The sequence below is a fragment of the Cherax quadricarinatus genome, chromosome 34, assembly GCF_038502225.1.
Source record: "Cherax quadricarinatus isolate ZL_2023a chromosome 34, ASM3850222v1, whole genome shotgun sequence".
Taxonomy (NCBI): domain Eukaryota; kingdom Metazoa; phylum Arthropoda; class Malacostraca; order Decapoda; family Parastacidae; genus Cherax; species Cherax quadricarinatus.
Window position 1 is genome coordinate 1,215,429 of NC_091325.1, and position 71,567 is coordinate 1,286,995.

General features: G+C 37.5%; 3 protein-coding genes, 1 long non-coding RNA gene and 1 other non-coding gene across 7 annotated transcripts in view; 2 read left to right on the top strand and 3 right to left on the bottom strand.

The window, feature by feature from the left end:
• LOC128693707 (uncharacterized) overlaps positions 1-12,898 on the top strand; it is a 140,701-nt gene extending 127,803 nt beyond the window's left edge. The window contains exons 4-5 of the mRNA XM_070091076.1: positions 9,667-10,000; positions 10,612-12,898. Coding sequence (XP_069947177.1) covers positions 9,667-10,000; positions 10,612-11,246 — 969 coding nt within the window. The 3' untranslated portion in view covers positions 11,247-12,898. The remainder of the gene's footprint in view (positions 1-9,666; positions 10,001-10,611) is intronic.
• A 4,369-nt stretch (positions 12,899-17,267) lies between these two features.
• Positions 17,268-23,693, bottom strand: LOC138853582 (uncharacterized). Its single transcript, XR_011392752.1, has 2 exons — positions 23,541-23,693; positions 17,268-18,279 (listed from the first exon to the last, which is right to left on the bottom strand). It is a non-coding gene; the product is annotated as an uncharacterized lncRNA (long non-coding RNA).
• A 2,231-nt stretch (positions 23,694-25,924) lies between these two features.
• LOC128693706 (putative protein N-methyltransferase FAM86B2) lies at positions 25,925-37,411 on the bottom strand. Its single transcript, XM_070091080.1, has 6 exons — positions 37,127-37,411; positions 35,606-35,863; positions 34,972-35,077; positions 34,659-34,799; positions 29,961-30,062; positions 25,925-26,670 (listed from the first exon to the last, which is right to left on the bottom strand). The coding sequence occupies exons 1-5, from the start codon at positions 37,394-37,396 to the stop codon at positions 29,962-29,964; spliced, it is 876 nt and encodes a 291-aa protein (XP_069947181.1). The 5' UTR covers positions 37,397-37,411; the 3' UTR covers positions 25,925-26,670; position 29,961.
• Positions 37,412-39,985: 2,574 nt separating this feature from the next.
• Positions 39,986-52,879, top strand: Ndc1 (Nuclear division cycle 1). 3 transcript variants are annotated; one of them, XM_070091078.1, is made up of 9 exons: positions 39,986-40,107; positions 41,171-41,349; positions 44,247-44,481; positions 44,994-45,162; positions 46,222-46,463; positions 48,587-48,738; positions 49,350-49,542; positions 51,412-51,608; positions 52,742-52,879. In XM_070091078.1, the coding sequence occupies exons 1-9, from the start codon at positions 40,101-40,103 to the stop codon at positions 52,862-52,864; spliced, it is 1,497 nt and encodes a 498-aa protein (XP_069947179.1). In that variant the 5' UTR covers positions 39,986-40,100; the 3' UTR covers positions 52,865-52,879. The 3 variants fall into 3 exon arrangements, with proteins under 3 accessions (XP_069947179.1, XP_069947178.1, XP_069947180.1); XM_070091077.1 differs by having other exon boundaries at positions 39,987-40,107; positions 51,412-51,617; XM_070091079.1 differs by lacking the exon at positions 39,986-40,107 and adding an exon at positions 43,279-43,385 and having other exon boundaries at positions 41,309-41,349; positions 51,412-51,617.
• An 11,199-nt stretch (positions 52,880-64,078) lies between these two features.
• Positions 64,079-64,217, bottom strand: LOC138853606 (small nucleolar RNA SNORA26). The gene has a single exon (XR_011392777.1). It is a non-coding gene; the product is annotated as a small nucleolar RNA SNORA26 (small nucleolar RNA).
• Between the last annotated feature and the right edge of the window lie 7,350 nt (positions 64,218-71,567).

Sequence of the window (71,567 nt, forward strand, 5' to 3'; positions counted from 1 at the left end):
ACTGTCTGGCAGTATCTGGTGGTATCTGGCACTGTCTGGCAATGTCTGGCAGTATCTGGTGGTGTCTGGCATTGTCTGGCACTGTCTGGCAGTATCTGGTGGTGTCTGAGACTGTCTGGCAGTATCTGGCACTGTCTGGCAATGTCTGGCAGTATCTGGTGGTGTCTGGCACTGTCTGGCACTGTCTGGCAGTATCTGGTGGTGTCTGGCACTGTCTGGCACTGTCTGGCACTGTCTGGCAGTATCTGGTGGTGTCTGAGACTGTCTGGCAGTATCTGGTGGTATCTGGCACTGTCTGGCAATGTCTGGCAGTATCTGGTGGTGTCTGGCACTGTCTGGCACTGTCTGGCAGTATCTGGTGATGTCTGGCACTGTCTGGCAGTATCTGGTGATGTATGGCACTGTCTGGCACTGTCTGGCAGTATCTGGTGGTGCTGGCACTGTCTGGCAGTATCTGGTGGTGTCTGAGACTGTCTGGCAGTATCTGGTGATGTCTGACACTGTCTGGCAATGTCTGGCAGTATCTGGTGGTGTCTGGCACTGTCTGGCACTGTCTGGCAGTATCTGGTGGTGTCTGGCACTGTCTGGCACTGTCTGGCACTGTCTGGCACTGTCTGGCAGTATCTGGTGGTGTGTGAGACTGTCTGGCAGTATCTGGCACTGTCTGGCAGTATCTGGTGGTATCTGGCACTGTCTGGCACTGTCTGGCAGTATCTGGTGGTGTCTGAGACTGTCTGGCAGTATCTGGTGGCATCTGGCACTGTCTGGCACTGTCTGGCAGTATCTGGTGGTGTCTGGCACAGTCTGGCACTGTCTGGCAGTATCTGGTGATGTCTGACACTGTCTGGCAGTATCTGGTGATGTATGGCACTGTCTGGCAGTATCTGGTGATGTCTGACACTGTCTGGCAGTATCTGGTGATGTATGGCACTGTCTGGCACTGTCTGGCAGTATCTGGTGATGTATGGCACTGTCTGGCACTGTCTGGCACTGTCTGGCAGTATCTGGTGATGTCTGGCACTGTCTGGCAGCTCCTCAAATGGCCCACCTTCCCTTGACAATCAATACCTCGCAACTGCTTGTTAGGTGCACCTGTCTGGTTTGGTGCACCTGCGATGTTAGGTGCACTTGTCTGGTTAGGTGCACGTGTCTAGTTGGGTGTACCTGAGTGGTTAGGTGTACCTGTTTGGTTAGGTGTACCTGTTTGGTTTTGTGCACCTGGGTAGTTACCCGCACGTGAGACTTAGGTTCACCTGGTAGTTAGGTACACCTGGAAGTTAGGTGCACCTGTTAGTTAGATGCACCTGAAACTTAGGTTCACCTGGTAGTTAGGTGCACCTGGTAGTTAGGTGCACCAAAGACTTAGGGTCACCTGGCAGTTAGGTGCACCTGGTAGTTAGGTGCACCTGGTAGTTAGGTGCACCTGGTAGTTAGGTGCACCTGGTAGTTAGGTGCACCTGGTAGTTAGGTGCACCTGGTAGTTAGGTCCGGGTAATTAAAACGAACTGATACCTGTGTTTATTTTGGTATGTTCCTTATAATGGGTCGGTGCTGTTTCTTATAATGGGGTTCTTGTGATGGGAAGGGGAAGGTAATGGGGTTCTTGTGATGGGTAGGGGAGGATGATGGGGTTCTAGTGATGGGAAGGGGGAGGTAATGGGGTTCTAGTGATGGGTAAGGGAAGGTAATGGGGTTCTAGTGATGGGTAGAGGAAGGTAATGAGGTTCTAGTGATGGGTAGGGGAAGGTAATGGGGTTCTTGTGATGGGTAGGGGAAGGTAATGGGGTTCTTGTGATGGGTAGGGGAAGGTAATGGGGTTCTTGTGATGGGTAGGGGAGGATGATGGGGTTCTAGTGATGGGAAGGGGGAGGTAATGGGGTTCTAGTGATGGGTAAGGGAAGGTAATGGGGTTCTTGTGATGGGTAGAGGAAGGTAATGGGGTTCTTGTGATGGGTAGGGGAAGGTAATGGGGTTCTTGTGATGGGTAGGGGAAGGTAATGGGGTTCTTGTGATGGGTAGGGGAAGGTAATGGCGTTCTTGTGATGGGTAGGGGAAGGTAATGGGGTTCTTGTGATGGGTAGGGGAAGATAATGGGGTTCTTGTGATGGGTAGGGGAAGGTAATGGGGTTCTTGTGATGGGTAGGGGAAGGTAATGGGGTTCTTGTGATGGGTAGGGGAAGGTAATGGGGTTCTAGTGATGGGTAAGGGAAGGTAATGGGGTTCTAGTGATGGGTAAGGGAAGGTAATGGGGTTCTAGTGATGGGTAGGGGAAGGTAATGGGGTTCTAGTGATGGGTAGGGGAGGGTAATGGTGTTCTAGTGATGGGTAAGGAAAGGTAATGGGGTTATAGTAATGGGTAGGGGAAGGTAATGGGGTTCTAGTGATGGGTAGGGGAAGGTAATGGGGTTCTAGTGATGGGTAGGGGAGGGTAATGGTGTTCTAGTGATGGGTAAGGAAAGGTAATGGGGTTATAGTAATGGGTAGGGGAAGGTAATGGGGTTCTAGTGATGGGTAGGGGAAGGTAATGGGATTCTAGTGATGGGTAGGGGAGGGTAATGGTGTTCTAGTGATGGGTAAGGAAAGGTAATGGGGTTATAGTTATGGGTAGGGGAAGGTAATGGGGTTCTAGTGATGGGTAGGGGAAGGTAATGGGGTTCTAGTGATGGGTAGGGGAGGGTAATGGTGTTCTAGTGATGGGTAAGGAAAGGTAATGGGGTTATAGTAATGGGTAGGGGAAGGTAATGGGGTTCTAGTGATGGGTAGGGGAAAGTAATGGGATTCTAGTGATGGGTAGGGGAAGGTAATGGGGTTCTAGTGATGGGTAAGGGAAGGTAATGGGGTTCTAGTGATGGGTAAGGGAAGGTAATGGGGTTCTAGTGATGGGTAAGGGAAGGTAATGGGGTTCTAGTGATGAGTAGGGGGAGGTAATGGGGTCCTAGTGATAGGTAGTGGAAGGTAATGGGGTTCTAGTGATGGGTAGGGGAAGGTAATGGGGTTCTAGTGATGGGTAGGGGAAAGTAATGGGGTTCTAGTGATGAGTAAGGGAAGGTAATGGGGTTATAGTGAAGGGTAGGGGAAAGTAATGGGGTTCTAGTGATGGGTAAGAGAAGGTAATGGGGTTCTAGTGATGGGTAAGGGAAGTTAATCGGGTTCTAGTGATGGGTAGGGGAGGGTAATGGGGTTCTAGTGATTGGTAAGGAAAGGTAATGGGGTTATAGTAATGGGTAGGGGAAGGTAATGGGTACTAGTGATGGGTAGGGGAAGGTAATGGGGTTCTAGTGATGGGTAGAGGAAGGCAATGGGGTTCTAGTGATGGGTAAGGGAAGGTAATGTGGTTCTAGTGATGGGTAAGGGAAGGTAATGGGTTCTAGTGATGGGTAAGGGAAGGTAATGGGGTTCTAGTGATGGGTAGAGGAAGGTAATGGGGTTCTAGTGATGGGTAGGGGAAGGTAATGGGGTTCTAGTGATAAGTAGGGGAAGGTAATGGGGTTCTAGTGATGGTTAGGGGAAGGTAATGGGGTTCTAGTGATGGGTAGGGGAAGGTAATGGGGTTCTAGTGATGGGTAGGGAAAGGTAATGGGTTCTAGTGATGGGTAAGGGAAGGTAATGGAATTCTAGTGATGGGTAGGGGAAGGTAATGGGGTCTAGTGATGGGTAGGGGAAGGTAATTTGGTTCTAGCGATGGGTAGGGAAGGTAATGGGGTTCTAGTGATGGGTAAGGGAAGTTAATGGAGTTCTAGTGATGGGTAAGGGAAGGTAATGGGGTTCTAGTGATGGGTATGGGGGAAGTAATGGGGTTCTAGTGATAGGTAGGGGAAGGTAATGGGGTTCTAATGATGGGTAGGGGAAGGTAATGAGGTTCTAGTGATGGGTAAGGGAAGGTAATGGGGTTCTAGTGATGGGTATGGGGAGGTAATGGGGTTCTAGTGATTGGTAGGGGAAGGTAATGGGGTTCTAGTGATGGGTAAGGGAAGGTAATGGGGTTCTAGTGATGGGTAAGGGAAGTTAATGGGGTTCTAGCGATGGGTAGGGGAGGGTAATGGGGTTCTAGTGATGGATAAGGAAAGGTAATGGGGTTACACTAATGCGTAGGAGAAGGTAATGGGGTATTAATGATGGGTAGGGGAAGGTAATGGGGTTCTAGTGATGGGTAGGGGAAGGTAATGGGGTTCTAGTGATGGGTAAGGGAAGGTAATGGGGTTCTAGTGATGGGTAAGGGAAGGTAATGGGGTTCTAGTGATGAGTAAGGGAAAGTAATGGGGTTCTAGTGATGGGTAGGGGAATGTAATGGGGTTCTAGTGATGGGTAGGGGAAGGTAATGGGGTTCTAGTGATGAGTAGGGGAAGGTAATATGGTTCTAGCGATGGGTAGGGGAAGGTTATGGGGTTCTAGTGATGGGTAGGGGAAGGTAATGGGGTTCTAGTGATGGGTAAGGGAAGGTAATGGGGTTCTAGTGATGGGTAAGGGAAGGTAATGGGATTCTAGTGATGGGAAGGGGAAGGTAATGATGTTCTAGTGATGGGTAGGGGAAGGTAATGGGTTTCTAGTGATGGGTAAGGTGTAGACAGCCTGTACTGTCTGCACAGACAGCCCACGCTGTCTGCCAGCTTAGTTCATATTTCGCGCCACTCAGGTGCTGCCATCTATAGGCCTTGCCACTTCAGTATGCCCAGACTTGCCTCTCTCTCACTCACACAGCGGCCTAGCAGGAAGACACAAGTACCCCCAGCTCTCTCTCGTGGGCATGGCCCTGCCCGGGCCATGCCTCCGAAAGAAGACTTATCATTAACCACCCGCTTGCAGCACCTACCAAATAATCCCGTTATAAAGGGAAAATAATGGGGTTCTAGTGATGGGTAAGGGAAGTTAATGGGGTTCTAGTGAAGGGTAAGGGAAGGTAATGGGGTTATAGTAATGGGTAGGGGAAGGTAATGGGCTTCTAGTGATGGGTAAGGGAAGGTAATGGGGTTATAGTAATGAGTAGGGGAAGGTAATGGGGTTCTAGTGATGGGTAGGGAAAGGTAATGGGGTTCTAGTGATGTATAAGGGAAGGTAATGGGGTTCTAGTGATGGATAGGGGAAGGTAATGGGGTTCTAGTGATGGGTAAGGGAAGTTAATGGGGTTCTAGTGATGGGTAAGGGAAGTTAATGGGGTTCTAGTGATAGGTAAGGGAAGGTAATGGGGTACTAGTGATGGGTAAGGAAAGGTAATGGGGTTCTAGTGATAGGTAAGGGAAGGTAATGGGGTTCTAGTTATGGGTAAGGGATGGTAATGGGGTTGATGTGATGGGAAGGGGAAGGTAATGGGGTTCTAGTGATGGTTAGGGGAAGGTAATGGGGTTCTATTGATGGGTAGGGGAAGATAATTCGGTTCTAGTGATGGGTAGGGGAAGGTAATGGGGTTCTAGTGATGGGTAGGGGAAGGTAATGTGGTTCTAATGATGGGTAATGAAGGTAATGGGATTCTGGTGATAGGTAGGGGAAGGTAATGGGGTTCTAGTGATGGGTAGGGTAAGGTAATGGGGTTCTAGCGATGGGTAATGGAAGGTAATGGGGTTCTAGTGATGGGTAAGGGAAGTTAATGGGGTTCTAGTGATGGGTAAGGGAAGGTAATGGGATTCTAGTTATGGGTAAGGGAAGGTAATGGGGTTCTAGTGATGGGTAAGGGAAGGTAATGGAGTTCTAATGATGGGTAAGGGAAGGTAATGGGGTGCTAGTGATGGGTAAGGGAAGGTAATGGGGTTCTAGTGGTGGGTAAGGGAAGGTAATAGGGTTCTAGTGATGGGAAGGGAAAAGTAATGGGGTTCTAGTGATGGGTAGGGGAAGGTAATGGGGTTCTAGTGATGGGTAAGGGAAGGTAATGGGGTTCTAGTGATGGGTAAGGGAAGGCAATGGGTTTCTAGTAATGGGTAAGGGAAGGTAATGGGGTTCTAGTGATATACAAGGGAAGGTAATGGGGTTCTAGTGATGGGTAAGGGAAGGTAATGGGGTTCTAGTGATGGGTAAGGAAAGGTAATGGGGTTCTAGTGATGGGTAAGGGAAGGTAATGGGGTTCTAGTGATGGGTAAGGGAAGGTAATGGGGTTCTAGTGATGGGTAAGGGAAGGTAATGGGGTTCTAGGGATGGGTAAGGGAAGGTAATGGGGTTCTAGTGATGGGTAAGGGAAGGTAATGGGGTTCTAGGGATGGGTAAGGGAAGGTAATGGGGTTCTAGGGATGGGTAAGGGAAGGTAATGGAGTTCTAGTGATGGGTAAGGGAAGGTAATGGGGTTCTAGTGATGGGTAAGGGAAGGTAATGGGGTTCTAGTTATGGGTAAGGGAAGGTAATGGGGTACTAGGGATGGGTAAGGGAAGGTAATGGGGTTCTAGTGATGGGTAAGGGAAGGTAATGGGGTTCTAGGGATGGGTAAGGGAAGGTAATGGGGTTCTAGGGATGGGTAAGGGAAGGTAATGGGGTTCTAGTGATGGGTAAGGGAAGGTAATGGGGTTCTAGGGATGGGTAAGGGAAGGTAATGGGGTTCTAGGGATGGGTAAGGGAAGGTAATGGGGTTCTAGGGATGGGCAAGGGAAGGTAATGGGGTTCTAGGGATGGGTAAGGGAAGGTAATGGGGTACTAGGGATGGGTAAGGGAAGGTAATGGGATTCTAGGGATGGGTAAGGGAAGGTAATGGGGTTCTAGGGATGGGCAAGGGAAGGTAATGGGGTTCTAGGGATGGGTAAGGGAAGGTAATGGGGTTCTAGGGATGGGCAAGGGAAGGTAATGGGGTTCTAGGGATGGGTAAGGGAAGGTAATGGGGTTCTAGGGATGGGCAAGGGAAGGTAATGGGGTTCTAGTGATGGGTAAGGGAAGGTAATGGGGTTCTAGGGATGGGTAAGGGAAGGTAATGGGGTTCTAGGGATGGGTAAGGGAAGGTAATGGGGTTCTAGGGATGGGTAAGGGAAGGTAATGGGGTTCTAGGGATGGGTAAGGGAAAGTAATGGGGTTCTAGGGATGGGCAAGGGAAGGTAATGGGGTTCTAGGGAGGGGTAAGGGAAGGTAATGGGGTTCTAGGGATGGGTAAGGGAAGGTAATGGGGTTCTAGCGATGGGTAAGGGAAGGTATTGGGGTTCTAGGGATGGGTAAGGGAAGGTAATGGGGTTCTAGGATGAGTAAGGGAAGGTAATGGGGTTCTAGGGATGGGTAAGGGAAGGTAATGGGGTTCTAGGGATGAGTAAGGGAAGGTAATGGGATTCTAGGGATGGGTAAGGGAAGGTAATGGGGTTCTAGGGATGGGCAAGGGAAGGTAATGGGGTTCTAGGGATGAGTAAGGGAAGGTAATGGGATTCTAGGGATGGGTAAGGGAAGGTAATGGGGTTCTAGGGATGGGCAAGGGAAGGTAATGGGGTTCTAGGGATGAGTAAGGGAAGGTAATGGGATTCTAGGGATGGGTAAGGGAAGGTAATGGGGTTCTAGGGATGGGCAAGGGAAGGTAATGGGGTTCTAGGGATGAGTAAGGGAAGGTAATGGGATTCTAGGGATGGGTAAGAGAAGGTAATGGGGTTCTAGGGATGGGCAAGGGAAGGTAATGGGGTTCTAGGGATGAGTAAGGGAAGGTAATGGGGTTCTAGGGATGGGCAAGGGAAGGTAATGGGGTTCTAGGGATGGGCAAGGGAAGGTAATGGGGTTCTAGGGATGGGCAAGGGAAGGTAATGGGGTTCTAGGGATGGGCAAGGGAAGGTAATGGGGTTCTAGGGATTGGCAAGGGAAGGTAATGGGGTTCTAGGGATGGGCAAGGGAAGGTAATGGGGTTCTAGGGATGGGCAAGGGAAGGTAATGGGGTTCTAGGGATGGGCAAGGGAAGGTAATGGGGTTCTAGGGATGGGCAAGGGAAGGTAATGGGGTTCTAGGGATGGGCAAGGGAAGGTAATGGGGTTCTAGGGATGGGCAAGGGAAGGTAATGGGGTTCTAGGGATGGGCAAGGGAAGGTAATGGGGTTCTAGGGATGGGTAAGGGAAGGTAATGGGGTTCTAGGGATGGGTAAGGGGCGGGGTACAAGGTCGTGTAGAGCTTTACATCATTTATCACTTACTGTCGTCTACAACCAACCTCACTAATTTTCTCCCTTCTTCCCAGACTTAGATAATCTTATGTAAAAACGTGTCAAACCCGTATGGGTCACACAACACTGACATCCCCTGAGGACACTTTAGTATTGACAGCCTGATCAACGAGGCTCTTGCTGATAGCTTTACTAAACAGTTTTCATTTTTTTTTTTTTTTGAGAAGCCATAGGTCCTCAAGCCTGTTAAATCTTATTCCCCTTTATGTACACTAAATAGTCCTATTTTCTCATCATCATCATTGAGGTAATTCCTGTTTTTACATTAATATCAGACAGAATAATTGACAAAAGCTTCTTTCATGACTCAAAATGTAGTTCAGACTAATTCCGACTTCTTCGATCACCTCTAGCATTACTGTTTCAGTAGAGTCGAAGCCAATTTTCCAAGTCTCAGAATCCATGCCAATGTTTGACTTGTTATAATGGGTTTGGTGTGTGCACTATGGGCCAGGAATGTAGCTGTCACATGAAGTGAAAGGAGACCCATTCATGGGAAGCTCTAAACCCTCACACATCCCACAGTACTTACTCGGCTTTCAAGGTCTTTTAACATTACTTTCGCTTTCATCAGTCTTCTTATTAGATACATATGTTGTAAAATATGCGTAACAGCCGCTATGAAAAAATAGTAAACTTACAAGTGCTTTCATGATTTCTCACATTATCAGGAACTGTTCCTTGATAATGTTTTTTTCACAGTGGTTGATTTGCATATTGTGATAATCACCTGTTTACTGTGATCTTATTGCACTATAAAATATATTATTATTCTATTTTTGGAAAGTGCTGACATATAGCACTTTCCCAGGTCATATAGCACCTGGGAATGAATGGTAATCACAGGTGACCAAAAGCTGCAGAGGCAGGTCAGTGGAAGGCCTCAATCAGGTGGCCAAAAGCTGCAGCGGCAGATCATCATACGACTAAGACCTATGTCAACATTATTATTTCAATCACAACTAAGCGCTAAACCTACAAGGATCATACAGCCCCTACGTCAGAAAACACTTGGTCCTTTTTTTTCTGTTGAGTGTTACCTAACCTAACCCCTCAGAGGGTAGTTAGAACCATGAATATCACACAAGTCAGTACTGTCCTGTCTGGCTTCTCCTAGACTGTACACACACAGGAATATATCACATTCTTGATTAAAATTGTTAACCATGGAAAAGCACTAAACCCACATGGATCATACAGTGGAGTATATTATTATACTGCACACACAAAAGGCACTGAATGTTACATATTATACTGTAGAGTAGTTACAAAAAGCACTGAACCCCTATGGGTCATGCTGTGCTGTATATCATTATACACTACTCAAAAAAAAATACTGTACCCAAATGGATATATGGCTTAAATTATCCAAATTTTTACTGAAATCTTTCCTGTTAACATCAGAAGATTATTTACAGTTTTTCAAGATGCCTTTTGTTTTGGTTTGGTGTAAGATCCCTAAATTGAAAATCAACCATAATATTTTTGTTCATGTGGTATGTTTATTTTAGCTATTATTAGTCTTCACTTGTTTATGCACACTGCAGTGAGTGTCTTCTTCTACCCAGAACTCCATCCGCCACAACCTCTCCCTCAACAAGTGCTTCCTCAAGGTGCCTCGGAATAAAGATGAACCTGGTAAAGGCGGCTTCTGGAGACTCGATCCCGAGTATGCCGAGTCTCTCGTGGATGGAGTGTTTAAGAAGCGTCGTCCAGCTCGACCTACACTTCCTCCTCCCTCAAAATCAAAGAAGAACAGGCGATTACCCACTCAGAACCAGCAACAAGTGTTAACGCAACCACTGGGTATAAAAGTTGTAGTTCAGCCAGCACAGGCAGCGTTCATGCCGCCCCCCACCAATAAACCTCCTCCACGCCCTAACCTGCACTTTAACCCTGAAGGTCAGTTGATGCCACATTATTACTCTCATAGGGAAGTGCAAAATTCTTAAGGGTAATGCAGTATCTGGGGAATGGCGGATAATTAGATTTGATCTCAGGAAGGGTAGGGTAGCTTCAATTCTATGGATCAGGAACCCATCACCAGTATCAAAGGACTACAAGGCCACAGCTATGGAAGGTGTATAGACAATGTTAATAATGTTGGTATAGGGTATTGACAAAATAAAATGCAACTACCATATACAGAATGACATTTAATCTTCAACGCTTATAAATGCTACTTTAGGCAATTATTTATTCAGAGAAAAAATTGAGTTCAAGTTTAATTCTGTAAACCAATGTAATTCAAATACTATATATGTTGAATTATATTTTTATGAGACAAAAAATACTAAGATGTACATGTAGTCTTTTGTAAACAAATTATTATAATGCAATTATTCACAATGACATACAAGGTGAGATAATGTAGTCTGGCTCTATTAGCTATTTCTTTTTTTTTTTTACAAGTGGAGACTACTTTCTGAATGTTAATATTTTAAGCTCTTCAGCCTATATTTTCAAATGTTTAGATAAGAATTTTTTTATTCATGTTAAACTAAATTTTTCAGGTGTCGAAGTGGAAGAAGAATTGGTGTGGTCCACACTACTTGGGGAGGAAGTCCACGATGACTCCTGGCCATGTAGAGCCCAAGAATTAGTGACGGATCTTGGTCAGACTGGTGATCCATCTACCTACCCCACCACAATAACAACCAACACTTCTACGCAACATCATCACCAGCACCACCATCACCAAAATCTCCATGATCATCATCTTCACCCATGTGACCATCAAAGTCCTCATCACCATCAGATTGTCACCATCACCACCTCCACCAACACACCTCCAACATTACCATCACTGGAACTCAGTCCCGCATCACTTGGGGTAGAGGAGGACCTTTTCACCAGTCCCGAATATTCTGAGGCATCTAATGATGATGCAGAGTCTCTAACTTCTTCCCTTGACATCAACAATAGTGGAAATTGGAACAAAGGAGGGTATGGAGAGCTTCCGTCCATGAACACATTTTGCAGTAGTTTAACACAGCTTACACCCCTGGAACCATCTGCTGCACCAGTGTTAGTGCAAGATGCTCACGCATGCTGGGGTTCTGACTCAGGATGGGATGAAGCCAAGACTTTATCCTTGCTTGATGCTAATCTTGACTTAGATAACCTTATAGACTTGGATGGTTTGTAAAATAGCCAAATGTGTTTAGTTATGCTGAAAACTGGATAAAACTATGAATATAGTGTATAGAAGGTTAGAATAACTGTATTGTCAGCAAAGTGAGCACTAGTTACAGTATAACATTTTAACTGTTTATGTAAAGTGAGCACCTGAACTTATGAATTTAAAATCAGGTAACTTGGATTAAACTTATAGAATGCTTTTATAGTAAAGTTCCTGATAAGTTTTGTAAGTTAGTCCTTTTAATTTTGCAGAAAGTTTTACAAAATCAGCAATTCTTTACTCGTTCTTAACTCACCAGGACTCATCAGAACTAGTCAGAACAATCTAGTCATATCCTTATTCTTGACTGTGTTCAAAGTGGAATTATCTTGAAGATACAAAGTAAGAATCCCTCTTATACATTCATACATTACATTGTGTATACTGGTTATAATAATCTCCTTGTATTATTATAATATTCGAGGGGGGAATGCTAAGCTCTTAGCATTCATACAGCACCTAGATAATGGGAATTAATCAGGTTAGATCCAAGGATAGCTCCAATTTCTTGAGTCAAGAGCCCTTCACCAGAATGAAGGCACACCTTCTGAAGGGTCATTGTGTAAAGTGTGCCGAGTGAATGAGAGCCCAAGGTGTTACTCCACCTTGGGTGTTCTTGGGAAGTCCTGAATTCGTCGTGCCATAGCCTGAGCATTAAGGAGAATGTTCATAGTTCTCTTGAGCTTGAAATAATACTGCTAATAAAATGCACAAAGCAAATAACTTTAGCACTCACGGTACTTTTAAAATAAACTGTTTGCGTTCCACATAAGCTATAACACTTGGTCCAAATGTTGATAGGAATAATATAAAGAGAATTCTCTTGACCAAAATGTGACAATAAACAAAACAGTTCCTGTATGCATTCTTATACGGTAACATGTAAACGAAAAAGAATTCTTCTAAATTAATTTAGTTAAATACTTAAAACTAGTTTGATAAGTGTCTTTTGCGCCATGTTTGTGAATGTATATAGTCGTGTTTGCTATGGCATTTACCCTATACTTAATCTAGTCACCTATCAAATTATTTTATCTTTTGAAAATTAGAGCATACTGTACTGTACTTCATTATATACAGTACAGTACACGTACTTCTAAGGCCATAGATGTCATATAGTTTGTGTAACTTCTCGTAAAATTAACATTTTAGTGTTATTGTCCAACTTGCCGTCCCATGCTGTGAGGCGCCCAGACCCTGCACTCCGTCCAGTCTATATCCATCCAGGTCCGACAAGAGAACCCTACTCTCCGTCCCTCGGTTCCTGGAAAGTGTGCTTGTGAGTTTGTCTGTGTCTGAACTGTACTGCTTCCATGAGACTGCCCTCTGAGTGAACATCTTTGTTTGAGAGCCTTCTTAATGAAGGCAATTTGAGAGAAAGCTTTCTTTTGAATGTGACTCCTTCTAAGCATATACCTTGGGAATATCTACCAAATTATGAACACTTTCATTAGAGAAGAGTGGCAGCTCTCACACTGAAGGTATGAACTATGTGTAGTATTCCTCTACATTAATTATGTATACGGACTATGTACGTTTATATAGGAACTGGAACGTCTTGTATGGTACAATAATTTACTCTTATTTTTTACCATGAATAATAATAATAATAATAATAATAATAACATGTATAGTCCCTTTATATAAAGGGAAAGGGGACAAAAGAGACTGTAAAAATTATAGAGGAATAAGCTTATTGAGTATACCAGGAAAAGTGTATGGTAGGGTTATAATTGAAAGAATTAGAGGTAAGACAGAATGTAGGATTGTGGATGAGCAAGGAGGTTTCAGAGTGGGTAGGGGATGTGTAGATCAAGTGTTTACATTGAAGCATATATGTGAACAGTATTTAGATAAAGGTAGGGAAGTTTTTATTGCATTTATGGATTTAGAAAAGGCATATGATAGAGTGGATAGAGGAGCAATGTGGCAGATGTTGCAAGTATATGGAATAGGTGGTAAGTTATTAAATGCTGTAAAGAGTTTTTATGAGGATAGTGAGGCTCAGGTTAGGGTGTGTAGAAGAGAGGGAGACTACTTCCCGGTAAAAGTAGGTCTTAGACAGGGATGTGTAATGTCACCATGGTTGTTTAATATATTTATAGATGGGGTTGTAAAGGAAGTAAATGCTAGGGTGTTCGGGAGAGGGGTGGGATTAAATTTTGGGGAATCAAATTCAAAATGGGAATTGACACAGTTACTTTTTGCTGATGATACTGTGCTTATGGGAGATTCTAAAGAAAAATTGCAAAGGTTAGTGGATGAGTTTGGGAATGTGTGTAAAGGTAGAAAGTTGAAAGTGAACATAGAAAAGAGTAAGGTGATGAGGGTGTCAAATGATTTAGATAAAGAAAAATTGGATATCAAATTGGGGAGGAGGAGTATGGAAGAAGTGAATGTTTTCAGATACTTGGGAGTTGACGTGTCGGCGGATGGATTTATGAAGGATGAGGTTAATCATAGAATTGATGAGGGAAAAAAGGTGAGTGGTGCTTTGAGGTATATGTGGAGTCAAAAAACGTTATCTATGGAGGCAAAGAAGGGAATGTATGAAAGTATAGTAGTACCAACACTCTTATATGGGTGTGAAGCTTGGGTGGTAAATGCAGTAGCGAGGAGACGGTTGGAGGCAGTGGAGATGTCCTGTTTAAGGGCAATGTGTGGTGTAAATATTTTACAGAAAATTCGGAGTGTGGAAATTAGGAGAAGGTGTGGAGTTAATAAAAGTATTAGTCAGAGGGCAGAAGAGGGGTTGTTGAGGTGGTTTGGTCATTTAGAGAGAATGGATCAAAGTAGAATGACATGGAAAGCATATAAATCTATAGGGGAAGGAAGGCGGGGTAGGGGTCGTCCTCGAAAGGGTTGGAGAGAGGGGGTAAAGGAGGTTTTGTGGGCAAGGGGCTTGGACTTCCACCAAGCGTGCGTGAGCGTGTTAGATAGGAGTGAATGGAGACGAATGGTACTTGGGACCTGACGATCTGTTGGAGTGTGAGCAGGGTAATATTTAGTGAAGGGATTCAGGGAAACCGGTTATTTTCATATAGTCGGACTTGAGTCCTGGAAATGGGAAGTACAATGCCTGCACTTTAAAGGAGGGGTTTTGGGATATTGGCAGTTTGGAGGGATATGTTGTGTATCTTCATATGTGTATGCTTCTAGACTGTTGTATTCTGAGCACCTCTGCAAAAACAGTGATAATGTGCGAGTGTGGTGAAAGTGTTGAATGATGATGAAAGTATTTTCTTTTTTTGGATTTTCTTTCTTTTTTGGGTCACCCTGCCTCGGTGGGAGACGGCCTAATTTTTTAAAAAAAAAAAAAAAAAAAAAAATAATAATAATAATAATAATAATAATTCTCAAAGAAGAAGCAGAAAATAATTCTACCTCTGTTATCCATGAGTGTCGTAAGAAACAACTAAAATGCCGGGAGCAAGGGGATAGTGACCCCTTCCCCTGTATATATTACTAAATTTAAAAAGAAAAACTTTCATTTTTCTTTTTAAATTTACTACTATTATTACTATTACTATTATTAAAAACTTTTGTTTTTCTTTTTAGGACACCCTGCCTCGGTGGAACATGGCCAGTGTATTGAAAAATAATAATAATAATAATAATAATAATAATAATAATAATAATAATAATAATAATAAGAGGTACAGAACAAAAGTGGTACAAGGATGAATTAACATTTTATTCCCTTGATGAAAACTCCCGTAGTGATGAACAGTTGTTATGGCAGACTTTTACAAGAATACAATGAATTTATAAACCTTAAACTAGTGTAGAAATATTTTATCAACATGTTGAGTTTGACATATGTATCACAACACTGTACCTAATATGATAATGCAATTAAAAAAGGAATTGAAAACTTAGTAAAAGGCATTTGAAATAATATTACTGTATTATTATATTTGTGGGAAAGCATTCAAAAAGTCTTTTCAGAATACTAACCTGGATAATTAATAATTCAGGATAATCTAAAAAAAAAAACAAAGAAAGTGGCTTATATCCACTTGTGTCCTCAGGTCCTTCTCCAGGATATGACACACCACAGAAATTATTTATTATTATTATTATTATTATTATTATTTACTAATATTATTACTATTACTATTATTATTATTCATAGTAAGGTGCAAAATCCATAAAAATTATGCAGTGCTTTAAGCATATACCATTTCCAACATTTTCAAATTTACACTATTGTTATCCCCTTGCTACTGTTGTCACCAATTCACAATCACATTACAGAAATCAAAATCAAAAAGCAAGTAAAACTATTAAAATTCAATTTTCACATTCCGTAAGCCATATCCATAATTCATTTTGTGTCACTAGCCATGTCTGCATATTTAGATGAAACAGAAAATATCCCCACCATTTATGCCAAGAGACATGCTGGGTTCTCAGTCAGGCAAGCACCCTGTGTGGATAGTGGCACCTTTTCCAGAGAAGGGGCTCCTGCTCCTAGGAATATACTACTAACAACTCTGCCATGGCAATAAAGTATCCCAGTTTGGGAAAGATTTGCTGCTAGGTAACAGAGCTAGCAGGTATTTGCTGCTAGGTAACAGAGGCAGCAGGTATCTGCTGCTAGGTAACAGAGGTAGCAGGTATTTGCTGCTGGGTAACAGGGGGAGAAGGTATTTGCTGCTAGGTAACAGGGGCAGTAGGTACAGTGGACCCCCGGTATTCGATATTAATCCGTTCCTGAGAGCTCATCGAATACCGAAAATATTGAAAAGCGAATCAATTTTCCCCATAAGAAATAATGGAAATCAAATTAATCCATGAAAGACACCCAAAAGTATGAAAAAAAAAAATTTTACGACATGAAATATTAATTTTAATACACACAAACTGAAGAAGACATGCACAGTTACATGACACTTACCTTTATTGAAGATCTGGTGATGACTGATGGGATGGGAGGAGGGGAGAGTGTGGATGGTGTTAGTGTTTAGAAGGGGAATCCCCTTCCATTAGGACTTGAGGTAGTAAGTCCTTTTCTGGGGTTACTTCCCATCTTCTTTTAATGCCACTAGGACCAGCTTGAGAGTCACTGGACCTCTGTCGCACAACAAATCTGTCCATAGAGCTCTGTACCTCCCGTTCCTTTACGATTTGCCTAAAATGGGCCACAACATTGTCATTGTAATAGTCACCAGCATGGCTTGCAATAGCTGTGTTAGGATGATTTTCATCCATAAAGGTTTGCAGTTCAACCCACTGTGCACACATTTCCTTAATTTTTGAAGTAGGCACAATGGATTCCACAACTGGCATAGGCTTCTCAGGGTTAGCCCCAAACCCTTCAAAATCTTTCTTAATTTCCATACTAATTCTCACCCTTTTTACCACAGGGGTGGCACTAGAAGCTTTCTTGGGGCCCATGGTGATTTATTTTGCAGAAACAAGCACCAAAAACAGTGATAATATGGAATGTACCGAATGTATCCTTAGATGCGTGCACACTGGCACGCACAGGGCAGTTCAGGCCACACGTGGACACGTCTCGTACAAATCATATCGAATACCGGGTTTTCAATCGGATACCGAGGCAAAATTTTTGCGTTAAAACGCATCGAATACCGGATTTATCAAATACCAATGCCATCGAATACTGGGGGTCCACTGTATTTGCTGCTAGGTAACAGGGGCAGCAGGTATTTGCTGCTAGGTAACAGGGGCAGCAGGTGTTTGCTACTAATAGGGACAGCATGTATAATTGCAGCTAGGTAATAGGGGCACCAGATATTTGGAGACATACCCACATGCCCTGAATTCAGTTTGGGTCTTTTTAGCTGCAAGACAAATATGCTATTACCGAGCATTATATCCAAGCACCACACAGTGCCAGCAGTCAATAATGCCAAATAATAATCACCAGTACAGTAGAATCTCAGAGTATTGCATCATACAAGAAGTACTTGTTCCAGTAAAAATATGGTGGTACAGTTGGAAGGAATTAGTCAGAAATACTGAAATTTACTTTATTTATTGAGGCATTGGGTTATCATTATTTAAGATATACATTATGGTAAAGTACATCATCTGATATCAGTTGGCAGAGGACTCTTGCAAGTAGAGCAACTGCTCTCCCTCAAGTCAAGGCTGGTGAACAATATTAATACAGATGATCACCGAGTCATTTGGCAGGCATTCATTAAGCCCCATTCATTTATGATTCAGTCCCAAATAATTTTAATTTTCCTATCAAATCCCAAGCCTAAAGGATGGACATAAAGTCCCACTGCAGTGATATTATCTGTATGTTGCTCTTTGTGACAAGAATGAGAGAGGCCAACATAAATAATATTACCTCATTGAGGTATGAGTCAGAGCTATTATTGGAATGTTGCCCTCTGTTGTTCTCATCACATTATTTGATGCATTCATATGTTCTCTTAAACATTTTCTTCCACAATGAAGACTGTGTGTCATAAAAGTTATTGCAGGTGACTACCAGTATTTTAGGTCTGCAGCATTTAATCACACTCGGAAAACTTTCTCATTAACAATGCTCCAGAGATAGCTAACATATTTTGTCAAGTACTGTATAGGTTTTGGGCTCACCAAGCCATGTTAAACTATCGTTCACTAGATGTGTTTGTAAGATATTTTCCAGTGGATATTACTTTACTTATTGAATGCGTAAACAAGCTTGCCATATTCTTTAGAAAAGGTTCTTTGCAGGTAGAGATTACAGAACATGTCATTAGGCAATATAATGAAGGAAGAGTGAATGGGCAACCTTCCTTTGCATGCAAAATGAGAAAGTGTAGACAAATATAGAAGCTTTGATGACAATAACTAACAATAATTAAGTTAAATTGATAAAAATGTCTGTCCAACTATTCTTAGCCTAGTTTAAGAAACTTAGTCTGTCCATTGTTTTGTAACAAAGTTGGATTCCGTCCAATGTTGCACTGAATCAAAAGAACTGGAAACATGTCAGTGATGTAGACATAATGTGGTGACAGTCCTGCATGATCTGCAAAGAACAGAAATAGATCTGGATGAGCTGGATCAGTTAGTCAGTAGAGCTGTGACATAGATCATAACCTTCTAGTATGGATGAAGAATGATCGTTTTTGCCTGTAACCTTGAGTGAAAAGTTAATTTAAGGGATGACTGAAAATCTCACATATTAAATGATGAGTGACTATAGTCCTAGAGTAATGGTAGCATTAGAAGCACAATATTCATTAGACAATACTGAGGATCATTGTATTTTAATAAAACTGCAGTTATTAACCAATATTACAAAATTACAATGACAATAAGGCCAAATATCAAAATATGTAGATGCATATATTATGGGATGTGAGAGGAATTCATTATTTTTATTTATACATAGATGATCAAAAAAAAAAAAATAGCTAAAACTAATCTGCTATTGTAGTGTCTTGGTGGCACTGCTCTTGGTGTCATGAGATGTAGTGCCACCCATCACTAGGACATACTGTCTCCTCCCAACAAGAAATCTATACAGGACAAACTTGCATTAGTCCACACATTGTAATATTTGAATTCAGTTCATTCGCAGAAAAGCAGAAGTGACATTATATTAATGACATATTTTCTTTTCAATATTTATGAAAGTTGTAAAGCTAACAAGTCACTCTATTAATCAAACAATACTTTCTAGTCATCTGTGCAATATATTTATGCTGATATTATTTGAGAGATCATATATTAAATTTGTTTTATACAAGCCTATACCTGAAGACTTATGAGAGTAACATGTGAACACAGTTTCTATAGCATTATACAATCATAACATAACTGTAACATTGCTTAAGCTATAAACTAGATCAAAGAAATATTGCAGCACACAGTACAGTTAAATGTACAGTATATATATTTATTATCTAGCAGAGCTAGCAGCACCAATGTATCGTGCACTATTATTATATTCATGGGGAGGCACTAAACCCAGAAGTTATACAGTGAATGGGGAATGGGAGGTAATTAGATTTGAAGCAAGGAAGTGAAATGGTAGCTCCAATTTTAATTTCAATGTCAAAGGAGTGACAAAAAACAATATGTATACATGTACATATACATATATATATAAGTAAACCCTCGATATACAGGTGCTCATTGACTTACGATATTTTGACTTCACGATGGTACACAAGAATTACTTTGGAGATGAAACTTAAGATAATTGCCCAGCATAAAGGCGGCAAGTTCATAACTTCTATTCATTTACACGTACAGTGGACCCCCGGTTTACAATATTATTTCATTCCAGAAGTATGTTCAGGTGCCAGTACTGACCGAATTTGTTTCCATAAGGAATATTATGAATTAGATTAGTCCATTTCAGACCCCCAAACATACACATACAAACGCACTTACATAAATACACTTACATAATTGGTCGCATTGGGAGCTGATCGTAAAGTGGGGATCCACTGTATTTACTTTTCAATACTGGTATTTAGTCAGCTACAGTAATTATTTGTTTATTTACTTATTCAGTGACAGTAGTTATTTATTTACTTATATATTTAGCATATCATATTCATATTCAACTTACGATTTTGTTGACTTATGATGAGTTCGTCAGAATGTAACCCCATCGTAAGTCTAGGAGCACCTGTACTGAAGCAGCTAATGGGTTTGATTCTCAGTGTCCATTACATCAGTTTCTTGTATCAGAGAGATGTACTAAGCCCTTACAGGTTATAGAGCACCTGGGGAGGATCAGAGTTAACCCAGGGAAGGGGAAGATAAGCCCAGTTCCTTGATGAAGAACCCCTTGGTAAAATGTTAAACAACTGCAGAAAAAGCAGTAAAATACTCTAACACATACCTAATATATTGTAGTATCATACAAACAATTTATTGATATACTGTAATATTATTATTATTATTACAATCATAACTAAGTGCTAAACCCACTAAGGTCATACTGAAATAATACAAGTTGAAAGTACAATTTAATCAGTGGATTTTGCCTAATTATTTAAGAAGTCCATTATATCAAGGCCCATTATATCGAAGGTTTACTCTTTACGTACATATATAATTTTTTTTACTCTAAGCAAATGCTTTTCATTTATTTTGCAGGAAACCAATATTACTTTTTTGATGCTGCACTTGCTTTAATAACACAGAATTCACTGCAATAATGAAAAAAATATATATAAAATATTAAAAGCACCATATCCAAAGAAAGTCCTAAGCTTGATAAGAGCAGCACTTAACTGTTAAGAAGTAATTAGCAAGTGATAATATAGGCACTGAGACATGCAATATAGGCACTGAGGCATGCAATGTAGGCACTGAGGCATGCAATGTAGGTACTGAGTCATGCAATGTACGCACTGAGGCATGCAATGTACGCACTGAGGCATGCAATGTAGGCACTGAGGCATGCAATGTAGGCACTGAGGCATGCAATGTAGGTACTGAGACATGCAATGTACGCACTGAGGCATGCAATGTAAGCACTGAGGCATGCAATGTAAGCACTGAGACATGCAATGTAGGCACTGAGACATGCAATGTAAGCACTGAGACATACAATGTAGGCACTGAGACATGCAATATAGGCACTGAGGGAGGCATGCAATGTAGGCACTGAGGCATGCAATGTAGGCACTGAGACATGCAATGTCGGTGCTGAGGCATGCAGTGTAGGCACTGAGACATGCAATGTAGGCACTGAGACATGCAATGTCGGCACTGAGGCACGCAGTGTAGGCACTGAGACATGCAGTGTAGGCACTGAGACATGCAGTGTAGGCACTAAGGCATACAATGTAGGCCCTGAGACATGCAATGTTGGCACTGAGGCATGCAGTGTAGGCACTGAGACATGCAATATAGGCACTGAGGGAGGCATGCAATGTAGGCACTGAGACATGCAATGTAGGCACTGAGACATGCAGTGTAGGTGCTGAGGCATGCAGTGTAGGCACTGAGACATGCAATGTAGGCACTGAGACATGCAATGTCGGCACTGAGGCACGCAGTGTAGGCACTGAGACATGCAGTGTAGGCACTGAGGCATGCAGTGTAGGCACTGAGACATGCAGTGTAGGCACTGAGACATGCAGTGTAGGCACTGAGACATGCAGTGTAGGCACTAAGGCATACAATGTAGGCCCTGAGACATGCAATGTCGACACTGAGGCATGCAGTGTAGGCACTGAGACATGCAATATAGGCACTGAGGGAGGCATGCAATGTAGGCACTGAGACATGCAATGTAGGCACTGAGACATGCAGTGTAGGCACTGAGACATGCAGTGTAGGCACTGAGACATGCAGTGTAGGCACTGAGACATGCAATGTAGGCACTGAGACATGCAATATAGGCACTGACGGAGGCATGCAATGTATGCACTGAGGCATGCAATGTATGCACTGAGGCATGCAATGTAAGCACTGAGACATGCAATGTAGGCACTGAGACATGCAATGTAAGGACTGAGACATACAATGTAGGCACTGAGACATGCAATATAGGCACTGAGGGAGGCATGCAATGTAGGCACTGAGACATGCAATGTAGGCACTGAGACATGCAGTGTAGGCACTGAGACATGCAGAGTAAGCACTGAGACATGCAGTGTAGGCACTGATACATGCAATGTAGGCACTGAGACATGCAATATAGGCACTGAGGGAGGCATGCAATTTAGGCACTGAGGCATGCAGTGTAGGCACTGAGACATGCAGTGTAGGTACTGAGACATGCAGTGTAGGCACTGAGACATGCAGTGTAGGCACTGAGACATGCAATGAAGGCACTGAGACATGCAATATAGGCACTGAGGGAGGCATGCAATGTAGGCACTGAGGGAGACATGCAATGTAGGCACTGAAGTATGCAATGTAGGCACTGAAACATGCAATGTAGGCATTGAGGCATGTAAAGTTGGCATTGAGGCATGCATCATAGGCACTGAGGCATGCAATGTAGGCACTGAGGCATGCAATGTTGGCACTGAGGCATGCAATGTAGGCACTGAGGCATGCACTGAGGGGATGACAATATAGGCACTGAGGGGATGCAATATAGGCACTGAGGGGATGCAATGTAGGCACTGAGGGATGCAATATAGATACTGAGGGATGCAATATATGCACTGAGGGATTCAATATATGCATTGAGGGATGTAATATATGCATTGAGGGATGCAATATAGTCATTGAAGGCTGACTATAGCAACTGAGTGTACAATATAGACACTGGGGGATGCAATAAAGGCACTGAAGGATGCAATAAAGGCACTAGGGGATGCAATAAAACTACTGAGGGATGCAATAAAGGCACTGGGGGTGCAATAAAGGCACTGAGGGATAAAATAAAGGCACTGGAAGATGCAATAAAGGCAGTGGACATGTAATATAGCCACGAAGAGTTGTAATATAGCCACTGACAAATACAATATAGGCACTGATAAATACAATATAGGCACTGATAAATACAATATAGGCACTGAGGATACAATACAGCAACTGAGGGTACAGTGTAGACACTTGAGGTACAATAAGAGTAACAGGTTGACAAGCTCTCTGAGGATGCTAGGTTACAAAGACGCCAAGTTCTGAGGATACCAGATTCCGAGGATACTAGGTTCCGAGGATGCCAGGTTATGAGGATACCAGGTTTCAAGAATGCCAGGTTCTGAGGATACCAGGATCCAAAGACACTAGGTTCTGAGGACATTGTGCCCCAAGGTGACTAGGTTCCAAGGATGCCAGGTTCTAAAGACACCAGGTTCCGAGGACACCAGGTTCCAGGAGCTTTGTCAAACCATAAGGGCTTAACAAGGCTACCAGAGAGCGAAACATTGCCACGATAAAATGTCACATTAGTTGCATCTTTGTCCATTTACCTAACATTCTGTCGGTAATTCTACCATTATTACCTTCATAGATTTTGCTTTCTCAATTTTTCCCTTTAGAGGAAAAACTAAATTCAGTAGTACCGTCCCAGATACTACCGAATTTAGTTTTTCCTCTAAAGGGAAAAATTGAGGAAGCAAAATCTATGAAGGTAATAATGGCAGAATTATCAACAGAATGTTAGGTAAATGGACATAGTGTCCTCAGACCTGTATGTTAGAAGAGAAGTTGTGTTATATTGTATCGTTTATACATTATATTCACAACCTGGGAGTTGCTTTGTCAAGGTTGTAAAAGTAACAGCTATACCCTGAACATTTGTCTGAATTGCAAATAAAAAATCAAATCATACAAAACTAAACAGGTGTGAGTGTGTGTACTCACCTAATTGTAATTGCAGGGGTCAAGACTCAGTTCCTGGCCCCACCTCTTCACTGGTCGCTACTAGGTTCTCTCCCTGCTGTCCCTCCCTGTGTTCCTCCAGAGATGGGACACAGCAACAAGAGATCACAGTTGGAAGCTGAAAACTCAGATGAATCACAGGGATGTTAGGAAGTATTTCTTCAGCCACAGAGTTGTTAGGAAGTGGAACAGTCTGGGAAGTGATGTAGTGGTGGCAGGGTCCATACATATCTTTAAAAAGAGGTATGATAAAGCTCATGGAGCAGGAAGAGTGATCTAGTAGAGACCAGCAAAGAGGCGAGGTCAGGAGGTATAAATCGACCCCTGCAATCACAATTAGGTGAGTACACACATACACACACTGTATGTGTGTGTATGCTGTAAAATCCTTCCCAAAAAGTGCCAATAATATAGTGAAGGTCTTGAGAGAGGTACCAGTAAGACCAGGAGATGTAACACTAACTATACTGTAACTGTTACTCAGCAGAGTCATGGTGGTTTATTTTACTCAGTGCCCTTTGCTCAAGTTCAATAATTCTCCTGATAAAAAAGTATATTCATTCAATGCAAAATACTGTACTGAAAGTCAGAAATTTCCCCAACATTCTAATTAAATAATGCAGAACGTTTATGAATACAATTAATGTAGGTTATCATTCAGTCACTTAAAATGTAATTAATATGACTAATGTAAAAGTCTTATGAATGAATGTTCTCCCTTATAAGTGTGAAATATCCCTATAATGCTTTCTTCTCAACTCACAACGTGCAGTGTACCCCATTACCTGTTTATTATGCTTCACCAACATAGCTTACAGTCGCTGGGCTTTACATGTACTGACTGTAACCGTCTGCTTCAATTTTCTTTCCAATGGAAATATATTTCAAGAAATGACAGTTATTTTATCGGGTAAAAAGACGAGCAGACAGCTACAGTCTATGTCACCTTAATTAAGATCATCGCAAACACGACCATAGTTATCCTCTACGCTACACCACAACAATTTTGCTCAGCCACTTAAGGAGGTTTTTAAACACTAATTGTTACTCAATTTCTATTTGAAAAAATGAGACAAGTTGACTACAGTTCAGAAATATTTTTAGTATTTGTTAAAACTTATGGCTAGATAACCATACACATATAAAATAAGTCATTTTATTTCCTAAGAAACCATAAACAACTGCCTAGACACAAAATATTTATTATCTACTTAAATTTCATATCAAAAACTAATAACTTACTTGATATTGTACAATTTTCTATAAATTTATTTACAAAAGTTTTTAAAAGTATCACATTAATATTAAAGTTCGTACCTATAAATCACACATGAAGGCTGACCAAAATTTAATGGTTTAGTTATGCACCCAAACTGTATATAAAAATTATTTTGACACAGTTAACTTATTATCCAAATGAAATTTTCATGACCGGAGTAAGGCGCACATGTACACAATTCTGTGTACCATGTATTATTATTATTATACTTATGGAAAGCGCTAAACCCATAAGGATTATTCAGCGCTGTCTGTATATTTAGAAATGTGTAATTTGCTCGACTTTCTACAGAACACACTGTATTATCAATGTAAATATTACTAACATACAATTCATTATGTATTGTCCATATTTATACTGTACTGTATTTGTATGCATTTTCCAAAATTTGCCTTTGGGTGAGTAGTTGTGGCCTTCATGACTATCATCACTTCTAACTTTTTTGGAAAACCTCATCACCAATATGCAAATACCTCCTCATATGCACAATAATTACTACTGTTACACATAACATCATCAGTAAGTTTGACTTTTCATGTGGTCCTTAATTAAATAAACTTAGTTTCTTGTGTTTTTTTGCAATTTATGATCCTTATACCTAGTTAAGATTTTGTATGGATTTTTAATCCCGGAGGGTTAGCCACCCAGGATAACCCAAGTAAGGCAGTGCATCATCTTATTTCCACTGGGGTCCTCAATCTTGTCCCCTCAGGATGCAACCCACACCAGTCAACTAACACCCAGGTACCTACTTGCTTGCTAGGTGAATGGAAACAGCAGGTGTAAGGAAACATACCTAATGTTTCCACTCTTGCCGGGGACTGAACCACGAACACTCAGTGTGTGAGGCGAGAGCGTTGCCTACCAGGCCTACAAGAATTACATCTCTTGATTATATCAATAATTTTGAATATGGCTCTTATAACCTGGTAAGAAGTAGGGTGACCCAATAAAGAAGAAACACATTCACCATAAATCATGAAAAGTAAATTACTCAGGCTAGCAGAAAGAGCATGAGAAACTTATTGCTTCAGAAACACTAAATATAAAGTTTAAGACTGACAGCTCTGCTAGCTGATGTTTGCTCTGGTCCATAACATGACAGAAAATGATCAGTAATAACCCACATGGAGACAGAAACTTGGGTGATTAATTGATCTGTATATTTCAACCCCCCTTCTGGGATCCTGTTCAGAAAACAATCAAAATATACAGATCAATTAATCACCTGAGTTTTTCCTCCATGTGGGTTATTACTGAGCATTAACAAGTCTTCATTACATTTTACTTATCCATGATAAAAAAGAGCATTATTAGTGTTAGAAAGGCAAGCACTTCTCTTCCACTATTTAAGTCTGTTAAAAATGGAAAAAGCCAGTTTCACCAATATATAGGAAGAGGAAAGAGGAACTGGGAAAATAATAAAACTACTGAAATATTGGTAGCAGGAGAACCAGATTACTTTGAAATGTACGTATTCCTTTTTCAAAATACATGTTTAAATCCAAGTGGGAACTGATGTATTAACATTCTATAAAAATACAATTTTTTATTCAAGTCTATTTCTACATGTGTGTTCTTTACATATTATACTGTATACAGATTTTCTATGACAATCATAGACTTAAAATGGTGACCAATGATGATGACTGAAGGTGACAGCATGTGGTGATGCAGACCTGGAAGCTAGAGTGTCTCGAATCTTGAGTGTGTACCAATACCAGCAGGACCAGGACCAGGACCAGGATCAGGACCAGGACCAGGACCAGGACCAGTGCCACTGGACCAGTACCAGCAGTACTAGTACCTGCAGGACTAATAATTATACTGCACCTGTAAAACAAATTTCAATCAATAAATCAACTTTATTTCTAAGGATACATATTCCACTGAATTACAGGGGACAAAAGAAACTGTAAAAATTATAGAGGAATAAGTTTACTGACTATACCAGGAAAAGTGTACGGTAGGGTTATAACTGAAAGAATTAGAAGTAAGACAGAATGTAGGATTGCGAATGAGCAAGGAGGTTTCAGAGTGGGTAGGGGATGTGTAGATCAAGTGTTTACATTGAAGCATATATGTGAACAGTATTTAGATAAAGGTAGGGAAGTTTTTATTGCATTTATGGATTTAGAAAAGGCATATGATAGAGTGGATAGAGGAGCAATGTGGCAGATGTTGCAAGTATATGGAATAGGTGGTAAGTTATTAAATGCTGTAAAGAGTTTTTATGAGGATAGTGAGGCTCAGGTTAGGGTGTGTAGAAGAGAGGGAGAATACTTCCCAGTAAAAGTAGGTCTTAGACAGGGATGTGTAATGTCACCATGGTTGTTTAATATATTTATAGATGGGGTTGTAAAGGAAGTAAATGCTAGGGTGTTCGGGAGAGGGGTGGGATTAAATTTTGGGGAATCAAATTCAAAATGGGAATTGACACAGTTACTTTTTGCTGATGATACTGTGCTTATGGGAGATTCTAAAGAAAAATTGCAAAGGTTAGTGGGTGAGTTTGAGAATGTGTGTAAAGGTAGAAAGTTGAAAGTGAACATAGAAAAGAGTAAGGTGATGAGGGTATCAAATGATTTAGATAAAGAAAAATTGGATATCAAATTGGGGAGGAGGAGTATGGAAGAAGTGAATGTTTTCAGATACTTGGGAGTTGACGTGTCGGCGGATGGATTTATGAAGGATGAGGTTAATCATAGAATTGATGAGGGAAAAAAGTTGAGTGGTGCGTTGAGGTATATGTGGAGTCAAAAAACGTTATCTATGGAGGCAAAGAAGGGAATGTATGAAAGTATAGTAGTACCAACACTCTTATATGGGTGTGAAGCTTGGGTGGTAAATGCAGCAGCAAGGAGATGGTTGGAGGCAGTGGAGATGTCCTGTTTAAGGGCAATGTGTGGTGTAAATATTATGCAGAAAATTCGGAGTGTGGAAATTAGGAAAAGGTGTGGAGTTAATAAAAGTATTAGTCAGAGGGCAGAAGAGGGGTTGTTGAGGTGGTTTGGTCATTTAGAGAGAATGGATCAAAGTAGAATGACATGGAAAGCATATAAATCTATAGGGGAAGGAAGGCGGGGTAGGGGTCATCCTCGAAAGGGTTGGAGAGAGGGGGTAAAGGAGGTTTTGTGGGCAAGGAGCTTGGACTTCCAGCAAGCGTGCATGAGCGTGTTAGATAGGAGTGAATGGAGACGAATGGTACTTGGGACCTGACGATCTGTTGGAGTGTGAGCAGGGTAATATTTAGTGAAGGGATTCAGGGAAACCGGTTATTTTCATAGAGTCGGACTTGAGTTCTGGAAATGGGAAGTACAATGCCTGAACTTTAAAGGAGGGGTTTGGGATATTGGCAGTTTGGAGGGATATGTTGTGTATCTTTATATGTGTATGCTTCTAAACTGTTGTATTCTGAGCACCTCTGCAAAAACAGTGATAATGTGTGAGTGTGGTGAAAGTGTTGAATGATGATGAAAGTATTTTCTTTTTGGGGATTTTCTTTCTTTTTTTTTTGGGTCACCCTGCCTCGGTGGGAGACGGCCGACTTGTTGAAAAAGTAAAAAAAAAAAAATGTATGTTTAGAAAAATAATAATTATCTACATCATTGTGGCCAGACATAAATTAGACCTAAAACTCACTGATATGGTTTTACAGGGATCGAATGGTACATTAGAAGACAGCGGAACCTCGGTGTTCGAAAGTACCAGACCTCAAATGAACTGGAGTCCGAGCAATTTTGTTCATGAAAAAAATGACCCGGTCTTTGAATGTTTTTATGAAGTCCAAATGTGCCGACCTGTTTACAATTCAGTTGTAAAAAGCTTTACATAAAAGCCCTGTTCAAAAATGCTTTGAAGTGACCTCTGACACTGACCTAACTCTCAGAAACTTTTCGAAGAGCCAGGTCAACAGCCTCCAGTGTGCGAGGCTGATAATTAAAGCCTAGGAAATATTGTTTCAGACATTGAACCTTTCACAGTTCGAACACCACCTAGGAACCAATTAAATTCAATCACCAAGGTTCCACTGTATTTAAAAGAAGCTTTACACCTGTGTGAGTCATTCAGCACACCGAGTGGTGGCGGTAATAATAATAATTTGCAGTTCGGAGGGGCATCTGAACTGTAGTATTGGCACGCCTCAGGCAAGACTGATAAGAGTAAATGATGGTGAAAGTGTTTCTTCTTTTTTGGGTCACCCTACCTCAGTGGAAGACAGACGGTGTGTTAAAAAATATGACAATACTGATACATAGTTTTTACAAAACTACTTATACTGAGTATTTCAGGCAAGACAAACTTAAACCTATCATAAGACTAAAATGCCTTCAACTCTCGAGACAGAATTGTTACTCTCACGGCTAAAAGCAAAGATATTAGAAGACAATACATCGAGAGAATTTGTAAACATGGAATATCAGCAGTTATAAAAATATACAGTAGCTATATTTTTTAACACACTGGCTATCTCCTACTGAGGCAGTGACCTGAAAAAGAAGAAACAAAAGCTTTTCTTCTTTTTACATTTAGTAATTTATACAAAAGAAAGATTACCATCCCCTTGCTCCCGGCATTTTAATCGCCTCTTACGACACACGTGGCTTACAAAGGAAGAATTCTTCTTTTTTTTCAACACGTTGGCCATCTTCCACTGAGGCAGGGTGACCCAAAAAAGAAAGAAATACTCTCACCAACAGGGATTTATATTTAATGTGAGTTATGTGATGTTAATGAGCTTCTTAAAAGATAGCAATTGAATGACTGATGGTGAATGAGCTTTATCCTTTTTGAATCACCCTAACATAGTGGGAGATGGCTGGTGGATTAAAAGTAAATTACACAAGTAATCTGAGAAAAAGATTTAAGAAAAAGCTAAAACTGGAATGATAATTCAGAATAGTGTTTTACAACTGATTATGGAAGAGGTAAGGTATGGGACATAGATTAAAATTATCTATTAATAGGGCTAAGGATTATCTCAATTGGATAAAAATGCCTTCACAAGCATCCACCTTGAAGAAACTCTCAGGAAAGTATCTTTAATGCAAGATAAGATCATGGATGCTTGTTCTTTAGTTTGCTTTTAAGATACATAAGTACAAGTCTAGGTAAATGCTAACCTTACAGTGATATATGGAGGATGATGACAGACATTTTTGGTTGTGATGGAGACTTCTGATATTGGTGGTGGGTTTCTGAAGCTACAACCAGACCACTGGATGCTGAAAGAGACAAGATTAACCAAGAACTCAAAGAAATTATAACCATTATGTTGTTAAAGTAAGAAAAAATATATAGTACATGTACTTGCATATATCAAGACAAGGGTAAAACAAAATATACCCTAAATGAATACCTGGAGTTTTTACCTGGAGAGAGTTCCGGGGGTCAACGCCCCCCGCGGCCCATAAATAATGCACAAATAACCCGTACGTAGGAGAAACAAACTTAAAGACGATGTTTCGGTCCGATTTGAACCAATAACTATTCACACTGTTGGACCAAAACATCATCATAAAATTTCTTACTTCCAAGTGCAGGTTAGTTGTGTATTGTTCCAGTCACAGTATTGTGCCTGTGTGCTCTTTAAGCATGAATAAAGCATAAGTATCAGTTAATTCTCAGCCTGAGATGGGAATTACAATAATTAAAATACTATTTTACATAGTTAAAAAGTAGGAGAAACTTTTAGAGAGGGTGTGGTAGGTAAGTTTGGGGTGCCAGGTGTAAATGATAATGGGAGCCCTTTGATTGAACTTTGTATAGAAAGGGGTTTAGTTATAGGTAATACATATTTTAAGAAAAAGAGGATAAATAAGTATACACGATATGATGTAGGGCGAAATGACAGTAGTTTGTTGGATTATGTATTGGTAGATAAAAGACTGTTGAGTAGACTTCAGGATGTACATGTTTATAGAGGGGCCACAGATATATCAGATCACTTTCTAGTTGTAGCTACACTGAGAGTAAAAGGTAGATGGGATACAAGGAGAATAGAAGCATCAGGGAAGAGAGAGGTGAAGGTTTATAAACTAAAAGAGGAGGCAGTTAGGGTAAGATATAAACAGCTATTGGAGGATAGATGGGCTAATGAGAGCATAGGCAATGGGGTCGAAGAGGTATGGGGTAGGTTTAAAAATGTAGTGTTAGAGTGTTCAGCAGAAGTTTGTGGGTACAGGAAAGTGGGTGCAGGAGGGAAGAGGAGCGATTGGTGGAATGATGATGTAAAGAGAGTAGTAAGGGAGAAAAAGTTAGCATATGAGAAGTTTTTACAAAGTAGAAGTGATGCAAGGAGGGAAGAGTATATGGAGAAAAAGAGAGAGGTTAAGAGAGTGGTGAAGCAATGTAAAAAGAGAGCAAATGAGAGAGTGGGTGAGATGTTATCAACAAATTTTGTTGAAAATAAGAAAAAGTTTTGGAGTGAGATTAACAAGTTAAGAAAGCCTAGAGAACAAATTGATTTGTCAGTTAAAAATAGGAGAGGAGAGTTATTAAATGGAGAGTTAGAGGTATTGGGAAGATGGAAGGAATATTTTGAGGAATTGTTAAATGTTGATGAAGATAGGGAAGCTGTGATTTCGTGTATAGGGCAAGGAGGAATAACATCTTGTAGGAGTGAGGAAGAGCCAGTTGTGAGTGTGGGGGAAGTTCGTGAGGCAGTAGGTAAAATGAAAGGGGGTATGGCAGCCGGGATTGATGGGATAAAGATAGAAATGTTAAAAGCAGGTGGGGATATAGTTTTGGAGTGGTTGGTGCAATTATTTAATAAATGTATGGAAGAGGGTAAGGTACCTAGGGATTGGCAGAGAGCATGCATAGTTCCTTTGTATAAAGGCAAAGGGGATAAAAGAGAGTGCAAAAATTATAGGGGGATAAGTCTGTTGAGTGTACCTGGTAAAGTGTATGGTAGAGTTATAATTGAAAGAATTAAGAGTAAGACGGAGAATAGGATAGCAGATGAACAAGGAGGCTTTAGGAAAGGTAGGGGGTGTGTGGACCAGGTGTTTACAGTGAAACATATAAGTGAACAGTATTTAGATAAGGCTAAAGAGGTCTTTGTGGCATTTATGGATTTGGAAAAGGCGTATGACAGGGTGGATAGGGGGGCAATGTGGCAGATGTTGCAAGTGTATGGTGTAGGAGGTAGGTTACTGAAAGCAGTGAAGAGTTTTTACGAGGATAGTGAGGCTCAAGTTAGAGTATGTAGGAAAGAGGGAAATTTTTTCCCAGTAAAAGTAGGCCTTAGACAAGGATGTGTGATGTCACCGTGGTTGTTTAATATATTTATAGATGGGGTTGTAAGAGAAGTAAATGCGAGGGTCTTGGCAAGAGGCGTGGAGTTAAAAGATAAAGAATCACACACAAAGTGGGAGTTGTCACAGCTGCTCTTTGCTGATGACACTGTGCTCTTGGGAGATTCTGAAGAGAAGTTGCAGAGATTGGTGGATGAATTTGGTAGGGTGTGCAAAAGAAGAAAATTAAAGGTGAATACAGGAAAGAGTAAGGTTATGAGGATAACAAAAAGATTAGGTGATGAAAGATTGAATATCAGATTGGAGGGAGAGAGTATGGAGGAGGTGAACGTATTCAGATATTTGGGAGTGGACGTGTCAGCGGATGGGTCTATGAAAGATGAGGTGAATCATAGAATTGATGAGGGAAAAAGAGTGAGTGGTGCACTTAGGAGTCTGTGGAGACAAAGAACTTTGTCCTTGGAGGCAAAGAGGGGAATGTATGAGAGTATAGTTTTACCAACGCTCTTATATGGGTGTGAAGCGTGGGTGATGAATGTTGCAGCGAGGAGAAGGCTGGAGGCAGTGGAGATGTCATGTCTGAGGGCAATGTGTGGTGTGAATATAATGCAGAGAATTCGTAGTTTGGAAGTTAGGAGGAGGTGCGGGATTACCAAAACTGTTGTCCAGAGGGCTGAGGAAGGGTTGTTGAGGTGGTTCGGACATGTAGAGAGAATGGAGCGAAACAGAATGACTTCAAGAGTGTATCAGTCTGTAGTGGAAGGAAGGCGGGGTAGGGGTCGGCCTAGGAAGGGTCGGAGGGAGGGGGTAAAGGAGGTTTTGTGTGCGAGGGGCTTGGACTTCCAGCAGGCATGCGTGAGCGTGTTTGATAGGAGTGAATGGAGACAAATGGTTTTTAATACTTGACGTGCTGTTGGAGTGTGAGCAAAGTAACATTTATGAAGGGATTCAGGGAAACCGGCAGGCCGGACTTGAGTCCTGGAGATGGGAAGTACAGTGCCTGCACTCTGAAGGAGGGGTGTTAATGTTGCAGTTTAAAAACTGTAGTGTAAAGCACCCTTCTGGCAAGACAGTGATGGAGTGAATGATGGTGAAAGTTTTTCTTTTTCGGGCCACCCTGCCTTGGTGGGAATCGGCCGGTGTGATAATAAAAAAAAAAAAAAAAAAATAGTTAAAAAATAAAAAAGACTACCCTTTTATGATTGGGATCTCTCTGCACCATGATCAGGATCTCTCTGCACCATGATCAGGATCTCTCTGCACCATGATCAGGATCTCTCTGCACCATGATCAAGATCTCTCTGCACCATGATCAGGATCTCTCTGCACCATGATCAGGATCTCTCTGCACCATGATCAAGATCTCTCTGCACCATGATCAGGATCTCTCTGCACCATGATCAGGATCTCTCTGCACCATGATCAAGATCTCTCTGCACCATGATCAGGATCTCTCTGCACCATGATCAGGATCTCTCTGCACTATGATCAGGATCTCTCTGCACCATGATCAGGATCTCTCTGCATCAAGATCTCTGCACCATTATTTTCTCCCATCTTCTACATAAGAAATATTGCCAGAAGTGTAAAAGTTGCCAAGAGGAAACCGGATCCCTCTGCCAAGTGGCAGACCAACCAGGCTCTAATGAATATGTGGAATAATGGGCCATCAACAGCAATAGCCTGGATGAACAGGCAATCAACAAAAAAGCCTGGTCCCGGCCTGGCTGCAAGGGTAGAAAACTCGAAATCAATCACAGGTATAATTTTTCTCTAGTCAATAAAGTCACATGATGATCAAAAATCCTAATCATACCTGTAATCACAATGCCTCCTTCTCCTACCAATGATTTCAATGGATGTACACCACTACCTATTTCTAATATAATTTAATACTCCAGGTAGGGTAACCCTCAGTCACTCAATCATTGTCTTACCAGAAGGGTGACAGGTAACAGTTCATCATATGTATGATGTAATAACATACTATAATTATACACTTACAGCAGCAACTGAGGACACTTTCCAAATTATCTCTGGAGGTCCTCCAGCTGGCAGCTGGGCTTTAGGGGCTCCAGCCCCTAAAGCCCATGCCTTAATCTGGCCCTGACTATGGAATGTAATACAATACTTCAAGTATCAACATATAGCAATTCCCAAGTAGGTGTACTCAACAGTAACACTGTTTTGGTGTGGTAAAATTATGTAAAACATTTTCTTCTTTTATATTTTTGGAAGAATAAGGTTTTGAGTGCTAATGCCAATAGATAATACAAGTACAGTGGACCCCTGCATAACGATTACCTCCGAATGTGACCAATTATGTAAGTGTATTTATGTAAGTGCGTTTGTATGTGTATGTTTGGGGGTCTGAAATGGACTAATCTACTTCACAATATTTCTTATGGGAACAAATTCGGTCAGTACTGGCACCTGAACATACTTCTGGAGTGAAAAAATATCGTTAACCGGGGGTCCACTGTACTACAGTAAAATAACCCTTGTATACCCTCAGGAATAAATATGATGAGAAAAAAGAAAGAAATTTGCATAAAACTTTACCTAAAGTATGCTTGAAGAAAGCATATGTATCTGGGTTCCTTATAGTGCAGGCAACATATGCTACTACACCAGGTTTTCTTCTTAGTGCATAATTCAACACCTTCACTAAATGTATTATGACATCACAGTCATAAACCACATCTGAAAGTTGAAGCAACATATATAACAACTAAAACTGCATAACAACTAATGCTGTATAACAACAAAAGTTGATTTAGTATTTAATTAGACATCATATAACTCTATTATTCAAGATTAATTCACAGACCCTTCACATGTACATTACTTGAGCAGTAATGTACATATACAGTACCTGCAGCCAGCACAACATCAACATCAAAATCACATGAATCTCTTTCCCAGTCTAATCTTCTGACTTGAATCTTGATGTTAGTGTACAGTACCGTAAAATCATTTACCTGAAAGGAACACTGAATTAACCTTATTTTTCTATACAGTACAATACAGATATAGGCATTCCATAGGATCCCTGTATCCATTAGGGGATATGCTACAAGGACCTGCCGCAGATACCAAAACCGAGGATAGTAGTGAACCTTATATATAAGTGGTTTATCATTACATACATATCTATTATAAAGTTTAACTGATAAATTGCGCACAATAAGTCGAGAATTGGCACTTTTTCACCAACAGGAATTACTTCACAGCTTCTCTTAGGCTTTGAAGAACTGCCAGTATTACTACTTTTGCACTTTGAGGCCATTATTAAGCAAAATTAAGGCTTAATTTCAGGCCACAGTAAACCACGGATAACTGAAATCGCGGAAACCAGACCCGCGGATACAGGGGTCCTACTATACTGTATTTATGAACAATATGACACACTATAACTAAAGGAATACAAGCAGGACACTTTTTAATATGAAGCAGACACAGGATAATGATGTAATCAAATTTTGAGTAATCAAAGTTGCTTTTCTTACCAAGTAATTAAGGTTGGCTATTTTTTCCATGTCATGTTGAGCCAAGTCAGACTGCTTTCCAGTCGTATTTATTAGTATGTTTTCAGTTAAAGTCGTGAGGACAGACGGATGTTTGTCTGTGAAGGTGTATGACAGAGGCTTACATCGTTGAACAACCGTCAGGCCTAAAAACCCCAAACCAGCACCCAGCTCTAAAATTTTCTTATTCTTGAAATGATGAGATTCTTTGCAACACCACTCTGCCAGTATGTGACTAGCCTGCAAAATATCATTTTAAATTAAGATGATTTCTAAGAAAAATCCTGTAATAAAAATATTAACCATGAGGTTTAGTGAAAATAAATAATTTTGAATACTCCAGCTATTTTATAAACAGCACTAACCAGCAGTAAACTAATAGGAGTCATACATCACATGGGGAATAGGAAATAATCACATTCAGTCAATGGGGAGAAGAGCACCAGTTCCTTAGAACAAGAGCCCTTCACTGGCACCAAGGCATTCCCTTTGAAGGGTAGTGTATAAAACTGCTGAGTATGAAAATGAAGTCAAATAATGCTGATTTAAAGTTGCTAAGACTGGCACTAACATTATGCGTTACTGTAATCCAAAATCTGTTGATGAACAAGATGCACATGTCTTATTCATCAATATGTCATTGTCATGTAAAAATAACCAGGAAAACCAGTTCACTTTCATGTACTTACACTCACAGCTACACTCCTGTGAAGATATGCAAGAAAGCATATAAAAGCAATCAGGTTTACCTGTTTATATTTGACAGTGGTGTATTGTTTTTATTTGTAGTCACAAGTTTCAATGGGACTTCTTCCATAACATTGATGTAATGAAGACAAATGTCACAAAGCTGACAAATGGAGAAAATAAAACACAAGTGAATAGAAGATCTTTCTTGAGATGCTTCACCTGTGGGAGAAGCGGATAAAGAAACCGGTTCCAAAGGCAAAAATTCTCCATAAAGTTCCTCTTTGCAACTGTCTTTTTTGTCTCCACTATTAATGTATAATAAATCTCTCTCTCTACTGTATCTTGCTTCCTCTGAAAACTTAGTCTTGAGTAGACACCTCATGAAGGACAGGCAGAATATTATCAAAACATATTAACTGCTTTAAAGTGTTCAAGACTTCTGAAGAATCATTTAAAAACACCTAAAATCTCAATCAAGAACATAAATAATATTAATAATACAATCAAAACTAAGTGCTAAACCCATTAGGGTCATACAGCACTACAGGGTAGGGCATACTAAAGATGTATAATGCCAGATCAGAGACTAGCGAAGGTGCAGAGTATGTCAGAGGCAGTCAATCAAGAATAAATTAGGGCAAAACACAAATATATATCATTCAGGTCTGGCTTGATCAAGTAACATGCTTTATTAAAACATTGCTCAATAAAAGAACTTAGTAAATGTTTTTGTTTTATCCTATTACTTGAAAGTTTTCTATCAAATTCAAATTCAAGTACAGTATGTATATACAGTAAGAGAGAATCACTGACCTCCCACGTGCACAAGCCTGTTGTCCCATCATAAATAAGTTTGGATGTTTCTTTAAGTGTGATGGCATCAGCATCCCCCAAGCTGTAAGTTCTGTAGTAGTAGTCACTTAAGTGTAATAAAGAGCTCTGGGAGAGCAACTTAGTGTATGCTGTGTAAAGCTCTTCACTCACTTCACAATTACTCGCTTCAAGCTGTAATGATTTTTTATACATTTCACCACAATAGCCATTTGTTTCCAATACTGAATGAACATCTGGACTGTTATACATCAAATATATACTAATACAAATACAAATAATTTATGTATTTCTTTTCTGCAGTATACAGGTAATGTTATGCAGTATAATGTTATGCAGTATACAGGTAATGTTGTGCAGTATACAGGTAATGTTATGCAGTATACAGGTAATGTTATGCAGTATACAGGTAATGTTATGCAGTATACAGGTAATGTTATGCAGTATACAGGTAATGTTATGCAGTATACAGGTAATGTTATGCAGTATACAGGTAATGTTATGCAGTATACAGGTAATGTTATGCAGTATACAGGTAATGTTATGCAGTATACAGGTAATGTTATGCAGTATACAGGTAATGTTATGCAGTATACAGGTAATGTTATGCAGTATACAGGTAATGTTATGCAGTATACAGGTAATGTTATGCAGTATACAGGTAATGTTATGCAGTATACAGGTAATGTTGTGCAGTATACAGGTAATGTTATGCAGTATACAGGTAATGTTATGCAGTATACAGGTAATGTTATGCAGTATACAGGTAATGTTGTGCAGTATACAGGTAATGTTATGCAGTATACAGGTAATGTTATGCAGTATACAGGTAATGTTATGCAGTATACAGGTAATGTTATGCAGTATACAGGTAATGTTATGCAGTATACAGGTAATGTTGTGCAGTATACAGGTAATGTTATGCAGTATACAGGTAATGTTATGCAGTATACAGGTAATGTTATGCAGTATACAGGTAATGTTATGCAGTATACAGGTAATGTTATGCAGTATACAGGTAATGTTATGCAGTATACAGGTAATGTTATGCAGTATACAGGTAATGTTATGCAGAAAAGAAAGTCACTAGCATAACACTAGACATAATATCTAGATAATCAATTACACACTAGAAAGTACAGTATACTGTAATACAGAACTCCAGTATACAATATTTCATATGGTTACTAAATGATTTAAATCTTCATGAAAAATAAAATACTGCACATAGAAGCATTGAAATTTCTGCAGTGAGTTTTGCAATGTGACAAAAATGTACAAGGGACCACTAGAACATATATTGGAATTAGAAACAGCTTTATTAGTGTGAGTGAAAAGCAATGTTAGTCTCACTGATCATTGCAATTAATGGTAATGGCTGACGACGTACCTAGACAATTTTGATATATTTTTTCAGGTGAATGGACTTAGGTTAGGTTGAGAATTAGATACAATGATTTAAATTAGAAAAAAATACTCATATAGGCTAAGTAACATTATTTTCTCAATACTATTACAATAAAGTTAATCGTCATTTTCAGAGCCACTGTGACATTATTACTGGAAATACAAGGATCCCACTTGAAATATAAGGACCTCACTGGAAATACAAGGACTCCACTTGAAATACAAGGACCCCACTGGAAATACAAGGACCCCACTTGAAATACAAGGACCCCACTGAAAATACAAGGACCCCACTGGAAATACAAGGACCACACTGGAAATACAAGGACCGCACTGGAAATACAAAGGCCCCACTAGAAATACAAAGACCCCACTGGAAATACAAGGGCCCCACTGGAAATACAAGGACCCCACTGGAAATACAAGGACCCCACTGGAAATACAAGGACCCCACTTGAAATACAAGGACCCCACTGAAAATACAAGGACCCCACTTGAAATACAAGGACCTCACTGGAAATACAAGGACTCCACTTGAAATACAAGGACCCCACTGGAAATACAAGGACCCCACTTGAAATACAAGGACCCCACTGAAAATACAAGGACTCCACTGGAAATACAAGGACCACACTGGAAATACAAGGACCGCACTGGAAATACAAAGGCCCCACTGGAAATACAAAGACCCCACTGGAAATACAAGGGCCCCACTGGAAATACAAGGACCCCACTGGAAATACAAGGACCCCACTGGAAATACAAAGACCCCACTGGAAATACAAGGACCACACTGGAAATACAAAGACCCCACTGGAAATACAAAGACCCCACTGGAAATACAAAGACCCCACTGGAAATAAGAAATACAAGGACACCAGTGGAAATACAAGGACACCAGTGGAAATACAAGGACACCACTGGAAATACAAGGACACCACTGGAAATACAAGGACACCAGTGGAAATACAAGGACACCAGTGGAAATACAAGGACACCACTGGAAATACAAGGACACCAGTGGAAATACAAGGACACCAGTGGAAATACAAGGACACCAGTGGAAATAAGTCACTTTGTGTGACGTTTTTGTTATCCTGGGTAATTTACACACATCACTATGTATGATAATTATACTCATATATGATTGATAATTATACTCCTGTACGATAATTATACTCCTGTATGATAATTATACTCCTGTATGATAATTATACTCCTGTATGATAATTATACTCCTGTATGATAATTATACTCCTGTATGATAATTATACTCCTGTATGATAATTATACTCCTGTATGATAATCAGTATGATAATCAGTATGATAATGCTACATGGTTGCCTGACTCACCTGCCAGAGAATATCTTGGTATGATAATCAGTATGATAATCAGTATAATAATGCTACATGACTCACCTGCCAGAGAATATCTTGGAAGGGATACATTCTGAAGTACTGCCACGAGATCTTCTGTATATCCTGCACCAACATTCTTGTATAATACACTTGTAGTCTGACTGATGGACTCAACACATGGAAGAAAATAATGACTGGTGAGACTAGATTATTGACTTATTATTAAAGTTATGAGGAGCGCTAAACCACAAGGGTAGTTATCAGGAGTCCAGCTTAACACTTGTGTCACCTCTCACTACTGTCTCTACATTATTTAACTCCTTAATTTACACCTTTTAAGGTGTAAATTTACACCTTTTAAGGTGTAAATTTAGGGCTGAAAGGCCTTATATATTGTGTGTATATATAAGGTCTTTCTGCTTGTACACACAAGTGTTATTTTCCTTTATATTAATATTGTATCATGCTGAAATAATGTATTATTATTATCATGGGGAAGAGGTAAACCCGTAGGGACTATATAGTTCCTGTTGGGGGGAGATGGAAGATATTCAGGGTTAATTCAGGGAAGCGTAGCACATCCAATTCCCTGGATCAAGAGCCCCTAACCAGCATCAAGGGACCTTGAGGGACTGACTGGAAAATTACCTTGATATATGGTAAATGATCAACTTTATTTCTACAAAATACAATCTACAGTTGATTTAAGAATAGCTGACATTATTGAGATAGTTTATATGAAGCTCCAGGTTATATATGAGCGGGAATTATGAAGGAAATATTAAGTTACTTCCAGTAAGACAAAGGGGAACAAGGACCCTAGTGGAAATATGTCACTTTTTCTGACTTTTTTTGGGTTATTCGAGGTAATTTAGGTGTAGCTGTACCTAACTAAATATATTGCTAAGTTAGTTACACGTCAGTGTAAGTAACTTAGTAATAAGTTATTGTTGTTTGCTCCATTAACCATTACCAGTTATAATGATTTTATTTATAAGAAATACACTGTTAACCTATTAACTGATTTTCACACAGTTAAGTTACTTAGATGTTTTAAATTTTCAAATTTTTAATAATATGATATTACAAGGACACCTGAGGAAATAAGTCTTTTTGAGTTTACTGGATTATTCTGGATAATTTACTTTATGTATGATAATTGTACTTATGTGTACCTGTGTCTAAATAAACTTACTTGCTAACTTACATAAATATAAAGTTTCTGGGTAATAAATTGATCTTGTCTTACCATGAGTGAAGTACAAGAGTTGTGTGACGGTGTGCACGAGACCTGGACCAGGGACCAGGGACCAGGGACCAGGGACCAGGGACCAACTCAACGTTCAAATTCTCTAGGTTGTTCACGTGTTCTTCCATTATTTGAAGAACATTTGAGGTGTGTGGCCAATATGAAGCCTGAAGAACTGTTCACCAGTGAGGTGAGTGTCATGTCTTGTAATAACTTTGAACACTGATGGAAATATTAAGACAAAACTATTCTCATTGCTAAATTTACCAACTAATGTAGTTACCAAATCTTAATATCAATTATTATTATTATAATCAAGGGGGAAGCGCTAAACCCCTAGGGTTATACAGCGCCTGGGGGGGGATATGGAAGGTATTCAGGCTTAATTCGGGGAACTGAAGCACAGATCCAATTCCCTAAATCAAGAGCCCCTCACCAACATCAAGGAACCTTCCCTTTAATATTACCATAATAACCTGTACCAATATAAAGTTTGAATTAATCTTAGTCTGCCTGAGATGCCGAGTCATGTCAGGCATGACAGTGGCATTCTCTGTAATTACTATTTTATAATATGTAAACCACACATTGTAACCAATATTCTGTTATATGTAAACTCCCACATTGTATTCTTTATAGAGGATAAACTTGATTGATTAATTGAAATATGTCCCTAAAACAGTAGTTAAGGACCGTAATGGAATTAAGTTACTTTTGGTTGACATTTTTTTGGTTATCCTAGAGTAATTTACACTATGTATGGTAATTGTATTTATTTGTACCTGTGCCTAAATAATAATAACTCCAAGATATTTTTTTTAACTTCTGGTTTAAATAATAAGATATTACAAGGACCCAATGAAAATAAGCCATTTTGACTTTCTTGAGGTTATGCTGGGTAATTTACACATATATTACTATGTATGATAATTTGTGTGAATATATGTACCTGAGCAAAGTTACTTAGGGTACTATGTACCCCAAACAACACTTGTTACACTATTCCACTCAATTATCTACCGTTATTTCATCTATGGTGTTTATACCTGGGGATCTACCACAATAAATCACCTTAAACCATTAATAACCCAAAAACAGCTGCTGTATAGACTATCAGTCATTCCAGTGACAGACAACACACTTCCCACTCTTCAAGAGCTTCAACTTACTTAATATACAAAATATGTACTCATTATTGTACCTACAATATATATAGAACAATAAATTCCAACATTAACCTTCCTCTGACACTTTCCCTTGATAGCTATTACAGAACATGTAACACAAGACACAAAACTCTCTCTGACATCCTTGTGTCTGACTCAACCTGTGTTAAACCTCAGTTCTTGTAAAAGGTCCTAAGATCTGGAATTCATTGTCTGAATCATTAAAAGGTCCTCTGTCTGCCAATCAATTCAAAGTTATTCTTAGAAAACACCTCATCCCCTTAATTTAAGTAAACCAACAGCCTGGTTGATCAGGTCCTGATCCACCACAAGGCCTGGTCACACTGGGTCGTGGGGGCGTTGGCCCCCGAAACCCTCTTCAGGTGTCCATGGCAAAACCCTTTTAATATTCGTGATTTTAAGGAATAAATCACGCAAAAACCTGAGCTACGTATTAATACACATATTCTATTGAGTTTGTATGTCCTCAGCTTCCCCTGTTCACCTAACAGTAAGTAGGTACCTGGATGTTAGTCATCTCACACCTGCTGTCACTGTTCACCTAGCTGTAAGTAGGTACCTAGATATTAGTGGACTGGTGTGGGTGGCATCCTGGGGGACAAGATTGAAGGACCACAATGGAAACAAGATAGTCTTTGATGATGCACTGACTTTATTGGATTATCCTGGGTGGCTAACCCTGCCTATCCTGGGTTATCCTGGGTGGCTAACCCTCCCTATCCTGGGTTATCCTGGGTGGCTAAAACTTTCATTCCCCGAGTTAAAAATCTGAATAAAATCTTATCGTATCTTGTCTTATCTTATAATTGTTCAAACATTTACACCCCTCAAGGGAGGTTCCTTGACGTTGGTGAGGGGCTCTTGATCTAGGGAATTGGATCTGTGCTCCAGTTCCCTGAATTGAGCCTGAATGCCTTCCATCCCCCCCACAGGATGTTCCAGAGATTGGACACAGTAACAAGGGGACACAGTTGGAAGCTGAAGACACAGATGAATCACAGGGATGTTAGGAAGTATTTCTTCAGCCACAGAGTAGTCAGTAAGTGGAATAGTTTGGGAAGCGATGTAGTGGAGGCAGGATCCATACATAGCTTTAAGCAGAGGTATGATAAAGCTCACGGCTCAGGGAGAGTGACCTAGTAGCGATCAGTGGAGAGGCGGGGCCAGGAGCTCGGACTCGACCCCCGCAACCTCAACTAGGTGAGTACAACTAGGTGAGTACATGTGCTGTATAATCCTACTGGTTTAGCACTCCCCCATGATTATTATTATTATAATCAAACATATACATTGTACAGTATCACTGATTATTATACTTGATAAACCCCTCAAGGGAGATTACTGACTGCCTATGAGCAGCTTCTGATCCAAGAAAATGGATCTGTGAATACTGGATATGGAAATAAGTCACCTTGACTATATTGGGTTATCCTAGGTAATTTACACATTATAATTTAAAAAATCTAAGCTTTATTTATTTATTTTATTTATTTATTAAACTAGAAGCATGCAGTAACCTAACAAACACTGAGTTAGTGTTGAATAACTTGTGGTTATACAGTCTTTTCACATCTAGCAAAGTCAGTGACTTTTCAAGCCGATGACAATATTAAGTTAACCAGGCAGCAGGTTCGGTGACATAAAATATAGCAGCCACGAATTATTCAACATAATTTGTTTATTTTAGGTAGTTTGTGTTAGGTTAGCATTTGCTAATAATATTACTGATTTTAAAGATTACTTGATGACTAGGTCATTCAGTTATTAAAGATTATTTACCAGCTAATCATTTTTTAATACACTGATTAATTTATTTGATCGTTTCAGTACTATCATGACTTGTCAAAAGCTATACTGTATTTCAATTAATAAATTACAAAGGCAGATAATTTATTTTCAGGTCTTACTTTGGAGATACGTGCGAGCCCTGGCATGCTTGTTACTTCTGCAGGTGATTGCTCCAATGGCTGTTTGCAACCTCTATCACACAATTGTTGCCCAAGGAATACTGAATCCAGTTATTATCATCTCAAATCTAGTAACATCTTGTATCTATCCAACAAAATTGCTACGTCTCGTGGTTCCGGCGGCCTGTTTTATCATGCTGGCTCGCATCCACATTAAATCCTATACTGGTATGTATGATGTCACAGTAAGCATTAATGTTAGTCATTGTGTTAAGAGAGGTTTGTTAACTGTGTTGTTGTGGAGGCATTTCTGATGCTTTGATTTCAATACATTATTTAATACGTATAACTCTTTATATGTTATGAAGGAAATATAACTTAATGCAGAATACTATACAAGTAAAGTTTATTTACAAAGTATTTTCAGCACTTGAAGTACTTATTACATCCTTTTGTAATTTATTCTATTGATCTATCACTCTGGTTGGAAGAAAAACTTTCTGGTATCCCTTCGGCTCCACTTTTTTCTTAATTTACAACTAAGATTTCTCATTATTCCTGTTGCAGATATGAAAAAATTGTCTTTATTTAATCTTTCATGTCCTTTTAGTCTGAGAGTGGTAAATGTTGTCTTTGGGTCTTCTTGCCTAGGTGGTAAATGGTCACTGTATTACAAGAAATACAGTACTGTACTCTGTGAATACATTTTTATCCTACTGGTTAATTGCTTTGATTTTCAGTAAGTGCATGGGTGCCACTTAACCGCCTAGAGAAGTGGAGGCGTATGCTTTCTCCAGTTGTAATCTTCAGAAGTGGACTGGTCATGACATCTTGTGCCCTGTTAGCCAATTTTTATACATCACTCGCACATCCTGACTTTCCCTTCCTCTTGATGCCATGCATGTCTGGGTAAGTTGATTACCAGTGTTCATTTGGTGGAATTAGTAACACTTTATGTATAGTTTCTTATAGCTATGTATTCCCTTAAATGTATTTTATCCAACAATGCTAGAGTCTAGTTAGTAGGTTGGTAGACAGCAACCGCCCAGGGAGGTACTACCATCCTGCCAAGTGAATGTAAAACGAAAGCCTGTAATTGTTTTGCATGATGGTAGGATTGCTGGTGTCTTTTTCTGTCTCATAAACATGAAAGATTTCAGGTACATCTTGCTACTTCTACTTACATTAAGGCCACACTACACATGCCTGTACAAGTATGTATATACACACCCATCTAGGTTTTCTTCTATTTTTCTTACTAGTTCTTGTTCTTGTTGTTTATTTCCACTTATCTCCATGGGGAAGTGGAACAGACTTCTTCCTCCATAAGCCATGCATGTCATAAGAGGCGACTAAAATGCCAGGAGCAAGGAGCTAGTCACCCCTTCTCCTGTATATATTACTAAATGTAAAAGGAGAAGCTTTCGTGTTTTCTTTTGGGCTACCCCGCCTCAGTGGGATACGGCCGGTGCCTTGAAAGATGAAAGAATGCTAGAGTCCTGGAGGTGGTAAGTACAGTGCCTGCACTCTGAAGGAGGGGTGGAGATATGTTATAGTTTTTGAACTATAGTATTGGCATGCCTCTGGCAAGACAATGATAGAGTGAGTGATGACTGTTTCTTCCTTTTTCGGGTCATCCTGCCTCAATCTGTGGTTAAAAAAAACAAATGCTTGCATTAGCATTACTTAAACTGTTAATGTGTAAAAAATTATAAGCCCCTTGAAAGATGTGTATAAATAGTTTGCGATGTTTCCTCTATGAATTTAATAAAAATTTATTTGTGTGTATGCTTCATATTTACTTTTAGTGGCAGAAATATCTGTTCTATTTATTTGGGTATTTGCTGCTGATCAGAACATTTTGAAGTTTGATTATTGTCAGGTTTTGTAACTATTGGATGTAGAGAATACATATATCCATGGTTTTAACAGTATGCATTTTAATATGTGCTGTACTTCTCTCTTCAGGGATATCATGTGTTATAAACGCAAGTCTGTCATAATCTTTATGGGCGCCTATGTAGGTTATCACTATGCCTATAAGTACTTCATGGCTAATGGGAACCTAGTGACACCTCTCCCTGCACACCCAAGAAAGCTGCAGTTGATCAAGGCCAGCCTCAGTTTACGGAGCATGCGAGAAGCTTGCAATAGCTATGGAGCCAGCAAACTTTCGTTTTTGTTTGCCATTGGATTTTATATGGCTCTTTGTAAGTAGTACAATACAAGCATTTTCACTGGTTTCTGTAAATATTAACTTGTTAATATAGGTGTTTCATCATGCAGTGACAGATATTATTGATGCTGCTTATGAGTTTTTTATTTCAATTTAAATTAAACAAAGGTTTATAAATTGTTGTATTAAATAAAGTGGTGGATAAAAGGATAATGGGTAGATTTCTGGTTGTGTATGTTTTTAGAAGAGCAGCTGATGTGTGGACCATTATTTAGCAATAGCTACAGTCAGAGCATAAGGCAGCAGTGAGTAAGAGAGAAGGGACAGTAAATGAGAGAAAGAGCACACACGAGTAGGTTGAAGAGATTTATTTATTTTTATTATCACACTGGCCGATTCCCACCAAGGCAGGGTGGCCCGAAAAAGAAAAACTTTCACCATCATTCACTCCATCACTGTCTTGCCAGAAGGGTGCTTTACACTACAGTTTTTAAACTGCAACATTAACACCCCTCCTTCAGAGTGCAGGCACTGTACTTCCCATCTCCAGGACTCAAGTCCGGCCTGCCGGTTTCCCTGAACCCCTTCATAAATGTTACTTTGCTCACACTCCAACAGCACGTCAAGTATTAAAAACCATTTGTCTCCATTCACTCCTATCAAACACGCTCACGCATGCCTGCTGGAAGTCCAAGCCCCTCGCACACAAAACCTCCTTTACCCCCTCCCTCCAACCCTTCCTAGGCCGACCCCTACCCCGCCTTCCTTCCACTACAGACTGATACACTCTTGAAGTCATTCTGTTTCGCTCCATTCTCTCTACATGTCCGAACCACCTCAACAACCCTTCCTCAGCCCTCTGGACAACAGTTTTGGTAATCCCGCACCTCCTCCTAACTTCCAAACTACGAATTCTCTGCATTATATTCACACCACACATTGCCCTCAGACATGACATCTCCACTGCCTCCAGCCTTCTCCTCGCTGCAACATTCATCACCCACGCTTCACACCCATATAAGAGCGTTGGTAAAACTATACTCTCATACATTCCCCTCTTTGCCTCCAAGGACAAAGTTCTTTGTCTCCACAGACTCCTAAGTGCACCACTCACTCTTTTTCCCTCATCAATTCTATGATTCACCTCATCTTTCATAGACCCATCCGCTGACACGTCCACTCCCAAATATCTGAATACGTTCACCTCCTCCATACTCTCTCCCTCCAATCTGATATTCAATCTTTCATCACCTAATCTTTTTGTTATCCTCATAACCTTACTCTTTCCTGTATTCACCTTTATATGAAGAGATATGGGGTGATTTTTGTTGATATAGCATCCATCAAGTATGTATGGTTGATTGTGGTGCTTGGAGTCAAATAGTTTTATGGGCTTTACATGGTGTTGGAGTGTGAACCAGTTAACATTTATGAAGGGATTAAGGGAAACTGGTTAGCTGAATTTGAGTCCTGGAGGTGAGAAGTACTGTGTCTGCACTCTGAAGGTGAGGTGGGAATGCTGTAGTTCAGAATATCATTTGATTGTGATGTCTGTACTTCTGCAAGACAGCTGTTAATTAAATGATGGTGAACATTTCGTTTTTCAGGGCTACCCTTTCTTGGTGGAAGATGGACGATATAATAAAAAAAAATGTACGATACATAAGGAAGAAAATGGGATGCTCTCCCATTTACTAATTGATTCATTTGGTTTAAGCAGATGAATCAGAATGTTATTTCTGTACATGTGTGACACTCCATTGTAGAAGCTAACAATAATTGATTCACTGAAATAAATAACTAATTAAAATATTGTAGAAATTAAGAAAAAAATATGAAAGATAACTAGAGGAAATCTCTTGCAGAAAAATTAGCCTTTGGGCAATTTTGAAAACTAGAAGTTGATGAACATAAGAATGTAGGAACTCTGCAGAAGGCCTACTGGCCCATACGAGGCAGGTCCTTATCAAAACGATCTCTACCTAAAGCCACCCAAGAAATAACTCCCGTACCCCATGACACCAATCAAACCCAGCCCCTCCCACTCATATATTTGTCCAGTCTCTTCTTAAAGCTACCCAAAATGGAAATGGAAATTTTATAAGTGGCATTTTTATTCTCTCTTCATTTTCTTATCTGATGTTTATTATTTTTCAGCAATATTGATAAGTTTGGTTAATAATGGGAAGTGGCAAGATTGGGTGGTGATATTTGACTTGCCACTGATGATGATGACACTTTTAGCCACAGTGCTCCTGGCCATCAGCCTCTCCCTCTTCTCACAGCTCTTCCATATCTTCATAACAGAGGTTAGTTACAACAGACATTATGTGGTGAACTTAATAATTTTGCAGTGATGCAAAAATAAACAATAGAAAAACCATTATTACAAAGATATAGAAATGCCATAATGTTGCTACATCCAGTGATTTCAATTCGGAGGTTATGTAACATGATGGTGATACTGTCTTCTACTCTTCATTAATAAAGGATTTTCTGTCATTTGCATTGTATTTTCTTTCATAGGGGATAACATTCTTTTCTCCAAACACAGTGACTGATATTCTTCCTTATAAGTCACTTAAGAATTGTGCGGTGATACCTCGATAACATCTCTTAAGTCCAAAATATGTTAAATTGAACTCTTGTAACTCAAGGTTTTACATTTGATTCTTCCTATTGTAGCCTGATAGTCTTCGTGAGCCATCTTGCATTTGAATGTCAGTCTGATTAACTAAATTATATAATTTGCTGAATATTGGTCACTTTAAAGAATTAATGCTGTGTTAATTTCCACAGTCGTTAGCTCACTATAAGGCATAAAATACTTTTTTTTTCTACTGTTTCAGACATTACGTTACCGCATCATATTTTTGTGAAGGGTTGATGATTTTTTTTAATGTGTGAATTTTTTTATCAGCCTTTTGAAATTCCGGTTGCTAGTGCAGAAGACAACAACCCTGATGCTGATGGAGACTCATGGAGGCTGTGTAATGCTCTCAGTTCGTCTGGCATTCTCCAAGTTCTAGCCTTCTGGGACCTCAAGTCACTGGCATCTTCAGATCCCCGGAACCTTTCAAGACGCTCCCAAGTTTTCGCCATCAGTCAGCCAGGTTGTTCCACTTGAACAATGGTTTTTTTTTTTTTTTTTTTTTTTTTTTTTTTTTTTTTTTTTTTTTTTTCAACAAGTCGGCCGTCTCCCACCGAGGCAGGGTGACCCAAAAAAGAAAGAAAATCCCCAAAAAGAAAATACTTTCATCATCATTCAACACTTTCACCACACTCACACATTATCACTGTTTTTGCAGAGGTGCTCAGAATACAACAGTCTAGAAGCATACACATATAAAGATACACAACATATCCCTCCAAACTGCCAATATCCCAAAACTCCTCCTTTAAAGTGCAGGCATTGTACTTCCCATTTCCAGGACTCAAGTCCGACTATATGAAAATAACCGGTTTCCCTGAATCCCTTCACTAAATATTACCCTGCTCACATTCCAACAGATCGTCAGGTCCCAAGTATCATTCGTCTCATTCACTCCTATCTAACACACTCATGCACGCTTGCTGGAAGTCCAAGCCCCTTGCCCACAAAACCTCCTTTACCCCCTCTTTCCAACCCTTTCGAGGACGACCCCTACCCCTCCTTCCTTTCCCTATAGATTTATATGCTTTCCATGTCATTCTACTTTGATCCATTCTCTCTAAATGACCAAACCACCTCAACAACCCCTCTTCTGCCCTCTGATTAATGCTTTTATTAACTCCACACCTTCTCCTAATATCCACACTCCGAATTTTCTGCATAATATTTACACCACACATTGCCCTTAGACAGGACATCTCCACTGCCTCCAACCATCTCCTCGCTGCTGCATTTACCACCCAAGCTTCACATCCATATAAGAGTATTGGTACTACTATACTTTCATACATTCCCTTCTTTGCCTCCATAGATAATGTTTTTTGACTCCACATATACCTCAACGCACCACTCGCCTTTTTTCCCTCATCAATTCTATGATTAACCTCATCCTTCATAAACCCATCCGCCGACATGTCAACTCCCAAGTATCTGAAAACATTCACTTCTTCCATACTCCTCCTCCCCAATTTGATATCCAGTTTTTCTTTATCTAAATCATTTGATACCCTCATCACCTTACTCTTTTCTATGTTCACTTTCAACTTTTTACCTTTACACACATTCTCAAACTCATCCACTAACCTTTGCAATTTTTCTTTAGAATCTCCCATAAGCACAGTATTATCAGCAAAAAGTAACTGTGTCAGTTCCCATTTTGAATTTGATTCCCCGTAATTTAATCCCACCCCTCTCCCAAACACCCTAGCATTTACTTCTTTTACAACCCCATCTATAAATATATTAAACAACCATGGTGACATTACACATCCCTGTCTAAGACCTACTTTTACCGGGAAGTATTCTCCCTCTCTTCTATGGTAGTAGGTTGGTAGACAGCAACCACCCAGGGAGGTACTACCGTCCTGCCAAGTGAGTGTAAAAGGAAAGCCTGTAATTGTTTTACATGATGGTAGGATTGCTGGTGTCTTTTGTCTGTCTCATAAATATGCAAGATTACAGGTACGTCTTGCTACTTCTACTTACACTTAGGTCACACTACACATACATGTACATGTTTATTTATACACACTCATCTGAGTTTTCTTTGATTTTATCTTAATAGTTCTTGGTCTTATTACTTTTCCTTTTATGTCCATGGGGAAGTGGAATAAGAATCTTTCCTCCGTAAGCCATGCGTGTTGTAAAAGTCAACTAAAATGCCGGGAACAATGGGCTAGTAACCCCTTTTCCTGTAAAGATTACTAAAAAGAATAAGAAGAAGAAAATTGTCAAAGTTGAACAATGTATTAATACAAAAATGTTCACTCACATTATATGACAGTTTAAATGGTACAAATATTCATTACATTGAAAGTCTCTTGACTCTTAGGTGGCCATCCACGGAACTGGTTAGGCATCGTGAACCCATCTCTCAACCTGATTCGTAAATTCTGTGAAAGGCTCCGCCGACAAAACTGTCCAGAGAGCCTCCCTAGTGTACCTCCCCTGCCAGTTGAGACAACTGCCTTGACTGATGTCAATAAAAATGAAGTTGAGAAGCCGCCACCTGTTCCACTCAAGGAAAGGGTAATCAGTGTACGCGGCTTTTATTTTTTCCTCGTTTATACGGCTTCATGTTGCTCAATAACCAAATTCCAGTTGACCAGCTGGACTAAGTTACTAATGGTTGTTATACAGTCTTGTTATAATTTTTACTTTGAAGACTTTCATCTTCTCAAGCTGATTAACCACACATGTTATAGATTTGTCAAAGAAATTTAAAATTCTTTTGCTGTTTATATAGACACCAGAATTTATGAAATATTAGGATTGTCTTTGAAATGTGGATAAGAAAGATTTCAAAATCCTTTAATGTAAAGTATGTTTCTATTTTAATGTTGTATGTTTCTATTTTAAAATTCTCATAGTGGAGGCTGAGATACAGTAGAAGTTGGTAGATAATAAAATGAAAAATGTAAGTGCTGTACATGTGAATTAAAAATAAAAGTTATTTAAAGTTAAAATTATTTTGGTAATTGCATAAGAGCAAGAATCACAATTGATAACAGTGAATTAAAATTGCAGATTTTTTGATACTTGATCAAATTGATTATTAACAGAATATTATATCATAAATATAGTGAGGTAGGTATAATTTTTTTTTATTTAAGATGCTGGCTGTCTCCCACCAAGGCAGGGTGACCCAAAAAAGAAACACTTTCACCATCATTCACGCTATCTCTGTCTTGCTGGAGGCATGCAGATGTGAGAGTATCATCTACCTCACCATATGTAATATAAGCTATGACCAGCTCATCATCTACCTCACCATATGTAATATAAGCTATGACCAGCTCATCATCTACCTCACCATATGTAATATAAGCTATGACCAGTTCATCATCTACCTCACTATATTTGGGTTATTAACAGGGTTCAAGCAGATAAAACAAAGCACACAGAAAAGCAAGCCTTTACGTATTGGATAATTTTTAGCTCAATTGCCAGCTTTTATAAGGCCTTTTTAATGATGGACTTGATAAGGTTATCCTTTCAACATTTATGCTGTAGTGTTCTTGTTACCTGTATGTTATTCTACGGGTTACAATGCCCACAAGGAACATCCCTTGAAAGGACGAATTGCCTAAATTTTTTTTTAATTTTTTTTTTTTTTTTTTTTATTATATAACTTCTATTCTGTAATTTATTTTCTTATCCAGTTTGTAATGAGTTTGAAAAGATATCCAATATTTGGGTATTTTTTGTCTGACCTGCCCGATGCCCCCAACCGAAGCATCTTCGCTGAGGCACTCCCTGTCATATGGGCAGTTCAGGGTAAGTGACTTCATTGACTAGACTAGATCATTGAGGATAATTGAAAAGATTTGTAAAATTTGTTTTGATATGATAAATATTAGTCACATTTCTCACTAAGTTGTTCATAGCATATAGGAACTCATCACATGTACATCAATAAACATGTATGAGGCCTGGTCACAGACCGGGCCGTGGGGGCATTGACCCCCGGGACTCTCTCCAGGTATGTACTTATCCATGGGGAAGTGGAGAAGAATCCTTCCTCTGTAAGCCATGCATGTTGTAAGAGGCAACTAAAATGCTGTGAGCAAGAAGCTAGTAACCCCCTCTCCTGTATAAATTACTATATGTTAAAAGAAGAAAAATTTTTGTGGGAGACAGCCAATGTGTTAAAGAAAAAAAAGATCAATATTTTTTCCTTGTGAAAATGAGTTCTATGATTTAATTCTTTTGAGGTGGTTTCCGTGATGCTAGTAAAAGGCTCTTGGTTCAAGGAATTAGGGCTGCCATCCCCTTTGACTATACCTGATGTACCTCCTGTTCCCCATGTGTTGTGATATGCAGCAAGGAGAGAGAAGGCAGTGGGGATGTTTTTGAGAACGATGTTTGGTGTGAATATTATGCAAAGAATTCAGTGTGTACAAATTTGATAACTACTGTATGTGGGGTTATGAAAGGTATTCAGAGGCCAGAGGAGGAATTTTTTCTTTTTTGGCATTTAGGAAGGATAAAGCAGAATAGAATGACCAAGAGGATGTATAAATGAAGGATATCAGCTTTAAATTTAGTTTGCTACAAATAGTGTACAGTAACAGACTGACTATTATATTCTCTTCAAGCTACTGTACACTGGCCATTTTTCATTAAAGTGGAGTGATTCAGAAAGGCACATTCACCATCATTTACTTAATAATTGTCTTGTCCAAAGTGTGTGGGGATCATAATTCAAAACCCCCGGGAAAAAATTTAAAATTTAAAAAAAGGGAAAAAAATTTTAAAATTTTTAAAAAACCCCCCCTTTTAAATTTTTTAAAAATTTTTTTTTTTGGGAAAAAAAAAATTTTGGGGTTTTTTTTTTTTCCCCAAACCCCCCAAAAAAAAAAAACCCCCCAAAAAAATTTTAAAAAAAATTTTTAAAAAAAAATTAAAATTTTTTTGGGGGGAAAAAAAATTTTTTTTAAAAAAAACCCCAAAATTTTTTAAGGGGGGCCCCTTTTTCCCCCCAAAAAAAACCCCCCCTTTTTTTTTTTTGGGGGGGTTTTTTCCCCCCCTTTTTTGGGGTTTTTTTTAACAAAAAAAATTTTTTTAAAAAAAAGGGTTTTTTTGGGAAAAAGGGGTTTTGATTTTCAAAAAATTTTTTTTAAAAAAAAAAGGGGAAAAAAAAGTTTTTTTTTAAAAAAGGGAAACCAACCCCTTTTCTTTTTAAAAGTTTTTTGGGGTTTTTTTTTGCCCCCCCCGGTTTTTTTTTTAAAATTTCCCCTTTTTTTGGGGGGGCCCCCTTTTTCCCCCTTTTTTTAAAAAAAATTTTTTGGGGAAAATTCCCCCTTTTTTTTTTAAAAACCCCTTTTTTAAAAAAAAGGGGGGGGGAAAATTTTTGGGGTTTTGGGGGGCCCCCAAAAATTTTCCCCCCCCCCAAAAAAAAAAATTTTTTCCCCCTTTTTTGGGGGGTTTTTTTTTAAAAAAACCATTTGGTTTTTTTTTTTTTTTTTCAAATTAAAACCAAAAAAATTTTTGGGAAAAAAAAGGGGGGGGTTTTTTTTTTTTTTTTTTTAAAAAAAATTTTTTTTTTAAAATTTCCCCCCTTTTTCCCTTTTTTCCTAGCCCCTTTTTTTTTTTTTTTTTTTTTTTCCCCAAATTTTTTTTTTGGGGTTTTGGGGTTTTAAATTTTTTTTTTTTTTTTTTTTATTTTTTAAATTTTCCCCCCCCCCAAAAAAAACCCCCAAAACCCCCCCTTTTCCCCCCCCAAAAATTTTTTTAAACCCCCCAAAAATTTTTTTTTAAATTTTCCCCTTTTTTAAGGGGCCCCTTTCAAAAAAAAAAACCCCCCCCTTTTAAAAAACCCCCAAAAAAAAAAAAAAACCCCCCCCCCCCCCCAAAGCCCCCCCAAAACCTTTTTTCCCCCCCCTTTTTTAAAAAAAACCCCCCCCAAATAAAAAACCCCGGGGGGGGGTTTTTTTTTTTTTTTTTTTTTTTCCCCAAAAAAACCCCTCCCCCTTTAAACACCCCCCCCCCCCCCAAAAACTTAAAATTCCCTTTTTTTTTTTTTTTTTTTTTTAAAATAAAAAACCCCCCCCCTTTTTTTTTTTAAAAATTTTCCCCTTGGGGGTTTAAACTTTCCCCCCTTTTTTTTGGGGGAAAATTTTTTTTTTTTTTGGGAAAAATTTTTTTTTTTCCCCCCCCCCTTTTTTTTTAAAAAAAAACCCCCCCCCGGGGGCCCCCCCCAAAAAAAGGTTTCCCCCCCCCCCAAAAAAAAAAAAAATTTTTTTTTTTTTTTTCCCCCCCCCCCTTTTTTTTAAAAATTTTTTTTTTTTTAAAATTCCCTTTTTAAAAAATTTCCAATTTTTAAACCCTAAAAAATTTTTAAAAAGGGGGAAAAAAAGGGTTTTTTTTTTTTTCCCCCCCCAAAAACCCTTTTTTTCCTTTTTTTTTTAAATTTTTTAAAAAAAAAAATTTTTTAAAAATTTTTGGGAAAAATTTTTTTTTTTAAAATTAAATTTTCCCAACTTTTTTAAAAACCCCCCTTTAAAAAGGGGTTTTTTGGGGGGGGTTTTTTTTTTAAAAAAGGGGGGAAAAAATTTCCTTTTAAAAAAATTTTTTTTTTTTTAAAAACCCCGGGGGGCCCCCCTTTTTTAAAAAATTTTTTTTTTTTTTTTTCCCCCTTAAAATTTTTTTTTAAATTTAAAAACAAAAAAAAACCCCAAAATTTTTTTAAAATTTTTTCCCCGGGGGAAAAAGGGGGGGTTTCCCCCCCCCCAAAAAAAACCCCCCCTTTTTTTTTTTCCCCCCCCCCCCAAAAAAAAAAAAAAAAAATTTAAAAAACCCCCCCTTTTTTAATTTTTTCCCAAAGTTTAATTTTTTTTTAAAAAAATTTTTTAAAATTTTTTTTTCCCCCTTTTCCCCAAAATAAAACCCCCCAAAAATTTTTTTTAAAAATTTTTTTTTTCCCCCCCTTTTTTAAAACCCCCCCCTTTTTTAAAAACCCAAACCTTTTTTGGTTTAAGGGGGAAAAAAACCCCAAATTTTTTTTTTTTTTAAAAAAAAAACCCCCCCCCTTTTTTTAAAATTTCCCCCTTTTCCCTTTCCCCCTTTTTTTTTTTCCCCCCCCCATTTTTTTTTTAAAAAAAAATTTTTTTTAAAAATTTTTTTTCCCCCCCTTTCCCCCCCCCCCTTTTTTTAAAAAACCCAAATTCCTTTTTTTTAAATTTTTTTAAATTTTTAAAAACCAATTTTCCTAAAAAAAAATTTTTTTTTTTTTAAAAACCCTTTTTTTTTTTTAAAAAAATTTTTTTTTCCCCAATTTTTTTTTTTTTAAAAAAAAAAAAGGGGGAAATTAAAAACCCCAAACCCCCCCCTCCCTTTTTTTTTTTTTTTTTTTTTAAAATTTTTTTCCAAAAATTTTTTTTGGTTTTCCCTTTATTTTTTTTTTTTTTTGGGACCCCCTTTTTTTTAAAAAAAAAAATTTTAAATTTTTTTTTTTTTTTGGGGGAAAATTTTTTTTTCCCCCTTTTAAAATTTTTTCTTTTTCTTTTTTCCCCCAAAACCCCTTTTTTTTAAAAATTTTTTTTTCCTTTTTAAAAATTCCCCTTTAATTTTCCTAAAAAAAATTATTTTTTTTTAAACCTTTTTTTCCAAAAATTTAAATTTAAAAAAATTTTTTTTTTTTTTTAAAAAATTTTTTTTTTTCCCCCCTTTTTATTTTTTTTTCCCCAAATTTTTTTAAAACCCCTTTTTTTTTTCCCCCCTTTTGGGGGAAAAAGGTTTTTTTTTTTAAAATTTTTTTCTTTTTTTTCCCCCCTTCCCAAAAAACCCCCAAAAAAAATTTTTTTTTTTTTTTTGGGTTTTCCTTTTTTTTCCCCCGGGGGGGGGTTTAAACCCCCCCCCGGGGGGGGGGCCCCCAATTTAAAAAAAAAATTTTTTAAAAAAAAAAAAATTTTTGGGGGAAAAAAAATTTTAAAATTTTTTTTTTAAAAAAAAAAAATTTAAAAGGGGGGTTTTTTTTTTTTTTTAAAAAAAAAAAAAACCCCAAAAAAAAATTTTTTAAAAAAAATTTTTTGGGGGCCCCCCGGGAAAAACCCCGGGGGCCCCCCCTTTTAAAAAAAAATTTTTTTTAAAAAAAAAGGCCCAAAAAAGGGGGTTTTAAAAAAAAATTTTTTTTTTTTTTGGGGGTTTTTTTCCCAAAAAACCCAAAAAAATTTTTTGGGTTTTTTCAAAAAAATTTTAAAAAAAAATTTTAAAAATTTTAAAAAAAATTTTTTTTTTAAAAAAAATTTTGTTTTTTTTCCTTTTTTCCGGGATTTTTTTTTTTTTTAAAATGGGGGGCCCAAAACCCAAAAAAAAAAACGGAACCCCCCAAAAAAAAAAAAGGGGAAAGAAAAATTTTTTTTAAAAAATTTTTAAAAAAAATTTTTTAAAAAAAAAAAAATTTTGTTTTTTTGGGGTTTTGTTTTTTCCAAAAAAAGGGAAAGGGGGGAATTTAAAGGGGGGAAAAATTTAAAATTTTTAAAAAAAGGGGGGGAAAAAAAAAAAAAATTTTAAATTAATATTTTTGGGGGGGGGGAAAAAAAAAAAAAAAATTTTTTTTTAAAAAAGGGGGGGGGCCCAAAAAAAAAATTTTTTTTTTAAAAATTAAAAAAAGGGGGGGTTTTTTTTTTAAGGAAAAAAATTTTTTTTTTTAAAAAAAAATTTTGGGGGAAAAAAATTTAAAAAAAAAAAAAAAAAAACCCCTTTTTAAAAAAAGGGGGGGGGAAAAAAAAAAAAAAAGTTTTAAAAAAAGGGTTTTTTTTTTTTTTTGGGGGGGGGGCTTTTTTTTTAAAAAAAGGGGGGGGGGTTTTTTTTTTTTTTAAAAAAAAAAAGGGGGGGAGGGGAAAAAAAAGGGGAAAAAAAAAAAAAAGGGGGGGGGGGAAGGTTAAAAAATTTTTTAAAAGGGGGAAAGGAGGGGGGGTTTAAAAAATTGGGGGGGAAAAAAGGGGGAAAATTTAAAACTTTTTTTTAAAAAAAAAAAAAGGGGGGAAAAAAAAAGGAAAAAAAAAAAAAGGAAGGGGGTTTTTAAAAATTTTAAAAAAAAAATTTTTTTTTTGGGGGGGGGGGGAAAAAAAAAAAGGGGGGAAAAAAAAGTAGGGAAAAATTTTTTTAAAAAAAAAATTTTGGGGGGAAAAAAAAATTTTTTAAAAAAAAACAAATGGGGGATTTAAAAAAAAAAATTTTTTTTAAAAAGGGGTTTGGGGTTAAAAATTTAAAGGAAATTTTGGGGTTTTTTTTTTAAAAAAAAATTTTTTAAAAAGGGGGGGAAACTTTTTTTAAAAAAAAAATTTTTTTTTTTTTTTTTTTTTTTTTTTTTAAAAAAATTTGGGAAAAAAAAAATTTTTTGGGGGGGTTTTTTTTGGGGGGTTTGGTACTTTTTAAAATTTTGGGGGGGAAAAAATTTTTTTAAAAAAACCAAATTTTTTTAAAACAAAAAAAAAAGGGAAAAAATTTTTAAAAATTTTTTTTTTTTTTTGGGTTTTAAAAAAATAAAAGGGTTTTTTTTTAAAAAAAAAATTTTGGGGGAAAATTTTTTTTTTAAAAAAAAAATTTTTTTTAAAAGGAAAAAAAATTTTTTTAAAAAGGGGAAAAAAAAAGGGTTTGGGGGGAAAATTTCCCCCTTTGGGGTTTTTTTGGGGGGAAAGGTTTTTTTTTTTTAAAAAGGAAATTAAAAAAAAATTTTTTTAAAAGGTAAAAAAAATTTTTTGGGGGGGGTTTTTTTTTTTTTTTCCCCCAGGCCGGGTTCCCAAAAATTTTTAAAGGGGTTTTTGGGGGGGGGGAAAAAAAAAAAATTTTTCAAAAAAATTAATAAGGTTTAAAAAAAGGGGGTTTTAAAAAATTTCCCCCAAAAGGGGGGGAAAAGGGATTAAAAAAAAACCCGGGGGGGGTTTTTGGGGAAAAAACCAAAAAAAAAAAGGGGAAAAAAAAAAATTTTTTTTAAAAAAAAAAAAAATTTTCCCCGGGGGTTTAAAAAAAAAAAAAATTTTTAAAAAACCCCCCGGGGGGGGGGGAAAAATTAAAAAAAGGGGGGAAAACCAAAAAAGGGTTTTAAAAAAAAAAAAAAAAAAGGGGGGAATTAAAAAAAGGGGTTTTTTAAAAAAGGGGGGGGGAAAAAAGGGGTTTTTTTTTTTTTTCCCCCAAGGGGAAAAAACCCCAAAAAAACCCGGGGCAAAAAATGGGGGGGGGGGGCGGGGGGGGGTTTTGGGGGGGGGTTTTTTTTCCCCCCCGGGGGAAGGGTTTGGGTTTTGGGGGGGAAAATATTTTTTTTTTTTTTAAAAAAAAAAAATTTTTTGGGAAAATTTTTTCCCAATTTAAAACCCAAAAAAAAACCCCCCAAATTTTTTAAAAAAAAAAATTTTTTTAAAAACCCCCCCCCCCTTTTTTTTTTGGGGTTGTTAAAAAAAAATTTGCCCTTTTAAAAAAACCCCAAAAGGGGAAAAATTTTACCAAAAACCCCAAAAAAAAAAATTTTTGGGGTTTTTTTAAAAAATTTTTTTCCCCTTTTTTTTAAAAAAACCCCCCCAAAAATTTTTTTTCCCCCTTTTTTGGGGGTTTTAACCCCCTTTTAAATTTTTTGGGGGGGGAAAAAAACCTTTTTTTTTAAAAAAAATTTTTTTAAAACAAAACCCAAAAAATTTTTTAAAATTTTTTTTTTTTTTTTTAAAAAAAAATTTTAAAAAAAAAAAATTTTTTCCCCTTTTTCCCCCTTGCCCAAAAAAGGGCCCCCCCAAAAAGTTTTTTTTTTTAAAAAAAAATTTTTTCCCCCAAAAATTTTTTTCCGGGGTTCCCCCCCCCGGGTTTAAAATTTTAAAAAAAAAACCCCCAAAAACCCCCAAATTTAAAACCCCCCCCCCTTTAAAAAAATTTTCCCCCAAAACCCCCCAAAAAAATTTAACCCCCCCCCTTCCAAAAACCCCCTTCCCCTTCCAAAATTAAAAAAAAAACCCCCCCCCCAAAAAAAAAATTTTTAAAAAAATTTTTTTTTTTTTTAAAAAAGGGAAAAAAATTTAAAAAAATTTTTTTTTTGGGTTTTTTTTTTTTTTAAAAAAAAAAAAAAAATTGATATACTGTACCACTTTTTTTGGGGGGGAAAAATTTTTAAAAAAAACCAAATATTTTGTATCTTTAATTAAAATATTAGCAATGCCTCTTAAATTTTTTTAAAAAAAAAAATTTTTTTTAAAAAAAAAAAGGGGGGGGGTTTTTTTTAAAAATTTTTTAAAAAAAATTTTTTTCCTTTTTCCCCCCCCCCCAAAAAAAAAAACCCCCCCAAAAAAAAAAAATTTAAAAAACCCCCGGGAAAAAAACCCCCCCGGGTTTTTTTTTTAAAAAAAAAAAAGGTTTTTTAAAAAAATTTAATTAAAAAAAAAAAATTTTTTTTAAATTTTTTAAAAAATTTTTTTTTTTTTTTTTTTTTAAAAAAAAAAAAAAAAAATGGGGGAAAAAAAAAACCCCCCCCTTTTTCCCTTTTTTGTACAGTGGGGCCCCCCCAAAAAATTTAAAATTTTAAAATTTTTCCTTTTTAAGTGTTTTTTGGGGGGTTTTTTTTTAAAAACCTTTTTTCCCCCCCCCAAAAAAAAAAGGGGAAATAAAATTTTTTTAAAAATTTTTTTAAAAGGAAATTTAAATTTAAAAATTTTTTTTTTTCCCAAAATTTTTTTTAAAAAAAAGGGGAAAAAAGGGAAAAAAGGCCGGGGCCCCCCAACTGGAATTTCCCCCGGGGGGTTTTTAAAAAAGGTTTTTTATTTTTTTGGGGGTTTTTTTCCCAAAAAAAATTTTTTTAAAAAAAAAACAACCAAAATTTGGGAAATTTTTTTAAAAATTTTTTTTAAAATTTTTAAATTTTTTTGGGAAAAAAAAAAAAAAAAAAAATTTTTTTTAAAAAAAAAATTTTTTTAAAAACCCCCCCAAAAAGTTAAAAAAATTTTTTTTTTTTTGGGTTTTTGGGGGTTTTTAAAAATTTTTTTTTTAAAAAAATTTTAAAAAAAAAAAAAAAAAACCCCCCCCGGGTTTTTTTTTTTCCCCCCTTTTTTTAAATTTAAAAAAAAAGGGGAAAATTTTTTTTTAAAAAAAAAAACCCCCAAAATTTTTTTCCCCCCAAAAAAATTTTTCCCCCCCAAAAAAATTAATAAATTTTTTTCCCCTTAAAAAATTTTTCCTTTTTTTTCCCCCCCCCTTTTTTTTTAAAAAAAACCCCTTTAAAAAATTTTTAAAAAATTTTAAAATTCCCCCTTTTTTTTTTTTTTTCCCTTTTTTTCCAATTTTTTAAAAATTTCCCCCCCTTTTTTTTAAAAAATTTTTTTCCCCCCTTTTTTTTTTAAAAAAAAATTTTTTTCCCCCCCTTTTTTTTAAAAAAATTTTTTTTGTTTTTTCCCTTTTTAAAATTTTTTTTTTTTTTTGGGGGGTTTTTTTTTTTGGGTTTAATTTTTTTAAAAAATTTTTTTTGGGTTTCCCAAAAAAAACCCCCCCCCTTTAAAATTTTAAAAACCCCCTTTTTTCCCCCCCTTAAATTTTATTTTTCCCCCCCAAATTTTTTTTAAAATTTTTAAAAGGGGGGAATTTTTAAATTTTTTTTATTTAAAAAATTAAAAAATTTTTTTTAAAAAATTTTAAAAAAATTTTGGGGGCCCCCTTTTTTTTAGGAAAAAAATTTTTTTTAAAAAACAAAAATTTTTTTTATTTTTTACCCCCCGGGGGGGGGAAAAATTTCCCCCCCCCTTTTTGGGGGGGGGCCTTTTTTAAAAAAAAATTAAAAAAAAATTTTTTCCAAAAAAAAATTTCCCCCCCAAAAAAAAAAAAAACCCCCCAAAAATTTTTTTTAAATTTCCCCCCAAAAAAATTTTTTAAAAAAGGGTTTTTTTTTAAAAAAAAAAAAACCCCCCCCCCAAAAAAAAAAAATTTTTTCCCCCCCTTTTTTCCCCCCCTTTTCCCCTTTTTGAAAAATTTTTTTTAAAAAAAAAAAAAATTTAAATTTCCCCCCCCCCCCTTGGCCCTTTTTAAAAAATTTTTTTTTAAAAAAACCCCTGAAAAATAATTACACCAAAACCCCAAAAAACTTCCCCCCCTTTTTTTTTTTCCCCCCCCAAAAACCCCAAAAAAAAGGGGGGGAAAAAAAATTTTTTTCCCCAAACCCCCAAACCCTTTTCCCAAAAAGCCCCCCACCCAAATTTTTTTTAAAAAGGCCCTTTTCTTTTTCCCCCAAACCCCCCCCCCCTTTTTCCCCCCTTTTTTTTGCCCCCTTCCCTTTTCCCCCCCCTTTTATTTCCCTTTAACCCTTTTTTTTTTTCCCAAAAAAATTTTTTTTTTTTTTTTTTTTTAAAAAAAATTTTCCCCCTTTCCCTTTTTAAAAATTTTTTTAAAAAAACCCCCCCCCCCCAAAACCCCCTTTTTGGGGTTTTTTCTTTTTTTTTGGGGGGAAACCCGGGAAATTTTCCCCCCCAAAAATTTTTCCCCGGGGGGAAAAACCCCCCCCCTTTTTTTTTTTTTAAAAAAAAAACCCCAAAACCCCTTTTTCCTTTAAAAAAAAAAAAAATTTTTTTAAAATTTCCCCCAAAAATTTTTTTCCCCTTTAAAAAAAAAAAGGGTTTTAAACCCAAAAAAAAACCCTTTTTTCCTTTTAAAACCTTTTAATTAATGTTTTTAAAAACCCCCCCCCCCCCCCAAACCCCCCCCGTTTTTTTCCCCCCTTTTTTCCTTTTTTTTCTTAATTTTCAATTTTTTAAAAAAAAAATTTTTTTCCCCTTTTCCCCTTTTTTTAAAAAAAAAAATTTTTTTTTCCCCCCTTTTTTTTTAAAAATTTAAAATTTTTTTTTAAAAAAACCCAAAAAAATTCCCCCTTTTTAAAAAATTTTTTTTTTTTCCCTCCTTCCCCCTTTTTCCCCCTTTTTTTACCGGTTACCTTTCCCCCCCCCCCTTTAAACCCCCCACCCCAAAATTTTTTTTTTCCCCCCCCCCAAAATTTAAAACCCCGGTTTTTTCCCCAAAATTTTTCCCCCTTTTTTTCCCCCCTTCCCCCCAAAAATTTTTTAACCCCCCCCTTTTTTTCCCCCTCCCTTTTCCCCTTTTTTTTTTTTTAACCCCCCCCTTTTTTTTTTAAAAAAATTTTTTAAACCTTTTCCCCCCTTTTTTCCCCCCAAAACCCCCCCTTTTAATTCTTTTCCCCCCTTTTTCCCCGGGCCCCCCTTTTTTAAAAACCCCCCAAAAACCCCCCCCTTTTTTTTCCCCTTTTTTTTAAAAACCCCCCCTTTTCCCCCCCCCCCCCCCTTTTTTCCCCAAAATTTTTTAAATTTTTCCCCCAAAAATTTTTTTAAAAAACCCCCAAAAAAAAATTTTTTTTTTTTTTTTTTCCCCCCCCGCGGTTTAAAAAAATTTTTTTTCCCCCCCTTTTTTTTTAAACCTTTTCCCCCCCCCTTTTTCCCTTTTCCCTTTTTTTTAATTTTTTTGGGGAAAAAAAAAAAGGGGGTTTTTTTTTAAAAAAAAAAACCCTTTAAAAAATTTTTTTAAATTTAAAAAAAAAAAAGGGGTTTTTTTTTTTAAAATTTTTCCCCCCTTTTTTTAAAAAAATTTTTTATAATTTTAAAAAATTTTTTTAAAAAAAAAAAAAAAATTTAAAAATTTTTTTTAAAAAAAAAAAAAAAAAAATTTTTTTTAAATTTTTTTTTAAAATTTTAAATTTTAAAGGGTTTTTTTTTCCCCCAAAAAAAATTTTTTTTTTTTTTCCTTTTCCCCCTTTTGGGGGGAAACCCGGGCCCCCTTTTTCTTCCCAAAATTTTTTTTAAAAATTTTTTTTTTAAAAAGAAAATTTTTTTTTCCCTTTTTTTTTTTTTTTAAATTTTTTTCCCCCAAAATTTCCCCCCCCACCCCCCCCAAAAAAATTTTTTTTCCCCCTTTGGGGGTTTTTAAAGGAAAAAAAAAAAGGGGGGGGGAAATTTTTTCCCCAAAAATTTTTTTAAAAAATTTCTTTTTTTCTTTCCCTTTTTGGGGGGGGGGGGGGGGAAATTTTTTTTCCCCCCCCCCAAAAAAAAAAAAAAAACCCCAAAAAAAAGGGGGAAATTTTTTTTTTTTTGGGTTTTTGGGGGGGGGGGGTTTTTTTTTTTTTTTTTTGCTTTTTAAAAAAAAAAAAAAAATTTAAAAAGAAAAATTTTTTTTTTTTGTTTGGGAAAAAGGGGGTTTTTTAAATTTTTTTGGAAAAAAAAAAAAAAAAAATTTTTCCCGGGGGAAATTTTTTTTAAAATTTGGGGGGGGTTTTTTTTTAAAAAAAAAACCCCTTAAATAAACCCCCCTTTTTTTAAAAAAAAAAAAATTTTTGTAAAAAAAAAAAATTTTTTTTTTAAAAAGGGGCCCCCCGTTATAATTTTTAAAAAACCCGTTTTGAAATTTTTAATTTTTTAAAAAAAATTTTTTTTTTAAAAAAAAAAAAAACCAAAATAAAATTTTTTAAAAAAAAAAAAGAAAGTAAAAATTTTTTAAAATTTTTTCTTGGGGTTTTTTTAAAATTTGGGGGAAAACCTTTTTTTTAAAAAAAAAAAAAAATTTTTTTTTTAAATTAAAATTTTTTCCCCCCCCCTTTTTTTAGGGTTTAAATTTTTAAAAAATTTTAAAAAAAAAAATTTTTTTCCCCCTTTTTTTGGGGTTTAAAAAATTTTAAAAGAAAAAAGGGGTTTAAAAAAAGGGTTTTTTCCCCCCCAAAAAAAACCCCCCCCTTTTCCCCCCCAAAAAAAATTTTAAAAAAAGGTTTTTTCCCCCCTTTTTTTTTCAAAGGGGGTTTTTTTTCCATTTCTTTTTTTAAAATTTTTTTTCCCCCCCGGGGGTCCCCAATTAATTTAAAATTTTCCCCAAAAAATTTAAAAAAAATTTTTAAAAAATTTAAATTTAAAATTTTTTAGTTTAAGTTTTTTGGGGGGAACCAAAATTTTTCCCCCCCAATTTTTTCCAAAATTTTTTTAAAAAAATTTTTTGTTAAAAAAGAGGAAAAATTTTTTTTAGAAAAATTTTTAAAACCCCTTTTAAGGGGAAAAAAAAAAGGCCTTTTTAAAAAAAAAGTAAATTTCCCCCTTTTTCCAAAAAAAATTTTAAAAATTTTTTTAAAAAAAAAAAAAATTTTTTAAAAATTTTGGAAAAAAAAAAGGGGGGGGGAATAATGGAGAGGGCCCCGGGGGGCCCCCTTAAAAAATTTTTTCCTTTTTTCCCGGGGGAAAAATTTACCCCCAAAAATTTTTTTTCCCCCCAAAAAAATTTTTGGGCCCTTTTTTTTAAAAAAAAAACCCCTTTTAAGCCCAAAACCCAAAAATTAACCCCCAAAAAACAGGGTTTTTTTTCCCCCTTTTAATTTCCAATTTCCCCCCAAAAAATTCGGAAAAACCCCCCAAAAAAAAAAAAGGGGGGGGGCCCCCCCCCCCCAAAAAAAAAAGGAAAAATTTCCCTTTTTTTTGGGAAAATTTCCCCAAAATCCCGGGTTAAAAATTTTTCCCCGCAAAACCCCCCTTTTCCTTTTTAAATTTTTTAATTTCCAAAAAATTTCAAAAAAATTTTTTTTTAAAAAAAAAATTTAAAAATTTAAAAATAGTTTTTAAAAAAAATTGGAAAAATTTTTAAAACCCTTTAAAAATTTTTCCCCGGTTTTTACCCCAAAAAAAAAACCCCCTTTAAAATTTTTTTAAAAAAAAGGGGGTTTTTTTTGGTTTAAAATAAATAAAATTTTTTAAAATTTTTTTTTTGGGGGGGGGGTTTTTTGGGGGGTTTTTTGGGGGGGGGGTTTTTTTTTTTGGGGGAAAAAGCCCTTAAAAGGGAAAATTTTTTTCCCCCCCCCCTTTTTTTTCCCCCCCAAAAATTAAAGGGAAAAAACCCCGGTTTACCACGGCGAGGGGCCCCCCCCAAAATTTTTAAAAAAAGGGGTTTTTTTTTCCCCTTTTTTTTAGGGCCCTTTTTTTAAAAAGGGCCCCGCCCCCGGGGGGAAAAAAAATTTCCCCCGGTGGGGGAAATTGGGGTTTGGGGGTTTTTAAAAAAAGGGTTTTCCCCCCGGGGAAAAAAATTTTTTAAACTTTCATTTTTGGGGGGAAAAAAAAAAAGGGGGAGGGGAAAACCCCCCCCGGGGGGGAAAATTTTTCCCAAAAAAAAAAAAATTTTTTTCCCCCAATTTAAAGGGGGAAAAACCCATTTTTGGGTTTAAAAAACCCCCGGGGGGGGGGGTTCCCCTTTTCAAAAATTTAAAACCCCGGGAAAAAAAAAAATTAAAATTTTTTTAAAAATTTTTTTAATTTTAATTTTTCCCCCAAAATTTTAAAAAACGTTTAATTTCCCCCTTTTTTGTTTAGTTTAAATTTTTAAAAAAAGGGGGGTTTTTAAAAAAAATTTTTTGGTTAATTCGTTTAAATTTTTAAAAATTTTTTTTTTAAAAAAATTTTTTTAAAAAAAATTTTTTTTAAAAATTTTTTTTTTCCCAAAAGAAAAAAACAAAAAAACCCCGGTTTTTTTTAACCCCTTTTTTTTTTTTGGGGAAAATTTTTTTTTAAAAAACCAGCCCAATTAAATTTAAAATTTAGCCCCCAAAAAAAAAAAAACCCCCAAAAAAATAAAAAATTTAAAAAAATTTTTTTAAATTTAACCCCCAGAAAAATTTTTTTTTTAAAAAAAAAAAATTTTTTTAAAAAAAAAAAAATTTTTGGGGGGAAAAATTTTTCCCCCCCGGGGGGGGGGGAAAAAAACCCAAAAAAAAAAAAAAAAAAAAACCCCTTTTTGGAAAAGGGGGTTAAAACCCAAAAAAAAATAAAAAAAAAAAATTTTTTAAAACCCCAAAAACCCCCGGAAAAATTTTTTTTTAAAAAAAAAAAAGGGGGGGGGGGGGAAGGATTAAAAAAAGGGGGGTAGGAAATTAAAAAAATTAAAGGGGCCCCCAAAAAAAACCCCTTTTTGGCCGGGGAAAAAAAAAACCCCGGGTGGGGCCCCCCAAAACCCGGGGTTTTTTTTGGGGGGGGGAAAACCCGGGGGGTTTTCCCCCGGGGGGGAAAAAAATTTTTTGGGGGCCCTCCCCCAAAAAAGGGGCCCCCAAAAAAACCCCCAAAAGGAAGGGTTTTTTTTCCTTAAAAAACCCCCCCCCAAAAAGGGGGTTTTCCCCAAAAGGGGGGAAAAAAAAACCCCCCCTTTTCCCCAACCCCCAAAAAAAACCCCAAAAAAAAATTTTTTTTTAAATTTTTAAAAAAAAAAAAATTTTGGGGGTTGGGGGTTTTTAAAAAAAATTTTTTTTTTGTTTTTTTTTTTTTGGGGGGTTTTTTGGGGCCCGGTTTTTCCGGGTTAAAAAATTTTTTTTTTTTTAAAAAAAAAAAACCCCCCAAAAAAAAAAAAAATTTTTTTTTTAAAAAATTTTTTAAATCAGCATGAAGAGGCCCAGGAGGTATATTATTATTATAATCAAGGGGGAAGCGCTAAACCCGGAGGATTATACAGCGCCTGGGGGGGATGTGGAAGGCATTCAGGCTTAATTTGGGGAACTGGAGCACAGATCCAATTCCCTAAATCAAGAGCCCCTCACCAACATCAAGGAACCTTCCTTGAGGGGCCAGGAGGTATAGATTAACACATCAACTGGCCTGGTAGACAACGCTCTCGCCTCACACATTGAGTGTCCGTGGTTCGATCCCCGGCAAAGGTGAAACATTGGACGTGTTTCCTTACACCTGCTGTCCCGTTCACCTAGCAAGTAAGTAGGTGCCTGGATGTTAGGTGACTGGTGTGGGTGGCATCCTGGGGGACAAGACTGAGGACCACTTTGGAAATAAGACAGACAGTTCTTGATGACGCAGTGACTTTCTTGTGTTATCCTTAGAAGGTGTATATCAAGACGTCAAGTATATCAGAGGAAACTAAGTTGGCACAGACCAGAGTATACACACACACCTGTTGTATCTCTATATCTAAATACACACACACACACATACACATACATACATATATATATATATATATATATATATATATATATATATATATATATATATATATATATATATATATATATATATATATATATATGCTATATATATATATGCTGCTATTGCTGTTCTTGCTGTTGCTGCTGCTGCTGCTGCTGCCGCCGCCGCTGCTGCTGCCGTTGCCGCTGCTGCTACTGCTACTCCTGCTGCTGCTGCTACTGTCATTCTGTTACTATCATCAAAGCAAGAATTACCATCATTACACGTACTTAAGGCAATATTAGGAAACACAATGCAACAATGACTGCAAAATCAAGGATGTACCCCAGAGTGAAAGTTTCCCAGAGACAATCCTCAGGAAGCTGACAACGAAGATAAAAAACGCAAATCACATTTAACAAGCAATTCCAAATAAACGCAACCATACCATCTTCAACGCTCACCTCTCATACTAAGATTCTGTAATCACAGTATTGAGAATCCGCTGATTTACACATTCCAGTCACCCAGCTGGTACTGATAAGTATGCTAGAGAAGTTTGTCAATTATATTATTGAGAGTCAACTATGTCACTCCTCACACTGGAGAGAGAAGACTCAGGTACAGTACGAAAGATTACTGATGTTATGCCAGCCATTACTGGTAGGCTGAGTAACAAGACTCCATCAGTGGCGACCATCTGGGTATGTGCTACGTTCTCTGTACCTACACCACACTATCTGTACCTACACCACACTATCTGTACCTACACCACACTATCTGTACCTACACCACACTATCTGTACCTACACCACACTATCTGTACCTACACCACACTATCTGTACCTACACCACACTATCTGTACCTACACCACACTATCTGTACCTACACCACACTATCTGTACCTACACCACACTATCTGTACCTACACCACACTATCTGTACCTACACCACACTATCTGTACCTACACCACACTATCTGTACCTACACCACACTATCTGTACCTACACCACACTATCTGTACCTACACCACACTATCTGTACCTACACCACACTATCTGTACCTACACCACACTATCTGTACCTACACCACATTATCAGGAACTGCTACATTACGCTATACAATATCATGGTTAGCGCCATTATATGGCATACATTACATTAGTTATGCGACATTAACTTTAAGTTATACGTTATAGTTAACTAGAGTAGTTAATGGGGTTTCAAAGCTATCTACTACATGAGGATCATTAAGAGCACACGTCACCTTGTTCACTACCAGACAAGAATACTTTGATACCTTAAATAGGGATTAAAATACACTTTCAGTGTATATACACTGATATACACATCTGTATATATATATATATATATATATATATATATATATATATATATATATATATATACACATATATATATAATATATACTATATATATATTATATACAAATGTATGTCTTGTATTTCGCTGTTTTTAATGCATAATATAGATAAGATATAAAATAATAAGATATAAAATATAAAATGCAACTGCTTGTAAATGTATTGAAAGATATCAAAATATAATTTATTATTATTATTATTATTATTATTATTATTATTATTATTATTATTATTATTATTATTAATATATACTGGCTATGAAATTTAGATTAATTTTAAGCCTTATAGTTACTGTCCAAGCCTCTCAGTGTATATATATATATATATATATATATATATATATATATATATATATATATATATATATATATATATACTGAGAGCAGCATTGTATACCTCGTGTATACACTGAGAACAAGACTACATATACACAAGCAATGGTGTATATCTCTGTATATTAGACGGGAGATGAGAGAGAGAGAGAGAGAGAGAGAGAGAGAGAGAGAGAGAGAGAGAGAGAGAGAGAGAGAGGAGAGGAGAGGGGGAGAGAGAGAGAGGGAGGGAGGGAGGGGGGAGTAAGACAGATTCTATATATAATGTTAACAGTTAATATATACCATAAGACTGGTAATATATGCCAGGAGGCTAATAATGAGTTTATACACGCTAGAGCATGTACTCACGCGATGTGTGTGTACTCACCTATATGTACTCATCTATATGTGGTTGCAGGGGTCGAGTCACAGCTCCTGTGTGTGTGTGTGTGTGTGTGTGTGTGTGTGTGTGTGTCCATGTGTGCACTCAGTAATTTAAATTGCTGGGGTTCGAAGGCTGGTTCTGGGTTCTACTTTTCAACTATAGTTACACATACTCTAGGTATCCAACCCGTCTGGGCTCACCGTACCTGTCCTACCTACTCCTAAAGCTGTGTCATTACTCTACCTCCACTACTGCCTCAGCCAGGAGGCTCCGCCTCGGAACAAACAACAGACTGACACAACAGTTTCCGGCTATCACCCTCAGTGTAAATTCTAACTTCAAATTCTAATAACTACCTTTGATCCTAGCCATGCCTACCCTCGTCTCTACGTGGTAATTATACTAGGGTGTTCGTCTATATAATCAATAGCGATGTCACCTCACTAACTACTCAATTAGAAAGTTATAGGGAAGGGAGAGGACTGTAACTATCATATTTAATCAGTTATTTTCACGCCATGGTGGCACCAGAAAGTGTCTTTCATCGTGGAAAATACTCATGTTGGGAACCATTGAGTTAATTTTTAGTTTAAAAGAGGCACCTAATAACATGTTCGTTTTCCCACTGTAATCTATCGTGTACATAATTACTATCACATTTGCTTTGTCTGTTTCTTAAGGTGAAGTCCAGGATCTTTACTTAATTAATGGTATAACTCAACAAATATTTGATGACAATTGTGTTGGAGAGGTGTGAGACTTCTGCAACACAAGTGTTAAGTTATACCAGGAACTGAACATCAAAATGGTATACAATAACGACAGGTTGGTAGGTAAGACACATAGGCAACAGTTAGGCAACTTTATTCTGAAACGTTTCGCCTACACAGTAGGCTTCTTCAGTCGAATACAGAAAGTAGGCAGGAACAGTAGAGATGTGAAGACGATGTAATCAGTCCATCACCCTTGAAGTCGTAGAATTTGAGGTTGTCAGTCCCTCAGCCTGGAGAAGTTCAGTTCCATAGTCAGGAACTAACTGAAGATCAAGCGACAGTGCGGAGACTTAAATACTGTTGGAAGGAGAGGTGCAGAGTAGTAGTAGTAGTGAATTAAGGAAAGATCCTGGACTTCACCTTACGAAACAAACAAAGCAAGTCTGACAGTAATTATGGACACGATAGATTATAAGTGGGAAACTGAACATGTTAGAAAACGGGGAACTTAGGTGCCTCTAAAGATACATGTGCAAGAGTTAGGTATCTGTTTTGGTTGATGGATTGATTACATCTTCATTTCACTGCTACATCTGCTGCCTCTGTATTTGACTGGAGAAGTCTACTGTGTAAACGAAACGTTTCAACAATAAATCACGCAAGTGTTGCACATGTGTCTTAATTATCAACCTGTCTGTATTTTATAACATTTTAAACATTATATCTTACGTTCTTGATGTTACGCTCACTCAAGTGTTTAACGTCTGACTCATTATTGTTAGTG

Bases quoted from the DNA above. Each gene is read 5' to 3' on its own strand.
- Ndc1 (XM_070091077.1), top strand. The intron at 45,163-46,221 runs GTAAGTTGATTA...TTCTCTCTTCAG, and splicing joins TTGATGCCATGCATGTCTGG to GGATATCATGTGTTATAAAC. The intron at 48,739-49,349 runs GTTAGTTACAAC...TTTTTTTATCAG, and splicing joins TCCATATCTTCATAACAGAG to CCTTTTGAAATTCCGGTTGC.
- LOC128693706 (XM_070091080.1), bottom strand. From the start codon at position 37,396: ATGTATAACAGTCCAGATGTTCATTCAGTATTGGAAACAAATGGCTAT. The intron at 35,078-35,605 runs GTAAGAAAAGCA...TGTTCCTTTCAG, and splicing joins TAGCCAACCTTAATTACTTG to GTAAATGATTTTACGGTACT. The intron at 30,063-34,658 runs GTAAAGTTTTAT...TGTCTCTTTCAG, and splicing joins TTTCTTCAAGCATACTTTAG to CATCCAGTGGTCTGGTTGTA.